This window comes from Dromiciops gliroides, chromosome 5 (genome assembly GCF_019393635.1).
Source record: "Dromiciops gliroides isolate mDroGli1 chromosome 5, mDroGli1.pri, whole genome shotgun sequence".
NCBI lineage: Eukaryota > Metazoa > Chordata > Mammalia > Microbiotheria > Microbiotheriidae > Dromiciops > Dromiciops gliroides.
In genome coordinates this window covers 2,405-74,006 of record NC_057865.1, presented here as the reverse complement: position 1 = coordinate 74,006, position 71,602 = coordinate 2,405, and the positions used below count along the sequence as shown (strand labels likewise).

General features: G+C 44.6%; 1 protein-coding gene, 1 non-coding gene and 1 pseudogene across 2 annotated transcripts; 1 reads left to right on the top strand and 2 right to left on the bottom strand.

Moving 5' to 3' along the window:
• Nucleotides 1-13,692: 13,692 nt before the first annotated feature.
• Nucleotides 13,693-13,803, bottom strand: TRNAL-CAA. Its single transcript has 2 exons — nucleotides 13,766-13,803; nucleotides 13,693-13,738 (listed from the first exon to the last, which is right to left on the bottom strand). It is a non-coding gene; the product is annotated as a tRNA-Leu (tRNA).
• Nucleotides 13,804-33,246: 19,443 nt separating this feature from the next.
• On the top strand, nucleotides 33,247-63,547 carry LOC122730036 (zinc finger protein OZF-like). Its single transcript, XM_043969233.1, has 5 exons — nucleotides 33,247-33,530; nucleotides 35,185-35,229; nucleotides 54,117-54,243; nucleotides 55,743-55,838; nucleotides 59,910-63,547. The coding sequence occupies exons 2-5, from the start codon at nucleotides 35,197-35,199 to the stop codon at nucleotides 60,980-60,982; spliced, it is 1,329 nt and encodes a 442-aa protein (XP_043825168.1). The 5' UTR covers nucleotides 33,247-33,530; nucleotides 35,185-35,196; the 3' UTR covers nucleotides 60,983-63,547.
• LOC122730037 lies at nucleotides 47,058-47,567 on the bottom strand (annotated as a pseudogene).
• Nucleotides 63,548-71,602: the final 8,055 nt, after the last annotated feature.

The following is a 71,602-nucleotide window of genomic DNA, read 5'->3' as shown; positions in this document are numbered from 1 at the left end:
AAGAGGGGGCACATCCAAGAACAACGGGGGCTGCAAAGAGGCCAAACTTCAACCCCTGGGGTTGTTCCAGGCTGGAACAGGGTACCTTGAGAGGTGCTGGACTCTCCCACCTCTCCATCAGTGGAGCCCTGATAACAGAGCCTCAGACTGAGCACGCAACGGGCCACCTTCCTCTCTTTAAATAGAGACTTTCCAGATCTCCAAAAGTGAGGACTACCAGGGAAGTCAGAGGACATCTGGGCCTCAGGGAACAGACGAGATCCGGGGTCAAACTTGTTAGCTTGGTTATATTGTCATGCTGTGAGCTCCCTGGGCTAAGAAACAGCCTTTGGGCACAGACATTTCCACACTTGGGTAACACATTTCTTAGGAGGTTTCCCCCTTATTTGGGGGGGGGGGCGGTGTGCAGGGCAATGAGGTTTAAGTGACTTGCCTAGGGTCACACAGCTAATAAGTGTCAAGTGTCTAAGGCCAGATTTGAACTCAGGTCCTCCTGAATCCAGGGCCGGTGCTTTATCCACTGTCCCACCTAGCTGCCCCCTGTTTCCCCCTTATTTCAATGAGCTCTCTGCTTACTCACAGCTTCTGTTCGCTGATCCATTGTGTGCCCTTGCACACCATACTGAACAGAATGAAAACTGCAATACACTTTTACTAAACAATTACTGTGCACCCAGTCCACAGGGGAATGAGATGCCAACAAAGGTAGCTTCTCAACCAATCTCATTTGCAGATGAGCATAGTCTCTGTCTCTGTCTCTGTCTCTGTCTCTGTCTCTGTCTGTCTGTCTCTCTCTCTCTCTGGCTCTCTCTCATTCTCCTTTTCTCTTACTTGTTCTCACTCATTATCTCACTGTCCTTTTTCTTTCTCTCTTCCTTTTCTATTTCTCTTGCTCTATTTCTTCATCTCTCTCACTGTCTTTCTCTTTCTCTCTTTCTCTCTTTCCCTTTCTCTCCTTTTTTCTGTCTTTTACTCTTTCTCTTCTCTCACTCTTCTTCTCTCCGTCTCTGTCTGTCTGTCTCTGTCTCTCCCAATAACACAGACAAGGAATGGTTGCGAACATGCTCTTCTCATGACACACAGAATCCCACGGTCAGAGGACTTCCCAGACCACAATCTATTTAACAACATACGACATTGAACAATAACAATGATCTATCCCCCTAAACCTTGAGCCAATCCCATCATCAGTTTTGGAGGATCCCAAGAAAGCCCCACGGTGAGGTGCATCGTGAGGGGTGTCCCCCAGGTTGTGTGCACAGGTTTTCTCGCCAGAATCTGAAGAGGCTAGTATGGGATCCAGAAGGCAGCCTCCAAGGGCCCATGGAGGCAGGATCCCCTCTGCTGGAGCCTCCTCTCCGCGGCATTGGAGACTTACCTTCCCGAAAAGTGGCGAGCAGCAGGCAGCCAAGAAAAAGGCAGAATGTGTTCAGGGTCAGGCCCATCCTTTCCAATTCCTATAGAGAGACCAGACAGACCCAACCCTGCCTGACATGTGGAAGCTGCTCTCAGGGCTTCCCCCTCCCAAGGCCTCCAGCCACATCGATGTGATCTATACCTAAGTGGGAGTCAGCTCCTCCTCTAGAGGGGTCAGGGGAAGGCTCAGGGATTGGGCCACATGGATGGGAGTAAAGCTATGGAAGAGAGGCCAGTGAGCACCCAGGGGTCAGCAGCCCCAGCTGGGTGGTGACGTTAGGTAGGACCTTCTTCTCGGAAGCTGCAGAAGGGATCCTTGCAAGTCAAGAGCCGGGGCACTCACCTGAGCACGAGGAATATCTGGGTCCTGCTTGCTGGTATCTTGGTAATATCTTGGTCCTGGGTCAGCCTGGTGTATATATAGCAAGGGAGCTGACAGAAAATGTCAAGATGGCCCAAAACAAACCAGAACGATCCAGCCAGTCTGCCAGCTGGGCAGCCAGCCATGGGCAGGAGGAGGAAGCAGCATCCCTTGGTAACTTCCTCCTGGGAGCAGCTGGGCCCCAGCCCCCAGGTGCTTCCCACAGGTGGCCTTTCTCTCCTCTCCTCTGCAGGGAGCCTGTATTGGTTCCTCTACTTCCTTTCCATTCAGGCACCTGTGTGGAGCCTGGTCAAAGAACAAGTCCCTGGTCCTAGCCCAGAGGGGGCCTGGAGAAAGGGAGGCTGAGACACCAGCCTGCATGCCTTGGGAGATGCCTGCTAGCCAGCTGCCTCTGGGGATCCCTAGTGTCTGAACCCCATGTCCAGGCCTGGGTGGTCATCGGATCTTTGGAGGTCCAGTCCATGTCAACCTTGACCTCTGCCACAGGATGTGGGGCTTGGAGGGAGCCTGTCACTGTGTGTGTGCCCAAAGGGAGGCAGAGCCGCCATCTCTAGCTTCTTCTCCCCGCCCCCCAACCCCCCACCACCAAGGGAGACTTTAATTCCTATCAGGAGATGAAGTGGGAGGTTGGGGCTGGAGGCCCCCACTCTGCTCTCCTCAGAGAGAAGGGACACTGGGCTAGAAGCATAACTATCTCCTCCCTTAAATATTGTTCCTCCAGGGGATGTGATCAGGCTCCATCTCACTCTTGATCGCTCTCTGGTTTGGGGGCAAGTAGACCCCAAGTCCTATATCCAGGGCTTGACACCTTCCCTACTTAATTAATAACAGGTTCCCTGATGCACACACATAGCAAATAGCAAAGTAGCCCATTAAGCAAATTGCAGCAAAACAGAACTCAGAGAAGGTCTGCTTAGGAGAATATGCACCAGACAGTGCAGAGTGAAGGAGCCCTCCCACAAGTGAGGGAGTGAGTCAGCTCAGCTCACCCCGCAGAGACGGTTCCGGGTCTCCCCCAAGAGGAAGCTCTCCAAGGGCTCTCTAGGACCCAGCTGGGGACATGGATGCGATGGAGGCAGCAGTGGCCCCCTCGTCTTCCCAGAGTCTTTTCCTCTAGCAGCCTGAAGTGGGGTTGGCCTCTTTGGTCTCACCAACTCAGCCCCGCCCCTTGTGCAGGGTGAGGCCTTCATCTCCACAGATAAGGAGAAACTCCCAAACCAGTGGACTCTGGGACAAGGGGAACATTTCTTTAATCCATCAACTTGCACCCTGCACGTGCGTGCACACAGGCATGCCTCCATGCATGCAGATCTCAGCCCATTTGTAGTCCGATCCTGAGCTTGCCTCAGATCAGTTCTTCCCCATTTGCTGGACGTCATCCTCAGCTTCCCAGCCTTCCTCAAGAGGTGCTTAAACAGCCTGTGCATTGCTCTCACCTGGCCCCATGGCCAACCTTCTCCCTCCCTGTATGACTCTCTTCTCTGTCATCCCCTGGCTGTCTTGCTCAGGGTGCTCTGCAGCTCCAGCCTAGGACTCCAGTTTTATCTCTCCCCCCCCCCCCCAACCAACCACCAGCAGGACAGTCCTCCAAATGCTTGGGGTCCAGTTATCACATCCTCCTGAGTCTTCCATTCCCTAGTGTGAACACCCTGGGCAGACCCTTCATCTTCTTACCATTATGTTCATCCTCTAGAGTGCCCAGTGCCTTCTTCCAAAATGTCACTCCCAGTTGGTCCATGTGGACTGCTTCCCCCTTTGATTTTGGACACCATTTGCTTTCCTAATGAATGACTCAGTCTCCCTGACAACTCTTACTGGCATCCCACCTTATTCTAGATGTTGATTAATGAGTTGAGCAAGAACAAAGCACAGTAAAAGTCCTGTCGTGTGACCTGTGAGGGAAATATCAACCCTCTTCTCAATAATCCTCAGGAACTCAGCAGTGATGTGACAAAGGCTCTTTTATTTCCTTCTCTTGAGGAGGCACCCTAGCGTGCAGCTAATGGGTGCCCAGAACGGAGGCTCACAGTCCCCATTTTATCCCATAGTACCTAGCTCAAATAGACCCTCCCCTTTTTCATCACTAATTGACTACTCAAAGGTTACAATCTACCAGCAAAGACTAGTTAATCAGAATGCAGTATTCCCAACCCTAATGATTGACCTAAGTGAGACCAATTGGACCTAATTGAGACCAACTCAGGCTCCTAGAACCATGTGATTTTGTTTGCCCGAGGGGGAGGAAAGGATCTGAGACCTTTGTCCTACAAGCAGGTCAGGAGGGGTATAATTGACTGTTATATACTCATTGAGAGGAGACAACTACCCATTTTCTCACATGACCTAACAGACGTCTCTACAGGGGCACCAATGCATTAAATCTACAAAGGATGTCCACATGGCTTGGTTGAAGTATTCTCAGGTTCTTTTAGAATTGAAAGACATGATTCCAGTGCTTCTAGGACAGACAAGTCCAAGAGCCAAGGAGATGAGAGGGATGAGAGGTCGAGGGAGGCACAGAAGGAGAAGAGAACCTGAGAACTGTAAGTTGGTGCACCAGACTGATGTTGCTGGGAAGATGCAACAAAGATGGCCAGTGGGCACCTGGAAAAGAAGGCAGGGATCCCATGATGGCATCATCACTTGTGGCATGCTGGAACAGGTCATGTCAGATGAAACGCCTCCATCTTCCACATAGCTACTGGACTGCAGATCAGGGGGGCATCACAAACATCGCTGGGCTAGATTTGGCCAAAGCCTTTCGTAAAGCATCCCATGCTATATGTTTTGGAAATGATGGAAGGAGGTGGGCTAGGTGGCAACACAATTATCTGGCTTAGGACCCGGTTGAATGACCATAGCTTCATGTTTGAGGGTCACCTTGGAAGGAACCTGTCCCCCTAAATCTAGGGAAATTACCCAGAGAACAATGCACAGATCAATGACTTGGACAAAGGCACGGATGGCAGCTGGTAAAATTGGAAGGTGGCCCAAAGTTGGAGGGAGGGAAATAACGTACACGTAGAGTCAAGCACCCCCCCCCAAAGTGTCGATAGGCTAGATCTTTGGGCTAACACTAACCAGATGATAGAGATGGTAAAGATAACTGAATTCCAAGAAATCCACCTCACAAATATAAAATAGGGGAAGCTCAGTAAGACAGTGGTCAGCTTGGGAAGGGTCTTTGGGGGAAAGTTGGGGGAGAGGAGACTATAAATTCTGTATGATTCTGCAGTGTGATAGAGCACCCCCCAAAGCTAATGCAATCTTGGGCTGCATTTGGAGGGTAAGAGTCTCCAAGAACATGGGGGTGAGAGTCCTGGGGTCCTCTTCCTCTGGGGTGGCATCACCTCTGGGGTACTGTGTTGAGACCTGGTGCTAAGTTGGGGAATTCCAGAGGAGGGAAACCTGGGCAGGTCCACCCCAGAGAGAGAGAGAGAGAGAGAGAGAGAGAGAGAGAGAGAGAGAGAGAGAGAGAGAGAGAGAGAGAGACTTAGGGAAGGGAGGACTTGAGAGCTGTCTTCAAGTACTTGAAGAGGTTTTATGTACAGGAAAAGAGAGAAACATTTATAAAGCACCTACTGTGGGCTTAATGCTCAGAACCACCCTGGGGAGGTAGGCACCCATCTTACCAAGAAGAAAACTATTCACAGAGCAGTGAGGTGACTTGCCAGGCAGGATGTGAATTGAGGTCTTCCTGACGCCAGTTCCACCTAGCTGCCCAGGAGGTAGGACCAAGGGTCATGGCTGGAAGTGCCCAGAGACAAATTGAGACTTGGTGTCCTGAGATACTCCCCAACTATTAGGTTACGCCAAAGTGGAATGACCTGCCTTAAGAGGTGGTGAGCCCCTTGTCTTCAAGCAAAGGTTGGACTTGAGGTTCCCCAAGGTTCCTTCCAGCTGGAAGCATGTGATTCAGTGATTCAGGGGGTAGGTGGGAAAGGGGGGGGGGTGGAGTTTGGCGTCTGCTTCTCCTGGACCGTAACAGACAAGTGTTCATTTTTCTGAAATCAGCAAATATTACAAAGCAGAGCTGGATTTACATTCCTGTTGACTTTTAGATAAAAAGTGATGAAGAAAATTTATTATTAATGCAAATTAAACTTAAAAGTGTGTCCTCCATCCTTTTCTATGTCCAGACAGCTTTTTTCTTTTCTTTTCTTTTAGCCAGTGGCTAAACATCTACCAGCACACCCTTGATGTCAGGACAGAACAACAAAGCAGACTCTCTGATAAACCCTTTGAGAAAGGGCCCTTTCATTCCCCTGTTTCCTGGAATGAGATTCCTCATTCCTGTATCTCTTCCCCAGAACCAGAAGGATCCAGGGCTCACCAGAGCCCTGGACTTGCTTTCTGAATGTAGTCCAAGGGAAATCCAGGAACTTGGCCATCCCGGGTCCTGAAGGAGGAGTCCCTTCTTTGCCAAGAAACCTTCCCAGGAGCCATCAGCCAGAGCGACTTGTGGATAGAGAGAGGATGCCTCACACTGGAAGCTCTGTGAGCAGGCTGGAGAGTGACATCCCTCCCAAGCCAGGGGCCTGAACCCAGAGAATAACCCCGCCTTACCCCCCCTGCCAGTGCCCTCTCCCTCATCACTGTCTCAGAGGCATTTCTTTAATGAGGGGAATGACTTCTTGTCATTTCATGATTAATGCATTCATTCTTATAGAGGGAAACAGAACTGTGAGGTGCGGCAGTGTGACAATTTGTGGGAGAGGGGGCTGGGTGCTCCCCATTATCTCTTCCCTTTGCCCTTGACAATTTGGGGAGGGGTTATAGGGGGAGTGAGAGTGGGCAGGGGCTGTGTAGCTATGACCGAGCTAAGGTGGAAGGTGACCAAGCCTGCTACTTCTGTGGGTCAGGTCGTCCAAACTGGCTGAGGGGCAGCTAGGTGGTGCAGTGGATAAAGCACCGACCCTGCATTCAGGAGGACCTGAGTTCAAATCCGACCTCAGACACTTGACACTTAGTAGCTGTGTGACCCTGGGCAAGTCACTTAACCCTCATTCCCCTGCAAAACAAAACAAAACCAATAACAACAAAAAAACTGGCTGAGACTGGCATTGGGGAAGCAATCCAGACCAACTTGAAGTCATCCCTTCAGGAATCTCAGGAGCCTCCCTCCTCCCTGGTGAAAGTTCCTCCCTGCACCTTCCCAGAGGACTGGGAGGGTGAGCTGCAGGGCTCACAGCCCCGGCAGAGGGCACTGTTCTAGGAAGAGGAAAGAGTCCTGCTGTGGGGTCAGGCCCGGTCAGCCAGGCCAAGGATTTCCCTTCTTTTCCTGCTTTTTCCTTTCATCTCTTCCTCCTGGATTAAGTCCTGAACTCCATCAGCCCTTGTGTGGAACTTGATTGGAAGTGCATCTTGCGGAGGTGCTGGACGCTCTCAGGCATTCTGGTCACAAAGACTCCCAGGAGGGCAACCATCAGCTGGTAGCTTGTCTTTGGTCAGTCTGACTGCTCTCCGGCCCCTCTGTGGGCTTCAGGACTGCAGCCCGGAGGACACATAGGGAGCACCCCAGATGTCACTGTGACGAGTCAGGGCAATGAGTATTTGCCCTATTAAGTGCTTCCTGTGTGTAACCATAGAGTGTCCTTGGAAACCGAGCATCTCATCATTTCTTATGGCCCAATGACAGTCCATGGCCATCACAGCCCAAAGGGGTCTCACCATTCCCCACGAGGAAGGCATTGGGGCAGCTATGACAAGACCTGCTGTGAATACTTTGGAACAGAGTGCCTTGTCCTCTTGCTTTGGCCTCTTTGGAGCCTTAGCAGGGGTAGGGCAGGGCCCGGGGCGATGTGCAGTCACTTTAGGCCCTGCAGCATTTCCCAGCTCCACCCATCATGCCCAAAGAGCCATGGAGGAGCAACTTGGATTGGATTGGAAACCAGAACTGGGCTGCCTTCAAAAAGCCATTGATCTCTTCATGAAGGCTCTTTCCAGACTAAGCTGGCAGCTGGCATTGGGGGAGGGGGAGGCTGTCTGGGTGGGTGAGAGGCCTCAGGGCCTCCAATACCAGCCTATTTCTCAGATAGATGGAGGGAGGATTCCCTCGCCTTAACTGGTGCTTCCCTTTCCCAACCAGGCCAAAGCCGAGGTCTGGATTGGAAGTGAGGCCAGTGACCTTGGCTCAGATTCTCACACATTCAGTTAACCCAAGTGTGAACTTTTAACTCTGTTATTTGTTCATTGTACAGAAATAAAATCAGATCCCTAAAAGAACATATCTGTTTGGCCTCATAATCTAGTCAACAAGGCCTACCCACATCCCAGAGAGTTTTTCCTGGGTTGTACAAAAGAACAGATTGAGAGAATCCCTCCACCCTCCCTTAGAACAAATGACAGTTGAGAACATGATTTGGAAAGGTCAAGTCAGTTCCTGGAACTGTCTGAATTAACACCCAAGCCTAATCAGAGCTGACATTTATAGAGCCTCCCCAAGTTGATCCAGCCATCCCAAAGTGTCAGCCACCACCAAGAGGAAGCCCATCTGCTTTCCTCCATCACTTCTCATTCCTCTGGATCATCTCTGGCTCCCAGCACAAGGCATGCCAGCCCTGTCTCCTCTCCATGCCGGTCCTGCAGGGGCTCCATGCCCAGAAGCAAAAAGCCCTGACCCAAAGCATGCCAAGGGATTGCTGCCAAGTGGGTTCCCAGTTTCAGACTGTCAGAATTGCAGGGTCATGACTAGACTCTTTCCCTAAGGGGCCATGCACCTTCTAGATGTTCTGTGTCCCTGGGACCTGTCTGTGCCTGACGTTCAGGGAATAATTCAAACTTGTTAAGGAAGTAAACCCATTCCACTGAATTTATCAAAGGCAAGGTTTTACTAGAATCCTGTGTGGGAAGAAGACCACAGGCTGCAATTTAGACTGGACTATTTCTCTTCACAGGCGAATTTTTATATGTTCCAACAGAACAAAGACCATATTTTAACACTACTAACAGTTTGTACAGAAAGAACAAACCTGTGACTTAGCTCAGAGAAACGGGACACCAGGCAATAAATATTTATTAAGCACCTACTATGGGCTACCCCATGCTTGGTATCTTAGGGCTCCCAAGAAAGGCAAGTGCAGTTAATGCCTTTCAAATGAACAATGAAAACGAGGGCCCATTCTAAGTTTAAAGTAACACTCCAAAGTCCTGACCTCACTCTGTTGCCTGTCACAGATCAGTGGCTAATTGCTCAGTGACAAATTGGAGCATTCTGCTTATTGCTTTATTATCACTAAACTTCTAGACACACCTGTATAACACATGCACGAGGCTCTGCCCTTCTGGGATTCCCTAGTGACCAGATTCCCCAAAACCATTTGGGGGTGGGGGTGAGCACTAGTAAATAGCTCCAAGAAAAATGTAGCCATGGAATGGGTTAGGGTTTAATCAGCATCAATAACATTTTCTCCATCACAAATGCCTCCATCAGAGGAGGACAGGTGGTTCAGTGCATTCTAACTGTGTAACCCTAGGCAAGTCACTTGATATTTGCCTCAGTTTCTTGAACTGTAAAATGGAAGGGAAACTGGAAGATAGTATGGCAGAAACTGAGCATAGACCAACATCTAACACGATATACCAAAATAAGGTCAAAATGGGTACAGGATTTAGACATAAAGGGTGATACCATAGGTAAATTAGGAGAAGAAGGAATAGTTTGCCTCTCAAACCTATGGAGAGCAGAACAATTTATGACCAAACAAGAGACAGAGGATATTATGAAATGCAAAATGGATCATTTTGATTATATTAAATTAAAAAGGGTTTGTACAAACAGAAGCAATGCAGCCAAAATTAGAAGGGAAGAAGAAAGATGGGAAACCATTTTTACAGCCAGTATTTCTGATAAAGGTCTCATTTCTAAAATATATAGGGAACCAAATCAAATTTATAAGAATGCCAGTCATTCCCCAATTGAGAAATGGTCAAAGGATATGAGCAGGCAGTTTTCAGATGAAGAAATCAAAGCCATTTATTGCCATATGACAAAAATGCTCTAAATCACTGTTGACTAGAGAAATTAAGATAAAAAACCTCTGAGGTACCACCTCACACCTATCAGATTGTCTAATATGACCAAAAAAAGGAAAATAATAAATGTTGGAGAAACTATGGAGGAAAAAATGGCACACTGATGCATTGTTGGTGTAGTTGTGAGCTGATCAAACCATTCTCAGAGCAATTTGGAACTGTGCCCAAAGGGCTATGGGACTGTGCATACCCCTTGACCCAGTAATACTAGGTCTGTATCCCAAAGAGATCATGGAAAACGGAAAAGGACCCACAAGTACAAAAATATTTATAGCAGCTCTCTTTGTGGTGCCAAGGAATTGGAAATCGAGGGAATGCCCATCAGCTGGGGAATGACTGAACAAGTTGTGGTATATTAATGTAATGGAATACTATTTTGCTGTAAGCAATGATGAGCAGGCAGATTTCAGAAAAACCTGGAAAGGAACTGATGCTGAATGAATCGAGCAGAACCAGGAGAAGATTGTATGCAGTAACAGCAGCATTGTGTGATGATCAACTGTGATAGACTTGGCTCTTCTCAGCAGTGCAATGATCCAAGAAAATTCCTTTTTTTCTTTTTTTTTTTATGAGGCATTTGGGGCTATGTGACTTGCCCAGGGTCACACAGCTAGTAAGAGTTAAGTGTCTGAGGCTGGATTTGAACTCAGATCCTCCTGACTCCAGGACTGGTGCTCTATCTACTGCACTGCCTAGCTGCCCCTAAGACAGTTCCAAAGGACTCTCGATAATGTTCTCCACATCCAGAAAAATGAATGGTGGATTCTGAATGTAGATTGAACCATATTGTTTCTACTTCTTGGTTGTTGTTTTTGTCTTTATTGAGGTTTTCCCCTTGTGTTCTGATTCTTCTTTCACAACATGACTAATGCAGAAATGTGTTTAATGTAATTGTACATATATAACCTCTATCAGATTGCTTTCCGTCTTGGGGAGGGGGGAGGAAGGGAGTGAGGGAGAAAAACATCTGGAACTAAACATCTTATGAAAACAAATATTGAAAATCATTTTTATATGTAACTGGAAAATTAAAAAAACATTTTTATGATAAACGAAAACCCTGTAAAATGGAGATAATAGTAGTACCTACCTCATAGGGTTGTGTGAGGATCAAAGGAGATTATCTGTAAATCACTTAGCAGAATGCCTGGCACATAATGGGTAAAGTAGATACATAGATGAATGGATGGAAGGAAGAAAGGAAAGAAGGAAGAAAGGAAAGAAGGACAGAGGGAAGGATGGATGGATGAATCGATGAATGGATAATTAGATGGGTGGATGAATGAATACATAGATACATAATGGATGGAAGGAATGAAGTATAGATAGATGGATGGGTGGATAAATAGTGACAGATGATGGAAGGAGGATAAATGGATGGATGAATAAATAGATGGATGAATGGATAGAGACATAGATGATGGGAGGAAGGAGAGATGGATGCATGGGTGGATAGACAGATAAAATATGTATTCCCTTCCATCACTTTCTTAAATCTAGACAATCAACTGAACAGTAAACCAAGCTCTCATTTGTGGTATTTGCCTATGTTTTACCTGTCAGTGCTCAAATTGAACATATAACAATCGGCTCTTGCAAACCAGTTCCATCTGGCCCCAGCACACGCCTAGTCTTATCCCTATCACCCCTGACCTGGGCCCAATCTTCCCGAGCCCTGCATGTGGCCAGACTCCTCTAGAGGCAGCTGCATGCCCTGCCTGCTTGCCGAAGCCTGCTTCTTTGTGCCCTGTTTTGGTGAAATACCCTCCAGACAGATCCCTGGGACCAAAAGTGCTGACTCCTGCCTAAGATTCCTCCATTGTAAATGGGTAAATAGCACGCACCTCTCAGGATCTGGGGGAGGATCCGATGGAGACACACCTCTAAAGACCCTGCATATATACACACGTTTTCCCCGGGCTGATTATTTCCACTCTCTCTGGTCGAAAGCTGATTTGTACATAAGGCTTTGCCTGTTTTCTCTGTCCCTAGGCTGGGAGCGCCTCGAGGGCCGGTCTTTTCTCTTTCTTTGTAGCCCCAGTGCTTAGCACAGCGCCTGCCACGCAGTAGACGCTTCATCAATGCTCATTAGCGGCTATTTTGATTTTTTTTTTTAGTAGCTCAGGCATGAAGCGGTGTCCTCAGTGAGATCAGACAACCCCTCCTCCTGCTGGGAAAGGCTGAGGAAACTCCCGAAACTGACCCAGTCCTACTGGGCAGATGGGATGGTCCGCCAGATCTCGTGCCGTACCTTCCCACGACTTCAAGCTCCGGGGCACAGAAAGAACCGCCGAGGGCGGCGGCGAAGTTCGGAGATTAAGACTCGGAGGGGTGTAAGGGAACCTTCAGGACACCCGGGGCCACTTACGTATGCCACTGACTCCTCTGAGTCCCGCCAAGCTTAGCACAGTCTGGCAGGTAGCAAGAGCTCAACAAATGCTTCGTGTTTCAGGAAATGTTTCCTCCCTCAGAAAAACGAACGAACGAACGAAGGAAGGGCGGAGGGGAAAAAAATAAGAACAGAAAAAGTGATGACACTACCAGCCGAGCCAGCCAGGAGTCGAACCTAGAATCTTCTGATCCGTAGTCAGACGCGTTCTCCATTGTACCACTGGCTCCACGCACTGCTCACTGCCGCCAGGAGGGTCCTCCTGGCTGAACAGTCTGCGCCTTTGGGCCCAGTGGCTCTGCCTGTCCGAGACCCGAGACCAGCTCCCGCAGAAAGGTGTGTCAGCACCACGATCAGGGCCCCGCGCCTGGGCCAAGGCTCTTTGTGAAGGCTCACACCCTCCCTAGGCCCCGGATTCCGATCCCGAGGCTCCCCGTCCCGTCCAGGATCCTGCCCAGAGCCTGCTGGGCCCGATCGCACTCCCTCCCTGAGCCCTCGCCTCGCCCCCAACAGACTCAGCTATGCAGTCTCGTGGGCCACTGCACGGCCTCCCACCCGTCCCCACCCCCCTCCCCCGCCTCGACCTGGCAGGACAAAGAGGGCGTGCTGGGGACCGCGCGTGTCCCCTGCCCGCTCCTTGCCTCGGGGATTCTTCTTTCTCTGGGGATGATTTGTTCGGGGCCTCGACCGCCGGGAGGCCGGGAGGCAGGGAGGACCAAAGTCGAGGCTGAGTCGGAGATGCTGTGGATCCCACACGCGTCCGCCTCTTCCCTGGGACCCTGGGGCTCACTGTCTTTTTCTCAACGCTTCTCCCTTTATTTCTATAGTTGTCTCTCCTTGGCAAGGCGGTGATCCCTCATCCCCATTCCCCCAGCAATCATCTAGAGCCGACTGTATGCCAGGCCCTGAGCTGGAAGGTAGCGGGGCTAAGCAGACACAACACCGGCCTCCTGGAACTTCTTCTGTTCTGTCTAGGGACAGCCATGTTCCCAGTGGGCCCAGAGCGAGGACAAACCCGCGTCAGAGGGAGGTGGCGAAGCTGGAGGTGGGGGGAAAGGGTGTCGGGGAGCCAGGGTGGGCATAATGCGCGCCAGCGAGGCGTGCTCCGGCGGCCTAGACAGAAGAAGAGCACGGAAGGGGTAGCGTTTTTGGTTGTCAGGATGGCTGAATGGTCTAAGGCGCCAGACTCTAGCGTGAGCTTCCTTTGTGTTCGGGAGTCTTCTGGCCTCCGTATGGAGGAGTGGGTTCGAATCCCAGTCCTGACAGGTGTTCTCCTTTTTGACACTCGGCCTCCCTCGTCCTTGGCCCCTCCTACCACTCCGCTCGGCCCCGCCCTTCGTTGTCCCCTCCTTCACCCCCTCGGGCTGAGGCGGCCTAAAGGTTTCGGAAGGGGAGATAGGGAGGAGACTCTATTGAGCAGGGCAAGCCCCTGACGCACATCCGGGGACGCCCCGCGGTAAAAATAGATACCTGTCAAGAGTGGGATTCGAACCCACGCCTCCATATGGAGACCAGAAGACTCCCGAACACAGAAGAAACTCACGCTTGAGTCTGGCGCCTTAGACCACTCGGCCATCCTGACAGCCAACAAGGATTGGCCTTCCCTGACCATCTCTCTGGCTCTAGGCCGCCGAATCACACCCACAGAGGGGCCGGAGAGCAGTCAGACTGACCAAAGACAAGCTACCAGCTGATGGTTGCCCTCCTGGGAGTCTTTGTGACCAGAATGCCTGAGAGCGTCCAGCACCTCCGCAAGATGCACTTCCAATCAAGTTCCACACAAGGGCTGATGGAGTTCAGGACTTAATCCAGGAGGAAGAGATGAAAGGAAAAAGCAGGAAAAGAAGGGAAATCCTTGGCCTGGCTGACCGGGCCTGACCCCACAGCAGGACTCTTTCCTCTTCCTAGAACAGTGCCCTCTGCCGGGGCTGTGAGCCCTGCAGCTCACCCTCCCAGTCCTCTGGGAAGGTGCAGGGAGGAACTTTCACCAGGGAGGAGGGAGGCTCCTGAGATTCCTGAAGGGATGACTTCAAGTTGGTCTGGATTGCTTCCCCAATGCCAGTCTCAGCCAGTTTTTTTGTTGTTATTGGTTTTGTTTTGTTTTGCAGGGGAATGAGGGTTAAGTGACTTGCCCAGGGTCACACAGCTACTAAGTGTCAAGTGTCTGAGGTCGGATTTGAACTCAGGTCCTCCTGAATGCAGGGTCGGTGCTTTATCCACTGCACCACCTAGCTGCCCCTCAGCCAGTTTGGACGACCTGACCCACAGAAGTAGCAGGCTTGGTCACCTTCCACCTTAGCTCGGTCATAGCTACACAGCCCCTGCCCACTCTCACTCCCCCTATAACCCCTCCCCAAATTGTCAAGGGCAAAGGGAAGAGATAATGGGGAGCACCCAGCCCCCTCTCCCACAAATTGTCACACTGCCGCACCTCACAGTTCTGTTTCCCTCTATAAGAATGAATGCATTAATCATGAAATGACAAGAAGTCATTCCCCTCATTAAAGAAATGCCTCTGAGACAGTGATGAGGGAGAGGGCACTGGCAGGGGGGGTAAGGCGGGGTTATTCTCTGGGTTCAGGCCCCTGGCTTGGGAGGGATGTCACTCTCCAGCCTGCTCACAGAGCTTCCAGTGTGAGGCATCCTCTCTCTATCCACAAGTCGCTCTGGCTGATGGCTCCTGGGAAGGTTTCTTGGCAAAGAAGGGACTCCTCCTTCAGGACCCGGGATGGCCAAGTTCCTGGATTTCCCTTGGACTACATTCAGAAAGCAAGTCCAGGGCTCTGGTGAGCCCTGGATCCTTCTGGTTCTGGGGAAGAGATACAGGAATGAGGAATCTCATTCCAGGAAACAGGGGAATGAAAGGGCCCTTTCTCAAAGGGTTTATCAGAGAGTCTGCTTTGTTGTTCTGTCCTGACATCAAGGGTGTGCTGGTAGATGTTTAGCCACTGGCTAAAAGAAAAGAAAAGAAAAAAGCTGTCTGGACATAGAAAAGGATGGAGGACACACTTTTAAGTTTAATTTGCATTAATAATAAATTTTCTTCATCACTTTTTATCTAAAAGTCAACAGGAATGTAAATCCAGCTCTGCTTTGTAATATTTGCTGATTTCAGAAAAATGAACACTTGTCTGTTACGGTCCAGGAGAAGCAGACGCCAAGCTCCACCCCCCCCTTTCCCACCTACCCCCTGAATCACTGAATCACATGCTTCCAGCTGGAAGGAACCTTGGGGAACCTCAAGTCCAACCTTTGCTTGAAGACAAGGGGCTCACCACCTCTTAAGGCAGGTCATTCCACTTTGGCGTAACCTAATAGTTGGGGAGTATCTCAGGACACCAAGTCTCAATTTGTCTCTGGGCACTTCCAGCCATGACCCTTGGTCCTACCTCCTGGGCAGCTAGGTGGAACTGGCGTCAGGAAGACCTCAATTCACATCCTGCCTGGCAAGTCACCTCACTGCTCTGTGAATAGTTTTCTTCTTGGTAAGATGGGTGCCTACCTCCCCAGGGTGGTTCTGAGCATTAAGCCCACAGTAGGTGCTTTATAAATGTTTCTCTCTTTTCCTGTACATAAAACCTCTTCAAGTACTTGAAGACAGCTCTCAAGTCCTCCCTTCCCTAAGTCTCTCTCTCTCTCTCTCTCTCTCTCTCTCTCTCTCTCTCTCTCTCTCTCTCTCTCTCTCTCTCTCTCTCTCTGGGGTGGACCTGCCCAGGTTTCCCTCCTCTGGAATTCCCCAACTTAGCACCAGGTCTCAACACAGTACCCCAGAGGTGATGCCACCCCAGAGGAAGAGGACCCCAGGACTCTCACCCCCATGTTCTTGGAGACTCTTACCCTCCAAATGCAGCCCAAGATTGCATTAGCTTTGGGGGGTGCTCTATCACACTGCAGAATCATACAGAATTTATAGTCTCCTCTCCCCCAACTTTCCCCCAAAGACCCTTCCCAAGCTGACCACTGTCTTACTGAGCTTCCCCTATTTTATATTTGTGAGGTGGATTTCTTGGAATTCAGTTATCTTTACCATCTCTATCATCTGGTTAGTGTTAGCCCAAAGATCTAGCCTATCGACACTTTGGGGGGGGGTGCTTGACTCTACGTGTACGTTATTTCCCTCCCTCCAACTTTGGGCCACCTTCCAATTTTACCAGCTGCCATCCGTGCCTTTGTCCAAGTCATTGATCTGTGCATTGTTCTCTGGGTAATTTCCCTAGATTTAGGGGGACAGGTTCCTTCCAAGGTGACCCTCAAACATGAAGCTATGGTCATTCAACCGGGTCCTAAGCCAGATAATTGTGTTGCCACCTAGCCCACCTCCTTCCATCATTTCCAAAACATATAGCATGGGATGCTTTACGAAAGGCTTTGGCCAAATCTAGCCCAGCGATGTTTGTGATGCCCCCCTGATCTGCAGTCCAGTAGCTATGTGGAAGATGGAGGCGTTTCATCTGACATGACCTGTTCCAGCATGCCACAAGTGATGATGCCATCATGGGATCCCTGCCTTCTTTTCCAGGTGCCCACTGGCCATCTTTGTTGCATCTTCCCAGCAACATCAGTCTGGTGCACCAACTTACAGTTCTCAGGTTCTCTTCTCCTTCTGTGCCTCCCTCGACCTCTCATCCCTCTCATCTCCTTGGCTCTTGGACTTGTCTGTCCTAGAAGCACTGGAATCATGTCTTTCAATTCTAAAAGAACCTGAGAATACTTCAACCAAGCCATGTGGACATCCTTTGTAGATTTAATGCATTGGTGCCCCTGTAGAGACGTCTGTTAGGTCATGTGAGAAAATGGGTAGTTGTCTCCTCTCAATGAGTATATAACAGTCAATTATACCCCTCCTGACCTGCTTGTAGGACAAAGGTCTCAGATCCTTTCCTCCCCCTCGGGCAAACAAAATCACATGGTTCTAGGAGCCTGAGTTGGTCTCAATTAGGTCCAATTGGTCTCACTTAGGTCAATCATTAGGGTTGGGAATACTGCATTCTGATTAACTAGTCTTTGCTGGTAGATTGTAACCTTTGAGTAGTCAATTAGTGATGAAAAAGGGGAGGGTCTATTTGAGCTAGGTACTATGGGATAAAATGGGGACTGTGAGCCTCCGTTCTGGGCACCCATTAGCTGCACGCTAGGGTGCCTCCTCAAGAGAAGGAAATAAAAGAGCCTTTGTCACATCACTGCTGAGTTCCTGAGGATTATTGAGAAGAGGGTTGATATTTCCCTCACAGGTCACACGACAGGACTTTTACTGTGCTTTGTTCTTGCTCAACTCATTAATCAACATCTAGAATAAGGTGGGATGCCAGTAAGAGTTGTCAGGGAGACTGAGTCATTCATTAGGAAAGCAAATGGTGTCCAAAATCAAAGGGGGAAGCAGTCCACATGGACCAACTGGGAGTGACATTTTGGAAGAAGGCACTGGGCACTCTAGAGGATGAACATAATGGTAAGAAGATGAAGGGTCTGCCCAGGGTGTTCACACTAGGGAATGGAAGACTCAGGAGGATGTGATAACTGGACCCCAAGCATTTGGAGGACTGTCCTGCTGGTGGTTGGTTGGGGGGGGGGGGAGAGATAAAACTGGAGTCCTAGGCTGGAGCTGCAGAGCACCCTGAGCAAGACAGCCAGGGGATGACAGAGAAGAGAGTCATACAGGGAGGGAGAAGGTTGGCCATGGGGCCAGGTGAGAGCAATGCACAGGCTGTTTAAGCACCTCTTGAGGAAGGCTGGGAAGCTGAGGATGACGTCCAGCAAATGGGGAAGAACTGATCTGAGGCAAGCTCAGGATCGGACTACAAATGGGCTGAGATCTGCATGCATGGAGGCATGCCTGTGTGCACGCACGTGCAGGGTGCAAGTTGATGGATTAAAGAAATGTTCCCCTTGTCCCAGAGTCCACTGGTTTGGGAGTTTCTCCTTATCTGTGGAGATGAAGGCCTCACCCTGCACAAGGGGCGGGGCTGAGTTGGTGAGACCAAAGAGGCCAACCCCACTTCAGGCTGCTAGAGGAAAAGACTCTGGGAAGACGAGGGGGCCACTGCTGCCTCCATCGCATCCATGTCCCCAGCTGGGTCCTAGAGAGCCCTTGGAGAGCTTCCTCTTGGGGGAGACCCGGAACCGTCTCTGCGGGGTGAGCTGAGCTGACTCACTCCCTCACTTGTGGGAGGGCTCCTTCACTCTGCACTGTCTGGTGCATATTCTCCTAAGCAGACCTTCTCTGAGTTCTGTTTTGCTGCAATTTGCTTAATGGGCTACTTTGCTATTTGCTATGTGTGTGCATCAGGGAACCTGTTATTAATTAAGTAGGGAAGGTGTCAAGCCCTGGATATAGGACTTGGGGTCTACTTGCCCCCAAACCAGAGAGCGATCAAGAGTGAGATGGAGCCTGATCACATCCCCTGGAGGAACAATATTTAAGGGAGGAGATAGTTATGCTTCTAGCCCAGTGTCCCTTCTCTCTGAGGAGAGCAGAGTGGGGGCCTCCAGCCCCAACCTCCCACTTCATCTCCTGATAGGAATTAAAGTCTCCCTTGGTGGTGGGGGGTTGGGGGGCGGGGAGAAGAAGCTAGAGATGGCGGCTCTGCCTCCCTTTGGGCACACACACAGTGACAGGCTCCCTCCAAGCCCCACATCCTGTGGCAGAGGTCAAGGTTGACATGGACTGGACCTCCAAAGATCCGATGACCACCCAGGCCTGGACATGGGGTTCAGACACTAGGGATCCCCAGAGGCAGCTGGCTAGCAGGCATCTCCCAAGGCATGCAGGCTGGTGTCTCAGCCTCCCTTTCTCCAGGCCCCCTCTGGGCTAGGACCAGGGACTTGTTCTTTGACCAGGCTCCACACAGGTGCCTGAATGGAAAGGAAGTAGAGGAACCAATACAGGCTCCCTGCAGAGGAGAGGAGAGAAAGGCCACCTGTGGGAAGCACCTGGGGGCTGGGGCCCAGCTGCTCCCAGGAGGAAGTTACCAAGGGATGCTGCTTCCTCCTCCTGCCCATGGCTGGCTGCCCAGCTGGCAGACTGGCTGGATCGTTCTGGTTTGTTTTGGGCCATCTTGACATTTTCTGTCAGCTCCCTTGCTATATATACACCAGGCTGACCCAGGACCAAGATATTACCAAGATACCAGCAAGCAGGACCCAGATATTCCTCGTGCTCAGGTGAGTGCCCCGGCTCTTGACTTGCAAGGATCCCTTCTGCAGCTTCCGAGAAGAAGGTCCTACCTAACGTCACCACCCAGCTGGGGCTGCTGACCCCTGGGTGCTCACTGGCCTCTCTTCCATAGCTTTACTCCCATCCATGTGGCCCAATCCCTGAGCCTTCCCCTGACCCCTCTAGAGGAGGAGCTGACTCCCACTTAGGTATAGATCACATCGATGTGGCTGGAGGCCTTGGGAGGGGGAAGCCCTGAGAGCAGCTTCCACATGTCAGGCAGGGTTGGGTCTGTCTGGTCTCTCTATAGGAATTGGAAAGGATGGGCCTGACCCTGAACACATTCTGCCTTTTTCTTGGCTGCCTGCTGCTCGCCACTTTTCGGGAAGGTAAGTCTCCAATGCCGCGGAGAGGAGGCTCCAGCAGAGGGGATCCTGCCTCCATGGGCCCTTGGAGGCTGCCTTCTGGATCCCATACTAGCCTCTTCAGATTCTGGCGAGAAAACCTGTGCACACAACCTGGGGGACACCCCTCACGATGCACCTCACCGTGGGGCTTTCTTGGGATCCTCCAAAACTGATGATGGGATTGGCTCAAGGTTTAGGGGGATAGATCATTGTTATTGTTCAATGTCGTATGTTGTTAAATAGATTGTGGTCTGGGAAGTCCTCTGACCGTGGGATTCTGTGTGTCATGAGAAGAGCATGTTCGCAACCATTCCTTGTCTGTGTTATTGGGAGAGACAGAGACAGACAGACAGAGACGGAGAGAAGAAGAGTGAGAGAAGAGAAAGAGTAAAAGACAGAAAAAAGGAGAGAAAGGGAAAGAGAGAAAGAGAGAAAGAGAAAGACAGTGAGAGAGATGAAGAAATAGAGCAAGAGAAATAGAAAAGGAAGAGAGAAAGAAAAAGGACAGTGAGATAATGAGTGAGAACAAGTAAGAGAAAAGGAGAATGAGAGAGAGCCAGAGAGAGAGAGAGACAGACAGACAGAGACAGAGACAGAGACAGAGACTATGCTCATCTGCAAATGAGATTGGTTGAGAAGCTACCTTTGTTGGCATCTCATTCCCCTGTGGACTGGGTGCACAGTAATTGTTTAGTAAAAGTGTATTGCAGTTTTCATTCTGTTCAGTATGGTGTGCAAGGGCACACAATGGATCAGCGAACAGAAGCTGTGAGTAAGCAGAGAGCTAATTGAAATAAGGGGGAAACAGGGGGCAGCTAGGTGGGACAGTGGATAAAGCACCGGCCCTGGATTCAGGAGGACCTGAGTTCAAATCTGGCCTTAGACACTTGACACTTATTAGCTGTGTGACCCTAGGCAAGTCACTTAAACCTCATTGCCCTGCACACCGCCCCCCCCCCCAAATAAGGGGGAAACCTCCTAAGAAATGTGTTACCCAAGTGTGGAAATGTCTGTGCCCAAAGGCTGTTTCTTAGCCCAGGGAGCTCACAGCATGACAATATAACCAAGCTAACAAGTTTGACCCCGGATCTCGTCTGTTCCCTGAGGCCCAGATGTCCTCTGACTTCCCTGGTAGTCCTCACTTTTGGAGATCTGGAAAGTCTCTATTTAAAGAGAGGAAGGTGGCCCGTTGCGTGCTCAGTCTGAGGCTCTGTTATCAGGGCTCCACTGATGGAGAGGTGGGAGAGTCCAGCACCTCTCAAGGTACCCTGTTCCAGCCTGGAACAACCCCAGGGGTTGAAGTTTGGCCTCTTTGCAGCCCCCGTTGTTCTTGGATGTGCCCCCTCTTCTAAGCCTCTCCTACATATCAGGAAGGTTCTTCTGGACATCCAAGGCCCATTTCTGACAAGGCCAGGCTGTCTCTCTGCAATCACTGCTTCCTGTTCCAGATGCTGCCCCACTATCTCTATCATAATACATTCTAAGATGATGCCTCAACGTCAAATGAAAAGATGGGTTCCCTATCATTTGGGGGGTTAGGGTTCCTGCCTTGGATGTTGTAGAGAGGAGCTCTGTGCCCCTCTAGGTGCGTCCCTGGGTGTCATTAGGTGGGACTGGGCTCAAAGCCTACGCAGGCCCTCCCAGCTCTGGGCTCCTCTCAGCTTGCTGTCCATGGACGTGGACATCTGGAGTTTCTTCTCTTCTAGTTGCTGTGGCAAAGACCAGTGTGCGGGCCAGGTGCCCTCCGGATACCCTCAGCCTCAATGGCTACTGCTATCAGACATTTGATGACACCCTATCTTGGTCAGAAGCTTTTGTAAGTTGGTCTGTGGCATGTTGACACTAGGGGGCCAAGTGGCTAGAAGCAGGGCTGGGGTGGCCAGATCAGCCATCATGGGTCACTCGAGATAGCTCAGGAAGCAGCAGAGTTAGGGGGGCACTGAATAGGAAGGCAGAATGGAGTGCACATCTGGAGACGTGGCTCACAGCTGCAGCACCCCTCCTCCAGCAGTGACCAGCTAGCCCAGGTCCGAGGAGCCCCATGGGTCATCAGACCCCTGAAACCACAGCTCAAGAGGCCACGTAGAGGTGAGTCATTTACTAGACCAACCAGACGACACCGTGGCAGAAACAAAACACGTCTGAATAGGACACACAGCAAAGCATGTGGAAGGCGAAAGGCTTCCCCATGTGAAGGGTGGCATTGGCCCGTGGGCTGCCCCATCACCAGCAGAGGAAGTGAGACACGGGAGGGACCTTCGTGACCAAGGGATTCACCAGGAGGAGCATAGAGCAGGGCAGGCAAGGGGGCAGAGGAGCCAGTGGGTAGGCATTGCCTGTGGGCTGGGATCATAGGAGGCAGGACAGCCAGTGTCCCCATCTGATGTCATCCAGGGGCTTGCACTGGGGATGCTCAGCTTCTGGCTGGTTGGTGGTGCCCAGTGTGACTCCCTGCACTCACAGGTTGGAATTCACACATGATGCCTCTTCATCCCCACAAAGAATGGTGTCTTCCAGCTCTGGCCAACAGACTGGGAGGCAGGGGATCTAGATCCTTTGTGATGCAGACCCCAGGGAGGGCCCCCCAGATATCTGAGCTTCCAGAGAACCCTTGGAGGGAGTGAGGGACAGGGTGCAACTCATGGTCTGCCCAGGTGGAAGGGGCAGGCTGGAGAGAGCAAGTGTTTGATTCTCACTCTTGCCAGCAATAAAATCCCTATTCTGCCAAATGAGATCACAGAGGCAAAGTTCTTTTCAAATCTTAAAGCCTATGCCAGTCTGCGCTATTATTAATACTACCTCGCCAAGGCAGGCAGGGAGGGAAGAGTGCCTACTATGTGTGGGCACTGTGCTGAGCACCAGGGTACAGAGAAAGGCCAAAGAAAGTCGCTGCCCACAAAGCATCCATATTCTCAGAAGGGAGACATCACACAGACATCCATGTACAAAATGAGAGACACATAATCAACCCGGGCAGGGGCACCGGGAAAGGCTTCCCATAGAAGGTGGGATTTTAGCTGGGATGCGAAGGAGGCCAGGGAAGTGCGGAGGTGGACATGAGGAGGGAGAGCACTGCAGGTCTGCAGGATGGCTGGAGAAAACGTCTGGAGCCGAGAGATGGACACAGGAGCAGGGAGCAGGCCAGTGTCCTTAGGCAGAAAAGGATATGGGGGAAGGTGATGAAGGACTTTGTATTTGATCTTGGAGGTGATAGGAAGGCACTGGAGATGACTGAGTAGGGGGCACCATGGTCAGACCTGCATTTTAGGAAGATCACTTTGGTGGCTGAATGGAGGATGGACTGGAGGGGGAAAGACTAGAGGCAGGCAGGAAGACACACACCCCACCCCACCCCCCCCCCGCCAGCAGCGAGTGCAATGGTCTAGGCGTGAGGTGATGAGGGTCTGCACTATGGTGAGGCATCGTCAGAGGAGAGAAGGGGGCATCAGAGAGATGCTGCAGCGGTCTCATTGACCAAAGATGCTGCAGAGGTGACATTGACCAGAGATGCTGCTGAAGTGACATTGACAGGTCTTGGCACCATATTGGATGGGGGAGGGGATGAAAGAGAAAGATTGAGAGTGAGAGCAAGAGAGAGAGAGAGAGAGAGAGAGAGAGAGAGAGAGAGAGAGAGAGAGAGAGAGAGAGAGAGAGAGAGAGAGAGAAGACCAGGATAGCTCTGGTTGGGAGACTGAGAGAATGGGAGGACAGTGCTGCCTTTGACAGTCATAGGGAAAATAAGAATGGGGGGCAGGGAAGAGGGCACTGAAGACAGTGTTTAGAAGAAAAGATAATGCTCTACATGTTGAGTTAAAGACGTCTCCTAGACACCCAGTTTGAAATGTCTAAAAGGCAAATGGCAGAAGGAGACTGGAGGTCAGCGGAGGTTAAGGCGGGAAGTGGAAATTGGAGAATTGTTGGCATAGAGAAGATACCCTTAACCCTGGGGCCAGAGGAGGAGGGGGCTGAGTTGGCTTTTTTCTTGTTGACAGACTGTGTGTTCAAGCCTGAAAGGAGGGTCTCAACTGGCTACCCTCCGAAATGAGGTGGAAATGAAGATCCTTGCCGAATACATGAAAGTCGAAGTCAGTGAGCTCGAAGCCTGGATAGGCCTCAGTAAAACAAAGGTGAGTCCGTGGGAGCCTCCCTTTGGGCCTCTCAGCTCCCCTGGACCTCTGGTCCTAACAACATCTTTGCTCTGCAGGATCGGAGCTGGAGATGGGCTGATGGCAGCAGATACAAGTATAAAGCCTGGCATTACCAGCCTCTGCCTGAAGGGAACTACTGTGCAGTGCTTGATACCAGCAGTGGTGAGTGGTGACCTTCTGTCCAAGGAATTCTGGCCTCTCTGGGTCCTCCTCCTCTTACCTTTGGGCTCATCCCCCCTTGTCCTCCTCTGCTCGGCCTTTGAGAAAGGCCTTTGGAGGTCATCAGGTTTATCATGGGATCTCATGGGATCTGGCCTCCACTTTGGTCCCTGACAGTTTGTGCCACCTTCAGGACCCAGGAGAGGTACAAAGTGGGCTGGGGCCCAGGCCCTCATGGCTGTTAGCTACCCCTCAGGCCAAAGGGAGTCTGTGGACAGTGGCTCCCCTGTCCCCACCAATGTGTTTCCATTTGCACTCCTGGGGAGAACTCACCGAAGGTGTTTAATGAAGCCACCCCTTAGGAAGATCTGCAATGAAATGAACCCTTCAATTAATGAATGGGCATGGTTTTCCAGAGATGGCCACACTAGGAAGAGGAAGAGTGAGCTTGCTTAGGGATCATGCATGAGGGGGGCTCTAATCAGCCTCAGACATCGAATATCTGTGTGACCCTGGGCAAATCACCTCAACTCTTTTTACTTCAGTTTCCTCACCCATAAAGTGGGGATCATTTACTGAACACTGACCTCCCATGCTCCAATGAGATCCTAATGGTAAAGTGCTTATACAGCTCTTGCCTGGCATGTGGTAGGCCTTATGTAAATGTTCTTGCAATTGATTCCATTCAATAAATATTTACTGAGGCCTTCTATGTGTCCGGCACTGTATCAATCACAGGGGAATACAAAAAGAGGCAAAAGACAGTCCCTGCCCTCCAGGAGCTTACAATCTCATGCAAATACATATGTAGAAGCAGGCTCCATAGAGGTGAAATAGGCACTAGAAATGAGTGAGGTTGGAAAAGGCTTCCCATGGAAGGTGAGAGTTTAACTGAGACTTGAAGGAAGCCAGGGAGGTCAGTAGTAGTCAGAGTGGAGGAAGCAGAGCTTTCCAGGCATGGGGGCTGGCCAGAGAGAAGGGCCCAAACTGAGAGTTGGTGCAACAGCCCGGAGCTCTGACGGTTCCCAGACCCTGAGGCCCTCGGGGGATGCCATGGTGGAGGGCCTGCTCCTTGCTGCCACCACGGCTCTGTTGGCCTCCGCTGGGCTTGGAGACTTGGGCAGCTAGTGTCTGAGCTTCAGCTTCCTGGGGACGGTGCCTAGGACCTCCCTGACTCTGCAGGCTGCCTCCATGGCAAGCTTTCGTGGCCCCTCTCATCCCAGCCAATATAACCTGCTAACAGGAGGGCAGGAAAAGGGCCCCAGGCTAGGATTTTGTCTTCTTGACCCTTGTGTGGGGCAAAGATTAGGTTCCAGAGGAGTATATCACCTCAGCATAGATGTTCCCAGTCTTTCTGTCAGCTCCCTTAGAACAGAAGGGGAGCTGAGGAGGCAGGGGCCATGTGCTCCGACCTGGCTCCTTATTGGCAATATGTTCCTCATCAAGTGAGATCAGGGCCCCTTTGGGTAACAGAAAGTCGTAGGTTTCCAGCAGGACTCGTGCTGACCGATGTGTTGTTCCAGGCTGTCTGAGCCAGCTGTGGAAAAGGTTGGTTGGGTCCTTGCTTCAGAAAGCAGGAAAAGTATGTGCTTGAAGAGATGGATCAACTCTTAGAGAAAGGGAGCCAGGGGAGCAAGAGAAGGGGAGGGAATCGAGGGAAGGAGAAGATGAAGAGAAGAGATGAGAGGTCACTGAGGGTGGCCTCAGAGGCCCTGACCTCTCTGTCACACTTCCATTTTCCCCATCCCTCTCTGCCCAGTGGCATTTAGGGTTAGAAGTGATGGGATGAGTTGGGGTTCCCAGGTCAAGTTCCCAGCAGCTCAGATGCTGAGGAAGGCATCTCTGTAGGTGATCCCCACTCATGGCACCAGCTGGGTCCTGAGTGAGCCAGGGCACTTACTGCTGTGTGTCAGGCCCTGGGCTAAGTGCTGGGGCTGTGAAGAAAGGCAAGGAGACCACCCGAGCCCTCAAGGAACTCAAGGTATAATGGGGGAGACAACGTGAAAACAGCAGGGCACCGACAGGCTCTAGACAGGACAAATGGGAGCTGGTTACAAAGGGGAGGCACCGGCACCAAGGATTGCTTTTTGATGAAGCAAGATGCCCCTGTTTGCCCTGGCACATCCAGGGCATGGAGTCCTCACTCTGGGAAAAGATGCAATGATTCTGGTAATTGAAAAGCAGGATGGCCATTGACCACTGAGGCAGATGGTCCATCCAAGACAGAATACTTTTAGGAGGGTGACGAAGAGCCTGGGGCAGGGGGCCCTGGGGCAGCAGACAAGACCTCTGCCAACAGCACATGCACGAGTGGCCTGCCCACAGCTATGCTTCTGCCAGCCACAGGGAGGACAGAAGGCCCGAGACAAGACCATACTTGGAGGAGGGTCCAAGCCAGCCTTACACACTCAAAGGGCACCAGACACAGCCCTTGGTGGTTAATGTGCCTCACTATGCTAATGATTATGCTGTGTTCATTATGCTTGTGGATTTGGGAAGGTCCCCTTTGTGGACCTTGGTAGCACCTGTGCAAAATGATGCCGTTGGACTAGAGCAGGTCAAAGATCCCTCCAGCCTGGACATTGGGTGACTCTCTGAGAGTCATAATGTCCTAAGGGCGAAGGGTGAATTCCAGGCTGCCAGCCCTGAGTAAAGGAAGTCCTCAGCTTTCACGTTGAACCCTCGGACCCTCTTCAGGCTCTATGGAGGAGGGGAGGGGAGGAAAGGGAGGGGAGATTGTCTGAGTTCTTTGGGGAGGGGGGCTCCAGTGATTGCTCCGAGACAGGGATTGGAAAGAAAGTGTTAGGGCATGTTGGAGAGCCAAGGGCAGCAGAGGACATGCTTTTCAAGGTCCCCAAGCTCTGTCTCCATTTTGTGGGGCTCCTCTGTCTCTCAGAGTGGAGCATGAAGGTGAAGTGAGGAGTAGAAGTGACATCGAGTCCCTTGAGGGAGAGGAAGGCTCAGGGATGTGTGTAGGCGTAGCCATCTTGGAAGTAGAGTCCTGACTGGAGATGGCATTGAGGATGGGAATGGAGGACAGATTATCTGATGCTGAGTTTTGGGGAGAGTCAGGCCTTGGACCCACCTGCGATGACAAGGAATAGTCTACATCTGCATGCATCCCCTGCCTTTGGCACAAGAACTTGAAAAAAGCCATTGAATTCCACTGGTGGGGATCCTGGGCGCGCTCACACGGGTTGTTTCTCTTTGCAGACCCTCCAGTATGGCAGCCAGAGGCCTGCGATGGTGCCCACGCCTTCATTTGCCAATTCCTACCCTAGAGAATCCTGGGACTCGATCACCAGGGAATGTCTTCTGACTGAGGCATTAACTAGAGGCTTTTTCCTAGGGGTCTGTCTGCTTGTCTTACTCCTGGATCTTTGCTTTTCTCCTGGAGCTGATTGCATAGATGAGCACCCGACCCATCTCACTTTCATCCCCATTGTTTACTGGATTTCACTCTGTGACCTAATAATAAACTTTTTTCTGGGTAAACAGCTCCTCAAGGCTCCTTTCTTGTCCTGCAAAGACACATGCAGTTCTCCATGGCTCATATGTGAAGCAGAGAAGCCCATGAGTTTAAAACAGGGTCTGAATGTGAAGATAGGATCAAGTGACTGATCAATCAACCCACATATATCACATGCCTGCTCCATGCCAGGCACAGCGCTAACCACTGGGGATACAACGGGGTCGAAAGACTGAGTGCCTTCCAGGAGGGCGTCATTGAATGGGGGAGACAAGGGGCAAGCAAATAGGTACAAACAGTCTCTGGACACGATAAATAGGACATAATTAAGAGAGGAGAGGCACTGGGGTGAGGAATTTAGAGGGGCAAGGAAAGCCTTCCTGTAGAGGGTGGGATGACAGCAGAGAGGAGGAGGGAGAGCCTTCCGGGCTTGGGGGACGACCAGAGAAAATGTCCAGAGCCAAGAGATGGAGCGTCTTGTTCATGCAACATCCGGGAGGTCAATGTCCCTGTACTGATGAGTGCATGACTTGGAGTAAGGTGTAACAGGGCAGGAAAGGCGGGAGGAGGCTGCATTATGGGGGGTTTGAATTGCAGACAGGGTTCCTGGAGGGGCCCTATCTAGACAGCCTCTGGAGGTTATGACAATAGGGGAGGGAGTGACGTGGTCAGATGCTCACTTTCGGAAAATCCTTTGGGTGCATGAACGGAGAGCGTACTGGAGGGGAGAGAGATGAGGCAGGCTCCCCAACCCTAACTAATTCTCATTGCATTCCTGGAGAAGACCAAGTCAAGATCTCCAGCCCTGTTCTAGAGAAGACCCTTATGGCCTCATCAAGCTCCCTCCTGTTCTGTGGGAGCTTCTGCTCACAGGGAAGATCAGTAGGGAGGGGTCAGTCTTTGGAGACTGTTTCTTTTTTTTTTTGCTTTTCCCAAATTTATTTGAGTGGATCCTTCTCCAAAGGACCTTAGGTGCTCTTAATTCGACAAGAAGCTCCTCAGAAGACAGGAGTACAATGAACTCTTCAGTATCAGCGTCATCAGGCGACAACACTAATAAACCTATATGAAGCCTCACCGAGGTTGCCTGAGGATATTGCTGCCCTGCTCCATAAGTCTCTCACGCTCTCTTCTCTCCCTGTAATTCAATAAACATTTCAAAGTGCCCATAATGTGCCAGGCAATATGCTAAGCAAGGGAGTTACAAATAAGGAAAAAGAAAGACAGTACCAGCCCCCAGGATCTTATGCAATCAGAGTAAGCATAGCTTCTGATAGCAAATGGAGAGTGACCTGCTCTTGTTTGTTTTTGTTTTTGTTTTCCTTTTTGTAGGGCAATGGGGGTTAAGTGACTTGCCCAGGGTCACAGAGCTAGCAAGTGTAAAGTGTCTGAGGGCAGATTTGAATTCAGGCCCTCCTGAATCTAGGGCCAGTGCTTTATCCAGTGCGCCACCTAGCTGCCCCCGGAAGCCTCTTGTAATCACAAGTCTCATACACCTGCTTTCACCTTACTTGCCTGAACAGCAGCTCTTCAGGCTTTCTTGCTCCAGCATCCATGGTGTTTCTCTTTGCTCAAAATAAGAGATCACATCTTGTCTGGGAGCTGGAAGCCCTGGGCAGGGAAAATCAGTTGGGGATGAACATGGAAAGAAACTTGTAATTTACTTCTCTGTAGGGAAAGGGGAGAGGATACAGATCTGCTTCATTTGGAGAATTACTGTTATGTTCAGACATATGTGTCTGTTCTCACCCCTCATTGCTTATAAAGTAAGTAACCCCAAATAGGGTGCATCATGTTATCCTGTTCTGCAACTTCTTCTGAGAACCAGCCAAACCCTCTGTCCCCATTGTCATGTTTCATTCTGGCAGAAACTCCTAATCCCAAAACTGGATAAAAAAGGTTATTGTGTCAGATCAGCCTCAAGCTCCAGCTAGAGGCACCTTAATGAATCAGCTTTTGCTCTGTCTTTCTACCTGGCTCCTCACTCCTTGAAACCTATATAAACCTTGTGGTCTGTTGATTCAAGGAGTGTTTGCCACTTTGGGTAAAAGACTCCTGCCTGCAAACTTAACAAACCTTAGTTGGTCTGCATGATTCTTGGCCAGTCTGTTATTCCTGCCAATGACAGGGGCATGTAAGCAGGGAACATAGAGTGTGTGATGATTAAAAATATGAGACATCGTTTCTGTGTAATTTAATCATTTTATTCATATACCAGCAGGTTATCAATAAAAGAATGATTGATGATAGTCTCTCAGACCAAAGACCTCCAATGGCCAGAGGGTCACAGTTCATATACCCTTCTAACTGTAGGATATCCATCACATAGCAATGAACTCTAATTGGTTAAAAACAATCACATCTAATTGGATAACAGTAATGAAATCCAATTGGTTGACAAAATTGGGGGTGTGTTATATTAAAATGAAGTCTGGGAATACTTGATTTAGGTCACTCAAATCTTCTTAAAATGACTTCAGAGGAAGGATGTAGACTCCTCCCTAAGCTGATTGGAGCACAAGTTTCCACCTAAGTGTGGTTTGTTGCAGGCTAAATCTAATCAGTAAAGTCCTTCGTTTATCTAGATAAAAGGATCTGTCTCCACCTAAGATTCTTTGTAAGCTTGTCTTGGGCTGAATCTTTTTCTTTTGAATTTTCATGATTTTTTTGCATCACTCTCATTTCTCTTTCCATTTTCCCCTCTACCTCTCTTTATTGTCAAAGTCTTTTTCGATCTTCCTTGCCACCATAGAAACTTTCTATAGTCAGTGTTTTTATTCTGTTTGCTGATTTTCCCAGCCTATTTCTTTCTTTCTTTCTTTTTTTTTTTTGCGGGGCAATGGGGGTTAAGTGACTTGCCCACGTTTACACAGCTAGTAAGTGTCAAGTGTCTGAGGCCAGATTTGAACTCAGGTCCTCCTGAATCCAGGGCCAGTGCTTTATCCACTGTGCCACCTAGCTGCCCCATATTTCTTGACTTTTAAGACTTTATTAAAGTGGGGCACTGCTTCCAGGGTGGAGGGTGCACTGTCCCAAGCTTCAGGGGGTTTGTGCAGCTGTTTTTAGAGATACTTCTAGGAATTTGTAAGTTTTTAGTTCTTCCAAGGTGGTATGATGTAAGGAGAAGTATGTTTACTACTGTACTGGGCTGTGCTCTGCTCTGCAAGCAAGCATAGGCCTGCTTTTCTGCCCTGCAATTATGAATAGAGTCCTGTTCCATCATGGCTACAAGTTCTTGTGTGCCTGTGCTTCTCCCTCGCCTGGGACTGCCACCTAAGATTGTGACCTGGATCAGAGTATGGGCAAAAGAATAGAGTCCTGCCTTAGTGCTAGCAAAGAGACCCCTGTAATCTCCTTCTGGCCAATTGTTTGACCTGCTTTTCTTTTGAATTTTCAAAATTTATTTAGTAATTTATTTTCCCCCAATTACATGTAAAAATAATTTTTTACATTTTTAAAATTTTGATTTTCAAATTCTCTTCCTTCTTCCTTCTCCTCCCACTCTCCTCCCTCCCCATTGAGAAGGCAAGCAATTCGATATAGTTTATACATGTGTGTTCATGCAAAACATTTCCATATTAGTCACTTTATTAAAGAAAACATAGACCCCCCCCCCAAAAAAAAAAACCCTCAGGAAAAAATGCTTCAGTCAGTATGGAGACACCATCAGTTGTCTGGGGATGGATAGCATTTTTCATCATAAGTCCTGTTGAGTGATATTCATTTGGGTCATACCCTACATAACCCTAACCCTAATTTCACCTTGCATCAGTTCATGTAAATCTTTCCAGCTTTTTCTGAGAATATCTTATCTTGCTCATTTCTTATAGCAGGATAGTATTCCACATTATAGTAAACTACATTGTTTGTGATTATCATGTGATTGTTCAGCCATTCCCCAATTGATGGGCATCCTCTCAATTCCCAATTCTTTGCCACCAGAAAAGAGCTATGAATATTTTTGTACTGTGGAAATTTATTTTGATTGGGGGACCCTACCTTTGGGCTGAGATTAAAAAGCCTTAGGCCCTCAGGGTCTTTTCTGTGTGAAAGGCTGGTGCCCCTCCCCCTCTGCTTCAGCTGAGCCAAAAAGCCCCATGGGCTGTATAAGACAGCTAGGAGGAGGGATCCCAGCTCCCTCCACCCTGAGCAGATCTATCTGAGAGATCCCGGGCTCATCCAGGCCAGGCTCTGGCGTAGCCCATGCCGAGATCCCAGGCACACAGCAAGGGGCACGGGCCCCTGGAGCCCTGGGTATGGTACACACGAGACACTTGAGCATCCCTGTCCCCCCAGCCACAGCCCTGGCTGGCAGATTAGCTTGGGGTATGTGGGGGCGCAGGAAGCCCCAAGATTTGAGTGGGGAGAAGGAAGATATATATAGACCTGGGAGTGAGACAGCAAGGGGGGCAGACAAGATTAAGAGGGGCTGACAAGATTAAGGAGGACTCAGGAGACTAGAGACCCTGAGACAAACGGAACAGAGAAGGATGTAGGAGATTAAGAAGACTGGGGAAGGAGAAAAATCTAAGAGCAAGAAGGGACGGAGGTCCATATGGAGCAGGGGGGCTTTTCAGTGGGGAGGAGGAAAAAAAAGTTCCAGGCGCAGCAGGTGGAAAGAGACGTGCCAGAATGCAGTCAGGTTGTACATTTTATTTCCCTGTATTTTTATATTTAAATAGTATCTCATAAATAAACTCTGCTTTGATTATTTAGTTAAGAGGCTTCTTAATCTTTTGCTTATCAATTTGGGAGCAGTGTGGAGAAATTTTTAAACGGCCCATATTAATAGCAGTCAGATAACCAAACAGTCAACAGTCCCAGATTAAGTACCCCAGTCAGATTAGGCCCCCCCAAATTAGCCCTAGTCAGTCAAAATATTTTTACATTTGAATGGCAACTGCGGCAGGACTTACGGCCCAATGATAATTTTTCTAAACTTATAATTTTTCATAAGTCCAGTTAGATATTTTTCAAATTATATATAGTTATTACTACTTTTTTTTACAGTACATATAGGCCCTTTTTGTTTTTTATTTCCCTTTGGATGTAAACCTAGTAGTGGTATGACCCAAATGAATCTTACTTTCAAGAATTGGATTTTGGAGTAGGGGAGGGGGGAAAAAGGACTGAAAACGAAGAGAACACTGGGTCCCCCTGCAAGATAGCTATTACTAACAATTATTTCTCACACAATTGTATCACCCTCTAGAAATAATTTTTCCAATTACAGCATTTCTTATACAATGGTTTCACAAACATTTCAATAGGAGAAAAGTTAGAAGCATAATAACACAAATGTTATAGATTTAAGACATGAAACAGAATTACCAAATAACATCAATTCAGTCCACTGTATTTCTGAACTATCTTACATAGAAAAATCACTTCATCTATCAGTTTGACACTCCATACTGATTGCATTCAAGGTAGAATAGAGTAATTCTGATCCAATCACAGCTCCTTCTTATTCTTACAGTTGCGAATCACATGCCAGTCGGTGTATTTTGCATCAAGGTCTGATTAACTTGCAGTTAGTTAGTCTGGAGCTGTAGTTGTATCCTGGAGGTCTTTCCGCTCTGAAGGAGGAGGAGCCGAGTCTGGGAGGGCGGGGAGGTGGTGGAGGCCCTGGAGAGGAGGAGCCCTGAGAGATGACCGGCCTGGTGGGTGGTGCCGCAGGTGGAGTTTGAGCACAGGGGTGGAGTTTGGAGGCTTGGGAAGCCTTTAAGGTGGAAGAAGGGATCCTTGCAATGAAGGCATTCTAGGGAGGAGAGGCAGTTGGAGTACCTGAGTCCTGGCCCTGGGTGTGATTGGAGGAAAGGGCTCAACCCTCCTGAGGGCCTCAGGGGCTGGATAGGGCGGTGCTCTTGGGACTAGGAGGAATCTTCCGGAGTGGGCTTATGGGAAACCGGAAGTGTTTGAGCTGAGATTGCTCTGCCTTCCAGAAGCCAGCTCTGTGCTTGCAGATCCCAGGTAGGTCTGAGCCAGGACCCCCACGCAGATCCTGGCTTTTGCTGGCTGTCCTTGCCATTGGGTCTCATACTCCGGGTCTGCCAGAAGCACGCCTCCTTCCCAGGCCTGGCTCCTGGACCAGCTCCCCTGTATCTTTCCCAGACTCCCAATCACTTTCCAAATATCCTGGCTCACCCTTCTGAGGTTTACCATTGGGTCACACTTTCCCAAATTTCAGACCTACCCATAGGGATCCAGGTATCCTGCCTTCCCATCAAGACTCAGATGTCCTTTCTCCCTGACCCCACCTCCTGGTTACAGATTCAGTTGTTCTGCCTTCAGACCTGGCCCCCTGTAAGGATCCACCTTCCTGTCCCCAGACCCCTCCTTGGATGCAGGAACCAAGACTTTCTTGGTTCCCTTTATCTGAATTCGTGGCTCTTGGGCTGGTTCCCTCTCAGATCCCAGGCATTTGGCTTCCTTGAAGGATTCCAAGTCTGAGGACTACCAGAGGCTCCCAGGAGTCCTCCTTGGTTACTATTTACACCTCAGGACAGAGTCATCTTGCTTTCCCAGGCTCAGCTGTACACCTGGAACAATTCTGTTCCTCCAGTGTCCCTGACCTTCCTGAGCTATACCTTCCAGACCCTACCTCAGCTCCACTTCCCCAGCCCTCCCCTAACCCTAATTTTTCCCTGCCCCCACTTCTCTCAGAGCTCTCAGGTGCCCTACAAGGGGGCCGAACCCCAAACTGGGTTTTGTCTCCCAGTCTCAGACTTCCTCTTGTCATTCCCTGGCAGATCCACTTCAGAGCCCTCCCTTTCAAGTTTCCCTAGCTTCCTTCCCTCCTAGATCAAGCAATCTATTGTCTAGATAATGCCTGTGTGTTAGTTGGGGAGAGGGGATGCTGGGAGGGCAGAATACCAGTTGGATGAATAGCTGTGACTGGGGTCATTAAGGCTCTCCCTGGTGTCATCCCACCTCCGGGCGAGCCCCTTTTCCCTCTTGGGTCTCTGCAGAAAGATAGGGAGAGGAGCCTGGCAGAATGGGAGTAAGAGAGGGAAGGGAGTAATTTGCAAGCCTGACCCTCCAGAATGCCTGCCTGCCTCTCTCCCTCTGTAGTTTGGAATATCTCCCCTGAAGACAGGGGTTGGGCCTTTGTAATTGTTATGAGACCTCACCCTTTGTAAATCCCCATAGGCCCTCAGGAAGAGAGAAGAAAGACCTCTTCCCCTCTGGGATCCTTCTCCCTCCGCAGCTCAGTCTGCAGAGACCCAAAGCCTGGTCTAAGTAGGTATTGGGTCAAGTCCAGCTACCAAAGTGGGAGGGAAATTAGAAGTTTTATTATAAGGTACAACAGATAGCAATCCCCCAGAGTATGAGCACAGAGGTGGTCAGCATGGGATTGAGATAATGGGGTGGGGGAGATGGGCTTTTTTGTACTGAGCCAAAGAAGTGGGGAGGGACTTTCCAGGTGGCTCCCTATGGTCTCATGATGATTAGAAAAGCCTAGAATTAAAACATTCCATCTATTAGTAAGAGCTTTGGCTGTTTGCTACCTTTGTGGGGCCATAAAGGGTGGGGGAAGCAGGTCCCTGAGGTAGTTAAGAACTAGGGTTATGATGGAGGAACTTTACAAAATGGAGTCACTTTGGTTCCTTTGCTACCTACACAGGATTGAGAGAGAATGGCCTCTGGGAGCAGCAGACCCCTGGCCCAGGTAAGTGCAGTTCATCCACAGCCATGGCAAACATCAGCAATCCAGGCCATTTCCAAAGACCTAGAAGATTGTCTACAAAGCTGGCAATACTCCTTTGTTTTTTGTGGTTGAGCTTTCCCTTGTGGTAACTGAAGATCCAGGAAAACCCTTCACATTTGAGTCTTGTCTGGACAGGCCTGGAGCAGAAGAGTCCGAAGGCTTCCCCAGCTCTTTTTTTTTAAAGGAGTTTGCCCTTTTATTTTTGTTTTATTTTAATTTTTAAAAAAAGATTAATAGTATTTTAATTTTTTCCAATTACATGTAAAAATAGTTTTCAAAATTTATTTTTGTAAGATTTTGAGTTCCAAAATTTTCTCCCCTCCCAAGACAGTAAGCAATGTGATACAGGTTATATATGTACAATCATGTTAAATGTATTCATGTAGGCATGTTGTGAAAGAATAATCAGAACAAAAGGGAAAAACTACAAACAAACCCCAAACCAGCTACAAATAAAGTCAAAATAGTATACTTCGTTCTGCATTCAGACTCAATAGTTCTTTTTCTGGATATGGAGAGTATTTCCCAGCCTGTGTCATTTGGAATTGTCTTGAATCATTGTAGAAGAGCAAGCCTTTCCAGGTTTCTCTGAAATTCACCTGCTCACCATTTCCTATAGCACAATAGTATTCCATTACATTCATATACCAGGCATTCCCCAGTTGATGGGCATCAACTTCTAATTCTTTGCCACCACAAAAGAGTCGCTATAAATATATATTTTAATTTTTTTTCCTTTATTAGGTATTTTATTTTTCCCAATTACATGTTAAAATAAATTTTAACATCCATTTTTAAAATTTTGTGTTCCAAATTCCCTCTGTTCTTCCCTCCCCGCCCCCCTTTTCAGGAGGCAAGCAATTCAAAGTAAGTTATACATTTATAATTATGCAAAACATTTCCATATTAGTCATGTTGTGAAAGAAAATAGACCAAAAACCCTCAAGAAAAATTAAGTTTAAAAAATTATGCTGGGACAGCTAGGTGGCACAATGGATAAAGGCCCCGGATTCAGGAAGACCTGAGTTCATATCCAGCCTCAGACACTCGACACTTACTAGTTGTGTGACCCTGGGCAAGTCACAACTCTCATTGCCCCTCAAAACAAAACAAAAAAAATCATGCTTCAAATTAAAACAACTCTTAGGTATCACCTCACACCTATCAGAGTGCAAATATAACCGAAATAGAAAATATTAGATGTTGGAGGGGATGTGGGAAAGCTGGGATGCTAATCCACTTTTGGTGGAGTTGCGAAAAGATCCAACCACTCTGGAGAGCAATTTGCAACTGTGCCCAAAGTGCTATAGAACTATGCATGTCCTTTGATCCAGCAATACCACTGCTAGGTTTATATCCCCCAAAAGAGAAAAAGACCTATTTGTACAAAAACATTTATAGCTCTTTTTGTGGTGGCTAGGAATGGGAAATCAAAAGAATGTCCATTAACTGGGAAATGGCTAAACAAGCTGTGGTACATGATGGTGATGGAATATTATTGTGCTATAAGAAATGACAAGCAGGATGATTTCAGAAAGGCCTGGAAAGACTTGTATGAATTGAGGTTTAGTGAAGTGAGAGAAACCAAGAGAACATTGTTCACAGAGACAGGAATATTGCTTGATGAAGAACTGTGAAAGACTTAACAATGCAGTGATGGAACACAGACTGAAGCATGTTATTTTTCATTCTCTTTCATTTATTTCTTTTATTCAAGTTTTCTTATACAAAATGACTAATATGGTAATGTTTTACATAATCCTACATGTATAACCCATATCTGACTGCTTACTGCCTTTGTCCAGGGGAGTGAAGGGAGGGAAGGAAGGATAAAAATTGGAACCCCAAACTACAAATAAAAATGTTTATTACTTTAAAAAAAATTATGCTTCAATCTGTATTCAGACACCATTAGTTCTTTCTCTGGGGATAGATAGCATTTTTCATCATAAGGCCTTCAGAGTTTTTCTGGATCATTGCATTGCTGAGAATAGCTGTCATTCACAGCTGACCGTCTTACAATGTTGAGGTTATGTAAGTCTTTCAGCTCATGTAAGTCTTTCCAGTTTTTTTCCAAGAGCATCCTGTTCTTCATTTCTTATAGTATAATATTATTCCCTCATAATCACATATCATAATTTGTTCAGCTATTCCCCAGGTGATGAACATCCCCTCAATTTCCAATTCTTTGCCACCAAAAGAGCTGCTATAAATATTTTTTGTATATATCAGTCCTTTCCCTTTTTGTTTTCTGTCTCTTTTTGGATACAGACCTAGTAGTGTTATTGCTAGGTCAGAGTATATGTAGTTTTATAGCCCTTTGGACATAGTTCCAAATTGCTCTAAAGAATGGTTGAATCAGTTTACAACTCCACCAACGATGCGTTACTGTCTCATTTCCCCTATATCCCCCACAATATTTGTCATTTTCCTCTTCTGTCCTGTTATCCAATCCAGTATGTATGAGGTGGTACCCCAGAATTTTTTTGTTTTTTTTCCTCATTTATTTAGAATTTTATTTTTTTCCCCCAAATTACATGTAAAAACATTTTTTGGGGGTGCAGGGCAATGAGGGTTGTGACTTGCCCAGGGTCACACAGCTACTAAGTGTCAAGTGTCTGAGGCCGGATTTGAACTTAGGTCCTTCTGAATCCAGTGCTTTATCCACTGCACCACCTAGCTGCCCCCGTAAAAACAACTTTTAACGGTAATTTTTAAAACTGTGTTCCAAATTCTCTTTCTCCCTCCCCACCCCCTCTTAAGAACACAAGCAATTCAATATAAGTTATACATGTGTATACATGTATATATTTTTTTTCTTTTTCTTTTTTTTTTTTAATGTATGAGGTATTTTATTTTTTCCATTACATGTAAAGATAGTTCTCAACTTTTGTTTATACATGCTTTACAATTTCAGATTTTTCTCCCTCCCACCCCTCCCTCCCCCCTCCCCTAGACAGCAGGCAATCTGATATAGGTTATATCTATATATCTCCATACATATACATATAGATATATATATACACACACACATATATATATATATACACATAATAACATTAATCCTATTTCTGCATTAATCCTGTTACAAGAGAAAGAATCAGAGCAGTGATGCAAAACCTCAAAATAGAAAGAAAAAAAAAAAACCAACAGCACCCAAAACAAAAGAAATAATATGGTTCAATCAACATCTATACTCCACAGTTCTTTCTTTCTTTTTTTTTCTTGGATTTGGAGATCCTCTTCTATCATGAGTTCCCTGGAACTCTTCTGTACCATTGCATTGGTGAGAAGAATATAGTCCATCACAGTAGGTCAACACTCAATGTTGATGATACTGTGTACAATGTTCTTCTGGTTCTGCTCATCTCACTCATCATCAGCTCACATAAGACCCTCCAGGTTTCTCTGAACTCTTCCTGCTCATCATTTCTTACAGCACAATAGTATTCCATTGTATTCATATACCACAACTTGTCCAGCCATTCCCCAATTGATGGGCACCCCCTCAACTTCCAATTCCTTGCTACCACGTAAAGAGCAGCTATAAATATTTTTGTACATGTGGGTCCCTTTCCCCCTTCCATGATTTCTTTGGGCAAAAGACCTAAAAGTGGGATTGCTGGGTCAAAGGGTATGCACAGCTTTATCGCCCTTTGGGCATAATTCCAAATTGCTCTCCAGAATGGTTGGATCAGCTCACAGCTCCACCAACAATGCATTAGTGTTCCAATTTTCCCACAGCCTCTCCAACATTTATTATCTTCCTTTTTTGTCATTTTAGCCAATCTGATAGGTGTCAGGTGGTACCTCAGAGTTGTTTTAATTTGCATCTCTCTAATCATTAGAGATTTAGAGCATTTTTTCATATGGGAATAGATAGCTTTGGTTTCTTCATCAGAAAACTGCCTGTTCATATCCTTTGACCATTTCTCAATTGGGGAATGACTTGGATTCTTATAAATTTGATTTAATTCCCTATATATTTTAGAGATGAGGCCTTTATCAGAAGCACTGGCCTCAAAAATTGTTTCCCAGCTTTCTGCCTCCCTTCCAATTTTGGATGCATTGCTTCTGTTTGTACAAAAATTTTTTAATTTAATATAATCAAAATCATCCATTTTGCATTTTATAATATACTCTATCTCTTGTTTGGTCAAAAACTGTTTTCCTTTCCAAAGATCTGATAGGTACACTATTCCTTTCTCTCCTAATTTACCTATGGTATCACCTCTTATGTCTAAACCATGTATCCATTTTGACCTTATTTTAGTATAAGGTGTAAGATGTTGGTCTATGCCTAATTTCTGCCATACTATCTTCCAGTTTTCCCAGCAGTTTTTGTCAAATACTGAGTTCCTATTCCAGAAGCTGGAGTCTTTGGGTTTATCAAACACTACATTACTAGTGTCATTTACTACTGCATTTCCTGAGCCTAGCCTATTCCATTGATCTACCACTCTATTTTTTAGCCAGTACCAGATAGTTTTGATGACTGCCGCTTTATAGTAAAGCTCCAGGTTTGGTACCACTAACCCACCTTCCTGTGAATTTTTTTTTCATTATTTCCCTGGATATTCTTGATTTTTTGTTTTTCCAGATGAATTTTGTTATTATTTTTTCTAGCTGTATAAAATAATTTTTAGGTAGTCTGATTGGTATGGCACTGAATAAGTAAATTAATTTAGGCAGTATTGTCATTTTTACTATATTAGCTCTGCCTATCCATGGGCAATTGATATCTTTCCAATTATTTAGATCTGATTTGATTTGTGTGAAGAGTGTTTGGTAGTTGTGTTCATAGAGTTCCTGGGTTTGTCTTGGCAAGTAGACTCCCAAGTATTTTATGTTATCTACCGTTACTTTAAATGGAATTTCTCTTTCTATCTCTTGCTGCTGGACTTTGTTGGTCATGTATAGAAATGCTGATGATTTATGTGGATTTATTTTATATCCTGCTACTTTGCTAAAGTTGTTAATTGTTTCAAGTAATTTTTGACTTGATTCTCGAGGATTCCTTAAGTATACCATTATATCATCTGCAAAGAGTGATAGTTTTGTTTCCTCCTTGGCTATTCTAATTCCTTTAATTCCCTTCTCTTCTCTGATTGCTAAAGCTAACATTTCTAGAACAATATTAAATAATAGGGGTGATAATGGACATCCCTGTTTCACCCCGATCTTATTGGGAAGGCCTCTAATTTATCTCCATTGCATATAATACTTGCTGATGGCTTTAGGTAGATACTGTTTATTATTCTAAGGAAAGCTCCCCCTATTCCTAAACTCTCTAGTGTTTTTATTAGGAATGGGTGCTGTACTTTGTCAAAAGTTTTCTCTGCATCTATTGAGATAATCATATGATTTTGGTTGGTTTTCTTATTGATGTGGTTGATTATGTTAATAGTTTTCCTAATGTTGAACCAGCCCTGCATTCCTGGTATAAATCCCACCTGGTCATAGTGTATTATCCTGGTGATCACTTGCTGTAATCTCCTTGCTAATATCTTATTTAAGATTTTAGCATCAATATTCATTAGGGAGATTGGTCTATAATTTTCTTTCTCTGTTTTTGCTTTGCCTGGTTTTGGTATCACCACCATATTTGTGTCATAAAACGAATTTGGTAGAACTCCTTCTTCACCTATTTTTCCAAATAATTTGTATAATATTGGAATTAATTGTTCTTTAAATGTTTGGTAAAATTCACCCGTAAACCCATCTGGCCCTGGGGATTTTTTCTTAGGGAGTTCATTAATAGCTTGTTCAATTTCTTTTTCTTTTTCTTTTTTTTTTTTTTAGTGAGGCAATTGGGGTTAAGTGACTTGCCCAGGGTCACACAGCTAGTTAAGTGTCTGAGGCCGGATTTGAACTCAGGTACTCCTGACTCCAGGGCCGGTGCTCTATCCACTGTGCCATCTAGCTGCCCCTCAATTTCTTTTTCTAATATGAGTTTATTTAAGGATTTTATTTCCTCTTCAGTTAACCTGGGCAGTTTGTATTTTTGTAAATATTCATCCATTTCATTTAGATTGGCAAATTTATTGGCATACAGTTGGGCAAAATATTTCCTAATTATTGCTTTAATTTCCACTTCATTGGTGGTAACATCACCCTTTTCATTTTTGATACTGGTAATTTGATTTTCTTCTTTCTTTTTTTTAATCAAATTAACCAATATTTTATCTATTTTATTGGTTTTTTCATAAAACCAGCTCTTAGTTTTATTGATTAATTCTATAGTTTTTTTGCTTTCAATCTTATTAATTTCTCCTTTAATTTTCAGGATCTCTAATTTAGTGTCTAATTGGGGATTTCTAATTTGTTCTTTTTCTAGCTTTTTAAGTTGCATGCCCAATTCATTAATCTCCTCTTTCTCTTTCTTATTTAGAGCTTTCTTATTTAGAGCATTTAGAGCTATAAGTTTTCCCCTAAGCACTGCTTTGGCTGCATCCCATAGATTTTGGTATGTTGTCTCATTATTGTCATTCTCTTGGATAAAGTTATTGATTGTTTCTATGATTTCTTGTTTGGCCCATTCATTCTTTAGAATGAAATTATTTAGTTTCCAATTGATTTTCATTCTACTTTTCCCTGGCTCTTTCTTACATGTAATTTTTATTGCATCATGATCTGAGAAGGATGCATTTACTATTTCTGCCTTTCTACATTTGACTATGATGTTTTTGTGCCCTAATACATGGTCAATTTTTGAAAATGTGCCATGTACTGCTGAGAAAAAGGTATATTCCTTTCTATCCCCATTCAATTTTCTCCAGACATCTATCATGTCTAACTTTTCTCACCTCTTTCACTTCTTTCTTATTTATTTTTTGACTAGATTTATCTAATTCTGAGAGGGGGAGATTCAGATCCCCCACTAGTATAGTATTACTGTCTAATTCCTCTTGTAACTCATTTAACTTCTCCTCTAAGAACTTGGATGCTATACCACTTGGCGCATACATATTTAATATTGATATTACTTCATTGTCTATAGTACCTTTAAGTAAGATGTAATTTCCTTCCTTATCTCTTTTAATGAGATCTATTTTTGCCTGCACTTTGTCTGAGATAAGGATTGCTACCCCTGCCTTTTTTACTTTAGCTGAGGCATAATATATTCTGCTCCAGCCTTTTACCTTTACTCTGTGTGTATCTCTCTGCTTCAAATGTGTTTCTTGTAAACAGCATATTGTAGGGTTCTGGTTTTTAATCCACTCTGCAATTCACTTCTGTTTTATAGCAGAGTTCATACCATTCACATTCACAGTTATTATTACTGACTGTCTATTCCCCTCCATTCTATTTACCCCCTTTGTACTTTTCCCCGCTTCTTTCACCCTATTCCTCCTCACCAACGTTTTACTTCTTACCCATGCCTCCCCCGATCTGCCCTCCCTTTTTATCACCCCCCTCTCTTTTCTTTACCCTTTTCTCCCTTGCTTTTGTCCTCCCTTCTATCAGTCCCCCCCCTTTCCCTTCCCCTTTTGTTTCCCTAAAGAATGAGTTAAGTTTCTTTATCCCAATGAACGTATATGTTATTCCCTCTTTGAGTCAAATCTAATGAGAATAGGGTTGAAAAAATGTTCCCCCCTCCTTTCTTTCCCTCTATTGTAATAGGTTTTTTTTCCACCTCTTCATATGATATAATTCATCCCATTCCACCTCCCCTTTCCTCTCCTCCCCATAGGCTCCCTTTTTAACCCCTTAATTCTTTTGTATCATCACATCAAAGACAATTTATATTTATACCCTCTACATAAAGTCCTTCTCTCTGCCCAAATACATTTACAGTTCTTAGGAGTTATGAGTATTATCTTCCTGTGTAGGGATATAAACAGTTTAACCTAATAGGGTAACTTTTTTTTTCCCCCCTCTGTTTACCTTTTTAAGCTTCTCTTGAGTCTTGTATATTGAGATCAAATTTTCTATTCAGTTCTGGTCTTTTCACCAGGAAAGATTGAAAGTCCCCAATGTCATTAAATGTCCATCTTTTCCCCTGAAAGAAAATGCACATTTTTGCTGGGTAATAGATTCTCGGCTGCAATCCAAGCTCCTCTGCCTTCCGGAATATCATATTCCAAGCCTTGCGGTCCTTTAATGTTGAAGCTGCCAGGTCCTGAGCAATCCTGACTGTGGCTCCATGATATTTAAATTGCATCTTTCTGGCTGCTTGGAGTATTTTCTCCTTCACCTGATAATTCTGGAATTTGGCTACAATATTCCTTGGAGTTTTCCTTTTGGGGTCTCTTTCAGGAGGTGATCGGTGGATTCTTTCAATGATGATTTTATCCTCTGATTCTATGATATCAGGGCAGTTCTCCTTAATAATTTCCTGGAATATGGTGTCTAGATTCTTTTTCTGGTCATGGCTTTCAGGCAGTCCAATGATTCTCAAATTGTCTCTCCTCGATCTGTTTTCCAGATCAGTTGTCTTTCCAATGAGGTATTTCACATTTTCTTCTATTTTTTTCATTTTTTTTATTCTGCTTGACTGATTCCTGGTGTCTCATGGATTCCTTATCTTCCAACTGTCCCACTTTAATTTTTAAGGCATTGTTTTCTTCAGTGAGATTATGCACCTTTTTTTCCATTTGGCTAAGTGAATTTTTTAAGGTATTGTTTTCTTCAGTGAGATTATGCAGCTTTTTTTCCATTTGGCCAAATGAATTTTTTAAGGCTTTGTTTTCTTCAGCTTCCTTTTCCAAGCTGCTGATTCTTTTTTCATAGTTTTCTTGTTTTGCTTTCATTTTTCTCCCCATTTTTTCTTCTACCTCTTGCAATTGATTTTTAAAATCCTTTTTGAGCTCTTCCAGGAAGGCTTTTTGTTCTTGAGACCAATTCACCTTCCCTTGCGAGGCTTCAGATGTAGACAATTTGAGGCTATTGTCCTCATCTGAGTTTGTGTTGGCTTCTTCCCTATTGATACAGAAGCTCTCAATGGAGAGGGCTCTTTTTTGCTTCTTACTCATTATTGCAGCTTATTTATTTATTCTTTAAATTGAGGTCTGCTCTGGGGGCACCAGGGTCCCTGTTTTGGGCTTCTTGTGCCGGGGTATAGGTGCTGTGTGGCCGGGATTTTACTCTGAGGCCTTTATAGTGTGTGGAGATCCCCCGCTCTGCACTTCCTGTCTGATTGTGCTCGGCCAGCCAGGCGCCAGACCCCTGCCTGACCCGTTCGTCTCCCTCCCGGCCGGTGCAGGTAGGTTTTTCCACTGTCCTTCTTGGCCACCAGATTTTTGAACCAGGTTCTGGGAGCCTCAGTTGTCCGGCTGTGACCCGCAGCTCCTGCTGACTTGCCCCGACCCCCTCGGCGCTGGGTTGCTGCCCTGTGCTGGGCCTCCCTTTTGCCCGAGTCAGACCGACCTTTTCCTGAAGTCTTCTAAATTATCTCTGGTTGGAGGACTGTGTCTCTCTGTCTCTTTGCAGGTTCTGTAGTTTCAGAATCCGTCTAGAGGCTTGATTTAATGTTCGTTTTGAGGGAACAGAAGGAGAGCTCAGGCAGCTTGCTGCTTTCTCTCTGCCATCTTGGCTCCGCCCCCTTGCTGGTGGTTTCAGATACATACTGCTTATCATTTTTAGGAAAGCTCCATTTTTTTCCTGTGCTTTCTAGTGTTTTTAGTAGGAAAGGGTACTTTATTTTGTCAAAAGCTTTTCCTGCACCTATCGATATAATCATATTATTTTGGTTAATTTTGTTATTGATGTGGTCAATTGCATTGATTTTGTAATATTGAACCAGCCCTGCATTCCTGGTATAAATCCCACCTCATCATAGTCCTTGTGATAAATTGCTGTAATCTCTTTGTTAATATTTTATTTAAGACTTTTACATCTATATTCGTTAGGGAAATTGGTCTATAATTTTCTTTGTTTTGGCTCTTTGTGGTTTATGTATCAGCACCATATTTATGTCATAAAAGGAATTTGGTATAACTCTGCCTATTTTTCCAAATAGTTTATATAGTAATGTAATTAATAGTTTTTTAAATGTTTGGTAGAATTCCCTTGTAAATCCATCTGGCCCTGGAGTTTTTGCTTAGGGAGTTCATTGATGGCGTGTTTAATTTCCTTTTTCTAAAATGGGGTTATTCAGGTATTGTATTTCCTCTTCTGTTAATCTGGGCAAGTTGAATTTTTGTAAATTCATCCATTTCATTTAGATTGTCAGATTTATTGGAATACAGTGGGACAAAATAGCTCCTAATTATTGCTTTAATTTCTTCTTTATTAGTGGTGAATTCACCCTTTTCATTTTTTATACTGGTGATTTGGTTTTCTTCTTTTTATTTTTTAATCAAATCAACTGAACGCTTATCTTTTTTATTGTTTTTTCCATAAAATCATCTCTTAGTCTTATTTATTAATTCATTAGTTTTCTTACTATCTTTCTTATTACTATTTCCTTTGATTTTCAGAATTTCCAATTTGGTATTAAATTAGGGATATTCAATTTTTTCTTTTTCTAGTTTTTGAGATGCATGCCCAATTCATAGATCTCCTCCTTCTCTATTCATGTGAGCATTTAGAGATATAAAATTTCCTCTAAAAACTGCTTTGGCTATATCCCATAAGTTTTGGTCTGTTGTTTCATTACTGTCATTCTCTTTGTTGAAATTACTGATTGCTTCTATGATTTGTTGTTTGACCCATTCATTCTTTAGGATGATTATTTAGTTTCCAATTAATTTCTAGCCTATCTTTCCACAGCCCTTTATTATATGTAATTTTTATTGCATCATGATCTGAAAATGATGCATTTACTATTTCTGCCTTTCTACATTTGACTGTGAGGTTTTTATGCCTAATAAATGGTCAGTTTTTGTGTATGTACCATGTACCTCTGAGAAAAAGGTATAATCCTTTTTATCCCCATTCAGTTTTCTCCAGAGGTTTGCATATCTATCTTTTCTAAAATTCTATTCACCTCCTTAACTTCTTTCTTGTTTATTTTGTGGTTAGATTTATCTAGCTCTGAGAAGGGAAGGTTGAGGTCCTATACTCACTAATACAGTTTTGCTGTCTATTTGTTCCTGTAACTCACTTAACTTCTAAGAATTTGGATGCCAATATATTTGGTGCATATATGTTTCAGTGTTGATATTACTTTTAGCAAGTTGTAATTTTCTTCCTTATCTCTTTTAATTAGATCTACTTTTGCTTTTGCTTTGTCTGAGATAAGGATTGCTACACCTGCTTTTTTTTTAAACTTCAGCTCAAGCATGATATATTCTGTTCTAGACTTTTACTTTTACTTTGTTTATCTCTCTGCTTCAAATATGTTTCTTGTAAACAACATGTTGTAGGATTCTTTTTTTTAATCCACTCTGCTATCTGCTTCTGTTTTATGGGAGAATTCATCCCATTAAGATTCACAGTTGTGATAATAAACTGTATTTCCCTCCATTCTATTTTTCTCTCTCGTGTCCCCCTGTGCCTCCTCACCAGTGTTTTGCCTCTGACCACTACCTCCTTCAATTTTCCCTTCTATCAGCCCCCCTCCCTTTTCCCTCCTACTTCTGTCCTCCCTTCTATCAGTGTCCCCCTTTTGCTTTCCCCCTTCCTCTTCTATTTCCCTGTAGGATGAGATAAATCTATATACCCAAATGAGTATGTATGTTATTCCCTCTTTGAGGGAAATCCAGTGAGAGTAAGCTTCAAACAATGCTCACCCCCCTTCTTTCCTTCTACTGTAATATGTCTTTTGGGCCTCTTCAAGTGATATAATTTACCCCAATCTGCCTCTCCTTCCTGGTTCTCCCAGTACAATCCTTTTTTTTAAAAAAATAGTTGACTCTTTTTATTAACACATATACATTTACTTGTCTTCTGGCTTGTTGAAGCAGTAGGTAAGACAACACTTGCCACAATAATGACTGTCAAAATGGCTGGAAATAGACTCCAGCACCACATTCATCAGAAGGGCACTCCCGTCAAAGGCTGCTGATCTTGCCATTCTCATCAGCCTTATAGTACTTCAGAACAGCAAGTTTAACCTTCTTTCTCTTATGCTCATTCTTTTTGGGAGTGGTGTAAGACTTCTTTCTCTTCTTGGCACTACCTCTGTGTCTCAGAACAAGATGAAGCATAGACTCTTTCTGAATCTTGTAGTCAGACAAAGTCCATCCATCTTCCAGTTGCTTGCCCGCAAAAATCAACTTTTGCTGATTAGGGGGAATACCTTCCTTATCTTGTATCTTCGCATTGACATTTTCAGTAGTATCAGATGGTTTGACCTCAAGGGTGAAGGTCTTCCCCATCAGGGTCTTCACAAAAATCTGCATCATGCCACTGGGTCCACCCATTGATGGAGGATCCAAAAGAGAGTACAATCCTTTTAAAAAAAAAATTTATATCATCACATCAAAGTCGACTTATAGAAAAAGTCACTGGATGGGTGCAAGGGCAGAGCCAAGATGGCAAAGGAAAGGCAGTAACCTCTTGAAGCCCCCCAACATGATCACACCAAAAGCCTGCAAATAATGCCATAAGACAATTCCTGGAGCAGCAGACCCCACAAAAGGATGGGGTAAGATCATTTTCCAGTCAAAGATGGCTGAGAAGGTTAGCAGGAAAGGTCTGCTGTACCGGGATGGGAGTGGAGCCCAGCCCCATGGCTAGGCCAACACAGATCCAGCCCTAGGCCTCACCAGAGAAAGAGACATCTAGAGCCTCTGAATAGGCTACAGTTGCAGCTGCTTCTGAAAGTCAGCTCACAGTCTGGTGAGAGGGTTGAGCTGTTGGCTGGGAGGAGATTGCAGGGATCTCTGCTGGCAGAACTCTTATTGTTTTGCCCATGCTCGGAACCAGGAAGCAGTCTTGAGTGGTGGGCCCAGGTGGGGGAGGGGTGCAGGTGGGCCTAAAGCTAGCAACCATAGTGAAACATAATTCTGTTTCCTGGTTAAAGAGCAAGCAAGCCTGGGGCTATTTACAGACCAGAGCACAGGCCAGGGGAGTGGAAAACCAGCCTCTCCTTAAATTGTACTACCTGGGACCCCCTGAAGCTTGGGATATTGCATCCTGGAGGCAGTGTCCTACTTTAAGGAGGAGTTAAAAGTCAAGAAATAGGCTAGAAAAAAATGAACAGACAGAAAAAAATGCGGGCCATTGAAAGTTTCTTTGGTGACAATAAAGATCAAAATACACCCTCAGAATATGATAACAAAGTCAAAGGTCCTACATCCAAAGCTTCCAAGAAAAATATGAATTGGTCTCAAGCCATAGAAGCACTAAAAAAGGACTTTGAAGATAAAGTAAGAGAAGTAGAGGAAAAAATGGAAAAAGAAATGAGAGTGATGCAGGAAGGTCATCAAAAAAAAGTCAACAGCTTGAAAAGCCAAATGGAAAAGCTCTGAAGAAAATCATTGCTTAAGAATTAGGATTGAGTAAATGGAAGCTAATGACTTTATGAGAAATCAAGAAACAATAAAGCAAATCCAAATGAATGACAAAATAGAGGTAATGTGAAATATCTCCTTGGAAAAACAACTGACTTGGAAAATAGATCCAGAAGATATAATTTGAAAATCATGGGACTACCTGAAAACCATGATCAAAAAAAGAGCTTAGACAGCATCTTCCAAGAGATTGTCAGGGAAAATTGCCCTGATCTTCTAGAAGCAGTAGGTAAAATAGAAATGGAAAGAATCTACCGATGACCTCTTGAAAGAGATTCCAAAATGAAAACTTCCAGGAATTTATAGCCAAATTCCAGAGCTTCCAGGTCAAGGAAAAAATATTGCAAGCAGCCAGAAAGAAACAATTCAAGTACTATGGAGACATAGTCAGGATAACACAAGATCTAGCAGCTTCTACATTAAAGGGTTGGAAGGCATGGAGTATGATATTCCAGAGGGCAAAGGAACTGGGATTACAATCAAGAATCAAGTACCCAGCAAAGCTGAGTATAATATTTCAGGGGAAAAATGGGACTTCAATGATAAAGAGGAATTTTGGGCATTTGTGATGAAAAGAACTGAACTGAATAGAAAATTTGACTTTCAAAGATCTGCTGGGAATGACTTAGTTATTTGCAACAATGCAGTGGTCCAAGACAACTCTGAAGGACTTATGAAAAATGCAATCCACCTACAGAGAAAGAACTGATGATACCTAAATACAGATGGAAGTATAATTAAAAATATATATATATTCCTTTTCCTAAAGTTTTTTTTTGTCTGATATGTTTTGCATGACTGCACATGTATAACTTATATTGAATGGCTTGAGTTCTTAAAGAAGGAGTAGGGAGGGAGGAAGAGAATTTGGAACACAAAGTTTTAAAAATTAATGTTACAGTTTGTTTTTACATGTAAGGTGGGGGAAAATTCTAAATAAATAAATAAATTCAAAAATCTAAATCAACTTGTATCCACACCCTCTGTCTATGTATACTCCTATCTGTCCTATTAGATATATAGCTTTCAAGAGTTATAAATATTATCTTCCCATGTAGGGATGTTTAACCTTATGAAATAGCATGGGTAATTTTTTTTTTCCTGTTTACTTTTTCCTGCTTCTCTTGAGTCTTGTATTTGAAGCTCATATTTTCTGTTTGGTTCTGGTCTTTTCTTCAGGAAAGTTTGAAAGTCCCCTATTTCATTGAATGTCCATCTTTTCCCCTGAAAGATTATTGTGCTCAATATTGCTGGGTAGTTGATTCTTAGTTGCAATCCCAGTTCCTTTGCCTTCCAGAATATCATATCCTAAGCCCTCTGATCCTTTAATGTTGAAGTTGCTAGGGCCTGTGTAATCCTGACTGCAGCTCCATGATATTTACATTTTTTCTTTCTGGTAGGTTGCAGTATTTTCTCCTTTACCTGCTAATTCTGGACTTTGACTACAATATTCCTTGGAGTTTTCATTTTGGGATCTCTTTCAGGAGGTGATTGGTGGATTCTTTTAATGATATTTTATCCTCTGGTTCTAGGATATCAAAGTAGTTTTCCTTCATGATTTTCTGAAATATGCTGTTCAGGCTATTTTTTAAATCATGGCTTTCAGGTATTCCAATAATTCTTAAATTATCTCCTGGGGATCTATTTTCCAGGTCAGTTGTTTATCCAATGAGGTATTTTACATTTTTTTTCTTTTTTCATTCTTTTAATTCTGTGTAACTGATTCCTGATATCTCATAGAGTCATTAGTTTCTATCTACCTAATTCTAATTTTTAAGGAATTGTTTTCTTTTCATACCTCTTTTCCCATTTGTATTTTTCCCAACTGTATTTTTTAAGAAATTGTTTTTGGGGCAGCTAGGTGGAGCAATGGATAAAGCACTGGCCCTGGATTCAGGAGTACCTGAGTTCAAATCCAGCCTCAGACACTTGACACTTACTAGCTGTTTGACTCTGGGCAAGTCACTTAACCCTCATTGCCCAGCTCCCCCCAAAAAATTGTTTTCTAGGGCAGCTAGGTGGCACAGTGCATAAAACATCTCAGGAGGACCTGAGTTCAAGTCTGGCCTCAGACACTTGATACTTACTAGCTGTGTGACCTTGGGCAAGTCACTTAACTCTCATTGCCCCACCAAAAAAAAGAAAGAAAGAAAAAAAAGATTGTTTTCTTCAGTCACTTTTTGTTTCTCCTTTTCTAAGCTGTTGACTCTTTTTTCATAATTCTTTTGCATAACTCTCATTTCTTTCATTTCTTTCCTGTTTTTTCTTTTACCTCTCTTATTTGGTTTTTGTTTTTTCTTAACTCATGTCCTCCTGAATCCAGGGCCGGTGCTCTATCCACTGCGCCACGTAGCTGCCCCTTTATTTGATTTTAAAAATACTTTTTGAGCTCTTCCAAGAAGGCTTTTTGGTCTTCAGACCAATTCATCTTCCCCTTTGAGGCTTTACATGTAGGCTTTTTCACATTGTTGTCCTCTTTCAAGTTTATGTTTCGGTCTTCCCTGTTGCCAAAGTAGCTTTCAATGATGAGTGTTCTTTTATTTTTCTTACTCATATTTTAGCCTATTTCGCAACTTTTGTTTTGTTTTGCTTTTGTTTGTTTTTTTGGCAAGGCAGTGAGGATTAAGTGATTTGTCCATTGTCACATAGCTAGTACATCCCAACTGTCTGAGGCTGAATCTGAACTCAGGTTCTCCTGACTCCAGGGCCAGTGCTTTATTTACTGCGTCGCCTAGCTTCCCCTTTCTCACTCTCTCTCTCTCTTTATATTTAGCAACTTTTAAAGTTGAACTCTTTTCCTGGGGCACAGGAAGTACTGTCCCAAGCTTCTTGTGGTGGGGGCCAGGGGCCTGATCACTGGCATCACTGGATTTCTGCACTGGGGCCTCAGGGACTTGCAGCTTTCTCACTGAACAGGTATGACCTGGTTTAGTCATGCCTATTGTGTATGAGATATTCTGGCTGTCAGTTTACCTTCTGTGTTGGGACTGGAGGCCTCACAAATGGCCTGCTATGCCACTAGCCCTCTGAGCCAGGACTGAGTGGCCTCAGATGTTGATCTGTGCTGTGGCTAAGAGTCTCCTGCTGCCTTTCTCAGATACCCTCTGTGCTGTGTGGTACTCCCCTTTTACCCAAGTGAGACAGACCTTTCCTGAAGTCCTTCTAAGTTATCTTAAGCTGGAAGATTGTTTTAGTCCATCTTTTTGTAGGATCTGTAGTTCTAGAATCTGTTTAGAGGCTTGATTTAATGTTATCTCTGCGGGAAACTGGGGAGAGCTCAGGCAACTTTCTGGCTTCTCTTTGCCATCTTGGCTCTCCCCCTGCCCCTTTCCCAACTCTTGTCTTTTGGTGCTGGTACTGCTTGTGTCCTTCTGCCTCAGGTCACACAAGCCTTTCTGAATCCCTCTGAATCCCTCTCTTTTACCTGTTCTTGGGTTAAGTCAATAAGCATTTTAGAAAGGTCCTAGCTATACAAGCCCCAAATTTCTAGTACAGAGAGCTCTGGGACCATCTCCCTGCTCTTGTGTTTTTGAGACCTACCCAGGCACAGAGATTGAATGATGGAAGGCATCTCTACTGCTCAAAAGAGGCCACAGGGATTCTCATCCCTGCCTCTGTTGTTCCTAGGCACCAGGACTAGCTTAACCTCATGCTACAATGCTATACAAATTTGGATTCCTGGTGGTATAATTTGTTCTACTCTGTGCAGAGTGCCATGCACTATAGATAGAGACCATAAGAATAACAAGGAGAGGGTCAGCTAGGTGGTGCAGTGGATAGAGCACTGGCCCTGGAGTCAGGAGTACCTGAGTTCAAATTCGGCCTCAGACACTTAAGACTTACTAGCTGTGTGACCCTGGGCAAGTCACTTAACCCCAATTGCCTCACTTTAAAAAAAAAAAAAAAGAATAACAAGGAGAAGAGGAAGGATTGAGAGTACAGTTAGTGTGTCAAGGTGCTTCAGACAGTTTCTTGGCAATGTTGATGTTGTTATATAGACTAGAGCAGGTCCTGGGTTGACCTGAGCAGGGTATAATGGATAGAACTGACCGCCTCAAGCCAATACACAGTTTAGATGTTAAGCAAAAATCAGGCATTCCATTTAACAAGTAAAAGGAGGTTTATGTAAGTCTAGCATAAAAAGGACATTCAGTGAGGATACTGGAGTTCTTTAGCTTAAGTAAAGAAGGTTCCCCTCACTTCCATGTAGGTGCTCATCTGGTTAGCTGAGCAAGGTGTGGCAATGTCCCATTCTGGGAAATCTGTGCAATATGAAGGACCCTGATTTCCCATGGGTAGATTTTTATGCCTTTAGGTTGCCAGGCAGCATCCCTAATTTGCCCAGAGGCCCTCAGAATACTGTTTGAAGAGAAGCACATTTAGTTCTAGGTGTGTGTTTAGATCATTTATTTCTCAAAGAAACTGGCAAAATTTTCCTGATGAATTAGCTCAAACAAAACCCAAATTAATTAAATATTGCTTTTATTTAAAAAAGCTGTGTCCATCATGCCACCTAGCTGCCCCAGTTGGGGATTTTCTCGGCAAGATACTAGAGTAGTTTTCTATTTGCTTCTTCAGCTCATTTAATAGATGAGAAAACTGAGGCAAATAGGGTTAAGTGACTCATCTAGGGTCACACGGCTAATAAGTTTCTGAGGTCACAATTGAACTCATAAAGATGAATGTTTTTGATTCCAAGCCCAGTGCTCTATCGACTATGTCACCTAGCTGGCCCTTCTCTGTCACAGTTACTCTTATTACTAAATAATTAATTTTATAATTAAGAAATATATGCTATAGACAAATGGAAACAACCATAAAGAAAAGGCATAAACTGTTTTGCTTAGAGCATATCACATCCAGATTGACCTTAAGTCCCCTTCACTTGGCTGGAAACCATCTCATACCACTCAGAGCAGTCCAGATTCTGATGAATATCTTTAGAATCTTGTTCTTGCTTTTAACCAGATAAGACTTCCTGATTCAGTCATTCGAGAAGATCTTTTCTTTCTTTGTTCTCTTTTAAGTGATCAGATTAAATATTTTTCTCCCAGAATGCAGTGTACCTGCTAGTTTCTCACAAACTTTTCTTTAGAGTCTATCACTTTTATCAGTTCTTGATAAGGAAGAAATTTCACATCACCCTCTCTTTCTCCTGCACAGGTCTACCTTCCTCACAAATAGTACACAAATGTTCTCCTTGATTCCAAGGGAGACACATTTTATAGTAAAATGTTTCTCAGCATTATTCCAACTCGTGATATAAAATGCCTTAAAGTTCCATCAGGAACCGACTGGTTACAAGGGTTGATTCTGATACTCACAAAGGATATGACCTTTGGGCAAATCCCTTCTCTGTGCTTCAGTTTCTTCCTGTACATTGATGAGTATTGGACTGTTTAATTCTGAAGTGTCTTTCAGCTCTTTGTCCTATGACTTTTGATTTAGGAGTTGGTGACATTCAAGGATGTGTGTGTGAACTTCACCCAGGAGGAGTGGGGCCTCTTGGACCATCCTCAGAAGGAGTTGTACAAGGAGGTCATGATGGAGAATGCCTGGAACCTGTTCTCCCTGGGTAAGGACACTTCCCCTGGTAACTGAGTCTGCAATCTAAGGGAATATCTTCATTCCTTCCTGTGCAGGGTTTGGAGTATTTATCAATTACTAGAAAGGAAAAAGTGCTGATCTCCTCTATCCTAGGCACAGGATCCTCCTACTGTCTGGTTCTCCTATAGAGAGTCTTTGCATTGTGTTATAGGAACCTGAGGGTTTCCTTTGTTGCTATCGAAGCCATCTTTTACCAATCCTAGGTAGCTTCAGGTCAAAAATCTAATCCGTCTGGAAGCATTTCAGACATGGAACTAATCTCAGAGGTTACTTAATTTATTCTCTACCTGGACATAAATTTTGTTTGCCAAATCTCTGAAAATTGCTCAGGCAGCTTTTCCTTGAAACCCCTTCCTTTTGGAATGGGTCTAGTTTTTGGAATATTCTTCTCTTTAACAAGCATACATTGGTCACTCACAGTTCTTAGTTGTGGCCAGTGTAGCAGGTTTGTCCTTCATCTTGCTTCTTACTAACCTAACATTCCAGCAGAGATGGTAGGAAAGAAAGGGAAGGGAAGAAGCATTTCTATGTACCTGCTACCTGCCAGTTGTTTTGCCAGGTGCTTTCTTTCCAATATTAAGTTATTTCACCCTCACAATAATCTTCCAAGTTAGGTAATATTATTATCCCCATTTGACAGTTGAGGAAATTGAACCAAACAGGTTAAGTGACTTCCCAAGGGGTACACAGCTAGGAACTGTCTGAGGCCAGCTTTAAAGTCCAGCATTCCTGTCTCCAGTCCCAGGGCTCTCTCCACTGTTGCTCTATCAGCTGCCTCTAATTTCTAGAGAATGGGAACTCTGCAGTGAGTCCATCCTTCTATGAAGAAGGTATATATATATATTTTCCAGTGTATATATACTTCAGTATATATACTCTAAGACCATGATCTTCCCCCAGCCTCTTCCCAAAGCTCCCTAAAATAGATGCTATTGAAACAATCCTTCAAGCATCCTGGGAAGCATCCTGTGGTCCTTGCTTGCATGCCCCTGTCATTGGCAGGAAGAAGAGACTGGAGGAGAAATAGAATTTGGACCAGCTAGGGTTTCTGGAGTTTAGCAGCAGGAGACTCTCACCTGGAGAGGCAAACACTCCCTGAATGAACAGCACACAAGATTTACATAGGTTTCAGGGAGTGAGGAACAGAGTAGCAGAACAGGGCAAAGGCTGACTCATCAAGGTCCCTGTAGCTGCGGCTCAAGGCTGATCTGGCACCGTATTAACTTTTACCTGGTTTGGGGGTTAGGAGTTTCTGCCAGAATGGACCATGAGAGAATGGGGGCAGAGGGTTTGGCTGATTCTAAGAACAGGTTGTACAACAGGATAACGTGGCACATCCTGTTTTGTCTGAATATATTGAAGTGATTCTCAAAATGGAGCAGCTGTGTATCCACCCCCACTTTCCTAAAGAGAAGTAAATCCCAAGCTTCTCTCCATGCTCATCCCCAGCTGCTTTTCCCTGCCCAGGGCTTCCTGTTCCCAGAGAAGATGTGATCTCTTCTTGTGAGCAAAGGGAAGCACCATGGATGCTGGAGCAAGAAGGCCTGAGGCGCTGCTGTTCAGGTGAGTGAGGTGACAGCAGGTGTAGGAGACTCGTGATGACAAGAAGCTTCAATGTGTTGTGGTGAAGCAAGGGCTAGATGTGGGGGCAGGAAGACCTGCCTTGGAATTCTTTGTCAGACATTTTTAGCAGGGGCTTCCTGGACCAGCCCCTTGACCAACTCAGCCTCAGTTTTCCCATCTGTAAAGTAAAAGTGTTGGAATCCATGGCCTTTCAACTCCCTTCCAGGGATCAATCTATGATCCTATAAGAAGTCACTGTTTGTAATTTGGGGGCATGAAACTCCTGAAAACTTAAAAAAGGCTAAGGCTATTCATTGTGAGCTCTCTTATACCTTCAAGTCACCAAACACCGAAGGGCCTGCTACATGCCTGGCCCTAAGCACTGGGGGCATAAAGAGATGCAAGGGCTGTCCCCATCTCCCATGGAACTCACAGTCTGGTGGGGCAAACAACACACCAACAGCTATGTAGAAGACCCCTATGGACAGATAAATTGGAGCTGGTCAACAGAGGGAAGGCCCTAAAGTGAAGGAGGCCTGGGAAAGGCTGAGTGTGGAAGGGGGGCTCCAGCTAGGGCTTCAGGGGAGCCAGGGTGAGCATTCTAGGCAACAGGGAGAGGGAGGAAAACCCATGGTGTCAGGACGTAGAGTGTGTCCTGTTCACAGAACAGATAGGAGGCCCTCACCACCGGAGTATATATAGCATATATGGGTGAAATAGGGTGAAAGAAGCCTGGAAGAGGAGCAGAGGGGTAGGTGATGAAGTGCTTCAGCAGCCCCAGAGAGGGGTTTGTATTTGATCCTTTTGCTGGGGAGCCAGTAGAGGTTGTTGAGTAGGTGGTGACATGGTCAGGTGAGAGTTTTAGGAAGATGAATTTGACAAGGGGGTATGGAAGAATGACTGGACTAGGGGGAGATGAGGCAGCCAGACCAACCAGCAAGACCAGAGATATCAAGCTCTGAAAACCATGATTGCTAGGTATATACAATTGAAGGACCCCCACAAATTGCCACTCATTGCAATGCTGAAAAATTTTCTGGTTTTACCCTATCTTCCACTGTTTGTCTCCCTGGCAGTTTCTCAAAGGAATTGGTTGGCCACATAGATGAGTCATTCAGATATAGTCTCAATAAGAGAGTTGCTGGTTTGCCAGCAGTAGAAAACAAACTAACCCTGGAGAAATTCTGTCCTTACAAAGGTGGCTCTAAAGACAACCATTGTTACAAACCACAAAGTAATATGTGCAATTGACCTCCAGGTCTATTTATCATTTAATATACTACTTTTCATGAACCAATAGGAAAAAAATCTTTCATATAGTAACCAGCAATTCAGTTTATTGACTGGTTAGGAAGCTAAAAACAAAAAATGCATTTCCATTCCTCAGCAAGAGAGCTTGTCCAATTGTCTTGTTTTCTACCCCATGTATGCGTGAACCTTTTCACAGTATTCTATTTAAAAGTCAAAGCATAGCTGGTGGTCCATTGGATAGTGTCAGAATCAGGGTGCCACCCCCTGCTGAGAAAGACATTGTTGAAAACCAGGGTAGCGCCACCCCGAGAAGAAAACATGTAACTAGCATCTGGAAGCTGCCTGATATCCAGAAGTTACATCTAGTAACCACCTGTAAGTCATGTCAATCAATTCCACCAGCCAATAAGCTTGGAGCTGTGCTTGGGGACTGCCCCTCTTGTGGTCCTGTAGGGAGCTTCCGCTCTAGGAGAACAGGGGATCCTTCTTTCGGTTGGAAGTCCCAGTGGAGTTGCCAGGGTAGCTAGGCTTTTTTTTGAACTCCACATGTTCTTCCTCTCTCTTTTGCTAACTTCTAACATACTTTATTAAATTCTTAATGCCCAAAGATTGGTGCTATGGGTCTAATTTAAGGCAACCACACATTAGATTTTTAGTCATCACAGTTAGATTTTTAAAATAACAATAGAATTCTGGGCCGCAAGTCAGGAAGACTACTGAGGTGTATTGACAGCCAGCCAGTGAGGGTCTGTGTACGTCTGAGACAATTTGCAAATGAATAACCAACCAACCTTTCTGGAAGTTTGGAAACAATTTGATGTCAAGTTGAGAAACTGCAAGAATATATTGCACTTGGTCTGAAGCAGGCAGAGTATGATGTATAATTATTGCATGGTCATCAAAAGTATTCTATGCTTGATCATGATAGTTTGGAATTATTGCAGAAAGAATCCTTTTATGGTTGAAATGTGAATGTTTGTTGTCCCAGATGAAAAATATCGTTATAACAAAATTGAGTCATTATTTACTGCTTGAGGTTCCATTTACAAATTTTTGGTGCAAACCCCTTGGACCACTGTAGAACTTTGTGAACTACTAAAAATGATGCGGTGCAAGAGGACTAAAAGTGAAGCATCCTATATACTTTCTTATAAACTGATGATGGATTCAAATTCATATATGAAACATTTTCAGACATGGGAAACACCAGACATTTTATAAAAGATGTGTTCATTCAACTCTGAGGTATCATCTCACACCTATCAGAATAGTAAGTATAATGAAAAAGGAAAATATTGGATGTTGGAAGAGATGTGGGAAAACTGGAATGCTAATCCACTGTTGGTGGGGTTGTAAAAAGATCTAATCACTTTAGAGAGCAATTTGGAACTATGCCCAAAGGGATATAGAACTGTGCATACCCTTTAATCCAGAAATACAGCTGCTAGGTTTATATCCCAAAGACCCCCTAAAAGAGAATACTTATTTGTATAAAAATATTTATAGCAGCTCTTTTTGAGGAGGTTAAGAATTGGAAAGTGAGGGAATGCCCATCAATTGGAGAATGGGTAAACAAGTTGTGATATATGATGGTGATGGAATAAGAAATGACTAGCAGGATGATTTTAGAAAGGGCAGGAAAGACTTGTATGAACTGATGTCTGGTGAAGAGAGCAGAACCAAGAGAACATTGTGCACAGAGACAGCAATATTGTTTGATGAAGAACTGTGAATGACAACTGTTCTCAGCAATACAATGATTCAAGACAATCTCAAAGGACTAATGATGAAGCATAACATCCACCTCCAGAGAAAGAACTGATATTGAATGAACAGAGACTGAAGCAAGCTATTTTTCACTTTCATTTTTTTCTTTTCTTCAAGTTTTCTTATACAAAATGACTAATATGATAATGTTTTACATAATTGCACATGTATAATCCGTATTTGATTGCTTACAGTCTTGGTGAGGGGGGAAGGGGAGGGAAGGAAAGAGGGATAAAATTTGGAACTCAAAACTTTAGGTAAAAATGTTTATTATTTTTAAAAAATGAGATAAATTATTTAAAATCTATAAGTAGGGGACAGCTAGGTGGCGCAGTGGATAAGACACTGGCCTTGGATTCAGGAGTACCTGAGTTCAAATCCGGCTTCAGACACTTAACACTTACTAGCTGTGTGACTCTGGGCAAGTCACTTAACCCCCATTGCCCTGAAAAAAAAAATCTATAAGTAATAGCTATCCCCAAAAAAGTAATGAACCAGAATCTCTCATACCTCAGGTAAATAAAGGAAAACAACAGTGCTGGCATTCATTATGTAATTTCAGGTACAGCAGAAAAAATAAAATTGAAATTGATCACCAGGGAAATTACATTATGCTTACAGATAAGTTAGATTATGAATAGGAATGTTTACTTTGTGTGAACCAAATGGCATATTTATGAAGATTGAAAGTGCAGACAGTGAAAGTGAACAGGCAAGTTTTAAAGTGGAGACAAATTATCTAGTACTATGGACAGAGCATGCTCGTTCACAAAGTTTGAATTCTAGTCTCAACTGCTCGTATTTGAGTCAAGACACTGAACCATTCTGAACTTATGGCCTGAGTTGTGAAAGAAAAAATACTATGAAGTAAATAAAAGCCTTCACATGTGCTATGATATTTTCAAATGATTGATTCTACCCATTTAAGTATGAAGACTTACCATTGCCTGGGGGAAACAGAATTTAAATCAGTTTATATTGTGCTAGTAAAGGAAAGGGGATATAATTTTATATGTGTGTATATGTGATTTTATGTATATTTTTTTCCTTTAGGAGAGCTCAGACTTGAAATAAAAGAGACTCCTGCAGGGATAAGCCTTTCTGTGGAAGAAACTCACCAGCAAAGATGCATGAACAATGAGCCCTCTGACTTTGCTTGGAGAGAAATCTGTGCTGAACATCAGAGAATCCACAGTGGGGAGAATCCTTTTGAATGCAATCAGTGTGGAAAGATTTTTAGATACAGATCCTATCTCGCTGACCATCAGAGAATCCACACTGGGGAAAAACCTTATGAATGTAATCAGTGTGGAAAGACTTTCTCATGGAGGTCCTATCTTGCTGACCATCAGAGAATCCACACTGGGGAAAAACCTTATGAATGTAATCAGTGTGGAAAGACTTTCTCATGGAGGTCCTGTCTTACTGACCATCAGAGAATCCACACTGGAGAGAAACCTTATGAATGTAATCAGTGTGGAAAAACTTTCACATGTAGGTCTTATCTTGTTAACCATCAAAGAATCCACACTGGAGAGAAACCTTATGAATGTAATCAGTGTGGAAAGACATTCAGAACCAAGTACCCTCTTGCTGCACACCAGAGAATCCACACTGGAGAGAAACCTTATGAATGTAATCACTGTGAAAAGACTTTCACACATAGGTCCTGTCTTGTTGACCATCAGAGAATCCACACTGGAGAGAAACCTTTTGAATGTAATCAATGTGGAAAGACATTCAGAAAAAAATACACTCTCGCTGTACATCAGAATATCCACACTGGAGAGAAACCTTTTCAATGTAATCAGTGTAGAAAGACTTTCATGGGGAGGTTTCAACTTGATGAACATCAGAAAATTCATACTGGAGAGCAACCTTTTGAATGTAATCAATGTGAAAAGACATTCAGAACTAGATATGCTCTTGCTGTACATAAGAAAATCCACACTGGAGAGAAACCTTATGAATGTAATCAGTGTGGAAAGACTTTCATATGGAAGTCCTATCTTGTTACACATCAGAAAAACCACACTGGGGAGAAACCTTATGAATGTAATCACTGTGGTAAAGCCTTCAATTTAAAGTCAGCCCTCGTTTCTCATCAGAGAATTCATAGGGGATAGGAATCTTATAAGTGACATGAATGAGGAAGGGCCTTGAAATGGAGTAAAGAGCTTCTTACACAGCAGAAAGTGTACTCTGGGTACAAGCCATCTATGGACTTGGTGTGAGAAGGCCTTCAGCCAGAGATCATCTCTTATCTTCTCATCAGATGATTCATACTGGAAAGAAACCTTATGAATGAGTTCATTGGAGTCATGCTTTTTTTTTTTTATCTGGAACATTGAGGTTGCTGGCGAAGGTTACATTTTTTGTCTGTAACAGAATGGTGAAATAAAGGCAAATAATGCATACCAACCTTACAGTTGGCAAAACATAAAAAAGGAGGCAACAGGGTCTTGAGCTGCAGGATTATGTGAAAGAACCCATCTGGATGTTCTCAGAAATAGAATGTTTTCAGAATGAGGAAAAGGATTTGTCAACTGGGGAACAATGTTTGGTGAAGGGAAGACATCAGCATTATTTGACCAAGAGTATAAAAATTGGGGTTATTTAGAGGAATTTTGTGGTCTCCCACAGGCCACCTACATGTGTGTATCAACCTACATTCAGGCAATATGCATATGAAAATCAAGAAACCTCATTAACCTGAGCTGGTTTCTACCTCCTGATTTTTGTGCCTCATCAATCATGGTGCTGATGAAGGGATTCCCATGAAGGCCTTGAGGTAGAGCAGAACCATCGTGGAAAAAAAAAAAGCAGCCACTAGTAGGCAGGTAGGAGGCCCTGTGATTTCTATCTAAATGGCCTCCCATGTTTACTTCTCCTCCAGCCTCGAAGGGGGAATCTAAAAAATAAAATTTCATATAAGGTACATCTTGGCTGATTGTCACAGTCAAAGAGACCTTCAGGGACTCCTAGAGGAGGTGATTTTGTGTCTTGGTAAATCCAAAGTGACCTTTTTGTTTGGCCTGATCAGTCAAAAGAAAAAAGACTACAGAAAATAAAAACTTTTCTATGGAACTTTGAAAATCTTTAAAAGGTTGTGTCCCTCTTGTATTGCATATCAACAGTTTCATATTACAAACCCAGGGCAAAAGGAAGAGGGGAAGGGAGAATTTGTAACTCAAAATAAAAAAAAAATGATAAAATTGTTTTCACATGTAATTGGAAAATAAAATATTAAAATTATCACAGAAAAAGTACAGCGCTCAATATGCCAGCAAACTTGGAAAACTCAAAAGTGGCCACTAGATTGGAAAAGATCAGTTGGTGTCTCAATCCTAAAGAAGGGCAACATAAAGGAATGTTCAGATCACCCAACAATTGCACTCATTTCACATGCTACCAAAATTATTCTTAAGATTTTACAAGCTAGGTTTCAGTAATATGTGAACCAAGAATTACCAGAAGAATTCTTAAGCTGGTTTTTGCAGAGGTAGAGGAACTGGAGACCAAATTGCGAACAATTACTAGATTGTGGAGAAAGCAAGAGAGTTCCAGAAAAACATCTACTGCTTCATTGGCTGCACTAAAGGCCTTTGAATGTGTGCATTTCAACAAAATATGGTAAGACCTCCTAGAAATGGGAGTTACAGATCATCTTACTGCCTCCTGTGGAGCCGTATGCAGGTCAAGGAACAACAGAACCAAACATGGAACAACTGATTGATTTCTGTTTTCAGATTGTAAAAGGAATATGACGAAACTGTGTATTGTCACAATATTTATTTATTTAACTTATATGCAGAGTATATCATGTGAAATGCCAGGTTGGATGAATCAAAAACTAGAATTAAGGTTGCTGGGAGAAATAACAATCTCAGATATGGAGACAACACCACTTTGATGGCAGAAGTGAAGAGGAATTAAGGAGCCTCTTGATGATGATGAAACGGAGAATATAAAAGTTGACTTGAAGATCAACATTAAAAAAAACACACAACCCTAAGATTTTGGCAACTTCCCATCACTTCCTGACAAGTAGAGGCAGAAGAAATGGAAGCAGTGTCAGACTTTATATTTGTAGGCTCGAAGATCACTGCAGATGGTGACTGCAGCCATAACATTAAAAGACACTTGGTCCTTTGAAAGAAAGCTATGGCAAACCTGGACAGCAGACTAAAAAGCAGAGACATCACCTCACTGAAAAAGATTTGTATAGTCAAAGCTATATATCTTTTTTCCAGTAGCAATGTATGGCTCTGTAAGTTGGAATATAAGGAAAGCTAAGCCCTGTAGAAGCAATGCTTTTGAATGGTGGTGCTAGAGAAGAATTTTGGACCATTGGACTGCAAAGAGATCAAGTCAGTTAATATTTACATTAATTCATTGGAAGGACAAATACTAAAGTTGAAGCTGACATACATAAAGACCTTGATGTTGGGAAAGATTGAAGGCAAAAGGAGAAAGACACAGTGGAGTATGGGATGGAGAGTGTCATGGAAGCAATGAGCATGAGTTCAGACAGACTTGGACAGGGAGTGCAGGAGAGAAGGTGTTGTGCTGCATGGGGTCACAAAGAGTCAGATGCGTCTGAATGACAACAACAAAAAATAATTTTATCCTTCTCTAGAAATTATTTTTCAATTCCAACAGAAGAAATATTAGAATAAAAATGGTACTATGAGGGGCAGCTAGGTGGCACAGTGGATAAAGCACCAGCCCTGGATTCAGGACTACCTGAGTTCAAATCCGACCTCAGACACTTAACACTGACTAGCTGTGTGACCCTGGGCAAGTCACTTAACCCCAATTGCCTTACCAAAAAAACCCCAAAAAACAAAATGATACTATGTTTAACATAAGGAAAACTTAACATGATTGATTACATCAATAATAAAATATTTAAAAATCATAATTGTGTCAATGGATTCAGAACAGGGTTTTGATAAAGTTTACTCTTATTAAAAATACTTGAAAGTAAAATTATAGAACAATTTCCCTAACGAATATCCATGCAAAAATCTTAAATAAAATATTAGCAAGGAGATTACATCAATTCATCACCAGGATAATACACTATGACCAGGTGGGATTTATACCAGGAATGCTGGACTGGTTCAACATTAGGAGAACTATCAACATAATCAACCACATCAATAACAAAACTAACCCAAATCTTATGATTATCTTAATAGATGCAGAGAAAGCTTTTGACAAAATACAGCACTCATTCCTATTAAAAATACTAGAGAACATAGGAATGAGGAGGTTTTCTTAAAATAATAAAAGTATTTACGTAAAACCCTCAGCAAACATTATATGTAATGGGTGTGATGTTTAAAATCTAAATTGTGGTCGCCTTAAATCAGAAGCTTCAGCACCGGTCTTTGGGCATTAAACATTTATTAAACCATATAGGTATTCACATGGAGTTCAGAAAGATAAGAAAAGCCTACCTCTCCTAGAGTTCCAGCCTGGTCCAGTTCTTCCTCAAGTCCACCATGAACCTGCTTCAATCACAAACTCTAGCAAACTGATTGTGGAAGCTTTTTCTAGGTCTGGAACAGAGGCAATCCTTACACACTGCTTCAAGCTGATTAGTTGGTGTCATCCAAATCCATTGGTTCACTGGATTAAGTGCTAGCCAGGTGTGATTACAATCTAGTTAACTTGAAGTAGGCTAATCAGCAGTCAATCACTCTTACTTGATTAAATCATTTTAGATTAATCTCCAGCTGTGCCTTTGAGTATCTGCTAAATCCCATTATTTTATCACATTGGAATGAGTTAGTAGCATTCCCAATAAGATCAGGAGTGAGACAGTTATGTCTATTAACATGTCTACTATTTAATATTGTACTCGAAATGTTAACTTGAGTAATAAGGGAAGAAAAGGGAATCAGAATAGGCAAGGAGGAAATGAAACTATCACTCTTTGCAGAAGATATGATGTTATACTTAGAAAATCCTAGAGAACTAAAAAAAACTACTTGAAACAACAAAAAACAGCAAAGTTGCAGGATATAAAATAAATCCACATAAATCATTATTTCTATACATGACCAACAAAGCTCAGCAGCAAGAGATATAAAAAGAAATTCCATTTAAAGTAACTGTAGGGGCAGCTAGGTAGTGCAGTGGCTAAAGCACTGACCCTGGATTCAGGAGTACCTGAGTTCAAATCTGGCCTCAGACACTTGATACTTGCTAGCTGTGTGACCCTGGGCAAGTCACTTAACCCCCATTGCCCAGTGAAAGAAAAGAAAAAGAAAGAGAGAGAGAAAGAAAGAGAAATTGTAGATAATATAAAATACTTGGGAATCTACCTGCTAAGATAAACCCAGGAACTGAACACAATTATAAAACATTTTTCACAAAAAATCAGATCTAAATAATTGGGAAAATATGAATTGCTCATGGAGAAACTGAGCTAATATAATAAAAATGACAATTCTACCTAAATTAATTTACTTATTCATTGCCATACCAGTCACACTACCTAAAAATTATTTTATAGAGCTAGAAAAAAAAATGACAAAATTAATCTGGAAGAACAAAAGGTCAAGAACATTAACGGAACTAATGAAAAAAATGCACAGGACGGTGGGCTAGCTGTACCAAATATGAAGTTATACTATAAAGCAGCAGTCATCAGAACTATTTGGTAGTGGCCAAGAAATAGAGTGCTGGATCTATGGAATAGGTTAGGCACAGGAGACATGGTAGTAAATGAATATAGTAATCTATTATTTGAAAAACCCGGGCTCCTCTCACCCCTTCTTCCTTTGTCCAAGGGGGGCTGAAGCACCGGTGAACAAGCAGAGACACAGGATCGAGCAGCGGGCCCAGAATCAAGCAGCAGGCCCAGAATTCTGTGGCCCTGGGGAAAGATTCCTGGCCTGGGGTCCCAAGTGCACAGGGGAGATTCAGGAAGCTGAGCAGTGTGTGCAGCCTTTCAGCCCTGATGGAAAAGTGGCCTTCAGGTAGGCACCCCTGCCATGAGTCCCCCTGATGGGCCAAGGAGCAGTGCCATGGAGAAGGCCACCTGGCAGTCTTCCATAGGCTGGCAAGCATGTGGAAGGGCTTTGGTGAGGTCAAGGTGGGCACCATACTCTTCCTTCTGATCTTACTCTCCAGCAAGGCCTGCCCTTTCGGCCTAAAACTAGGAGGAAACACTGGGAAAATAAGGGTGGGGAAGATGGTGGAGCCAAGTGGACTCCATTCAGTAAGAAGGGGAAAGAAGTCAGACTGACTGGACCTTCAGTGGCTTTTTTTTTTTTTCAGCTGCAGGGCTTCATTCAAGTAACTGAGCCTTAGGTATTTTAAAGGGACCTGCCTGAATTCACCCCCCAGGTCCAAGACTGACCATGCGAAGGGCTGCAGGGTGCTGATTTTTCAAACGATTTTGACCGATCAAAGAAGAGCTTGGGGTGCACGTGTTACGTCCACTAATGTGAAGTATGCCCCTCAAGGTCAGGTAGCGGGTAGTCAGGCAAGTCAAGATTCGACAAGTTGGGCATGTTTGTTTTTTGGGGGGCTTAGGGGCTTTTCCAGAAATCGACAAGTCAGGCCATTAGATGGCACCCTCTGCTCTTTGGGTATTGCTGACCAAGAGAATGGGGTTTGCTTACAATGCTAGAGCTGGGAAGAAATTAGGGCCCACTGAGTCCAACCTCCTCAGTCTACAGAGGAGGTAAGTGAGGCCCCCCCCATCCCCCCTCCATCTTCCAATGTGTGAGGGTAAATGACTTGTCTAAGGTCTCCCAGCTAGTTAGTGGAAGGGCTACAACCCCCTGACTCCAGGCCACTGTTCTTTGCACTATGCAAATGTGATGAAATAATGGGATTTAGCAGATACTCAAAGACCCACCTGGAGATTAATCTATACTGATTGAATCAAGTGAGAGTGATTGACTGATGATTAAGCCTACTTCAAGTTAATTGGATTGTAATCACACCTGGCTATCCCTTAAGAAGGTATTGTTCTCAGAAACTAGACTGTGAACTCAACTTGAGAACACCTTCAAAGCCAATGGATTTGGATGAAGCCAACCAATCACCTTGAAGCAGTGTGTAAGGACCGCCTCTTTTCCAGATCTATAAAAAGCTTCCACAAACAGCTTGCTAGAGAGTTCCTGATTAAAGCAGGCTCGAGGAGGAGGACTTCAGGAAGAACCCAACCAGCCTGGAACTCTAGGCTAGGTAGGACTTCTTTTTCTTAACTCCTTGTGAATACCTCTATGCTTTAATAAATGTTTAATGTCTAAAGACTGGTGCTGAAGCTTCTGATTTAAGGCGACCACAATTTAGATTTTAAACATCACACAAGTCTCCCTCCCCAGTGAACCCATTTTCCTGAAATGAGGTCCTACCCTTTAAAGAGAGCAATGACCCCTCAATTTTACCCTAAAGATGTCATCATGGAGCAGCTAGGTGAAAAAGCGGACAAAGCATTCCCCCTGGACCCAGGGGGATCCCAGCCAAAACCCAGCCTCAGACACAAGACAGTCACCCACTGCATGACCCCAGGTGTGTCCCCCAACTCCAATTTTTTATGGTTCTCTAGGGTCTTGTATTTGAAAGTCAAATTTGCCTTTCAGTTTAGGTCTTTTCATCATGAATATCTGAAAGTCCTCTTTTTCACTGAAGCCCCATTTTTTCCTCTGAAAGATTATGATCAGTTTCACTGGATACTTGATTCTTGGTTGTAATCCCAATTCCTTTGCCCTCTGGAATATCATATTCCATGCCCTCTGGTCCTTTAATGTAGAAGCTCCTAGATCTTGTGCTATCCTGACTGGGGCTTCACAGTACTTGAATTCTTTCTTTTTGGCAGCTTGTCAAGAACAGGAAAGGGCTTATGGAGTAGGGCAGGAAATGAATTTTATACTCACCAAAATAGGCTCAAAGACCTTAATTTCATCAGAGTTGGCTCAAGGAGGGAATAACATACCCACTCAATTCGGTGGAGTAATCTCTCTAACCCTGCAGGAAAATAGGAGGGGAAGGGGACAAAGAGAGAGGGGCAAAAGAAGGGAAGGCAGATTGGGGGAGGGGGCAGACAAAAGCAAATCCCTTTTGAAGAGGGATAGGGTGAAAGAAGATAGATAATATAGTAAATATCATGGGGAAGGGAATAGGATGGAAGGGAAACAGTTAACAATTGTAATCATGAAAAAGAGAAAAGGGGGGAAAATTGAACAAAAAACCCAACATAGCAACTCTTTGTGGTGGCTAAGAATTGGGAATCAAGGGAATGTCCATCAATTGATGTAATGATTGGAATGACACCACCTGCTGGAGACTTACTGTAGAAAAGCTGCGCCATGAGGCGAACCTCTCTGAGGGCAAGACCATGGGTCTTTTCTTTGGCGTCAGGAAGTGATGTTTGCTGGTGGGAGGAGGAAAGGGGAGCTGGGCTCGTTCTCTTGCTCTGTCTGGCTCTCTTTTCTTGGGGACTCTAGTGGAGAGCAGAGCTAGAAATGCGCTCTCCCTTTAATAGATAGGAATCTAGGCCTTTTCTTCTCTTTACCAGATTCTTATTCTCTTTAATAAATGCTTAAAAGCCTTACTCTTGCTAAAGCTTATAATTTATTGGCGACCACTTATTAGATATTTTAGACAGAATAGCTAGAATTTTAGCCCTTAACATTGAGGAATGACAAAAAAAAAAAAAGCTGGGGTAACTGACTGTCATTTCCTATAGCACAATACCATTCCACTACAATCAGGATGATTCCAGAAAAACCTGGAAAGACTCATATGAACTGATGTCTAGTGAAATGAGCAGAACTGGGAGGACATTGTGCATAGTGACAACAATTCCAGGAGGAATTGTGAATGACTTAACTACCCTCAGGAATACAATGATCCAAGACAGTCCCAAGGGAGTAATGATAAAGATTACTACGCACCCCCATTGAAAGAACTGATAAAAAGAGCACTTGTGGATTGTACATATATAACCTGGTTGATGTGTTGTGGAGGGGGGGAGGAGAGGGAGGGAGGGAAAAAAATTTAGAACTCTAAATCTTATGAAAATGAATGTTGAAAACTACCCTTACATGTAACTGGAAAAAATAAAATAAATGCTCGTTGCACTGAAAAAAAAAAAAAAGAGAGCAAGACCATATGAAGGAGAACCTGATTCAGAGAGTCCCATCTCATGGAATCAAAATCATCTATTTCACCTCCTGTGAGCCTTTCTTCACCTGGTTTGGGCATCCACTCTTCCCGTATTCACAGATCTGACCGATGCATTTTTCTTTTTTCTCTTCTTTCCTTATTTTTTTCCCCCTTCTTCTGCCAATCTCTTTGGGTGGTGTTTTATTTTAGCCTCCAATGTCACGAAAAGATTTTTTTCTATATCAATTTTCTCCCCCTCCCACGAGCTAAAACCACCTCCTACCACTCTTATTCCTTAGCTCAGCAGTGGCTGCGTTTGGTTTCCCTTGGATTTTTATTGATCTCTCTTCTGATTTTTAGGATTTTTGTTTTGGTGTTTCATTGAGGATTTTTTTTTGGGTGAGGCACTTGGGGTTAAGTGACTTGCCCAGGGTCACACAGCTAGTAAATGTTAAGTGTCTGAGGCTGGATTTGAACTCAGGTCCTCCTGACTCCAGGGCCCTGGACTCCCTCTATCCACTGCACCACCTAGCTACCCCGGGGATTTTTAACTTGTTTTTTGAGGTGGTTTTTACTTGTATGCCTTCCCAATTCTTGATCTACCTTCATTCTGTGTGTGTGTGTGTGTGTGAGTGAGTGTCCCTGTCTCTCTCTCTGTCTCTGTCTCTCTCTCACACACACATACTCACAAACACACACACACACACACACACACACAACTCTGTAATACTCTGCCTGGGCCTTGGGATAGTGGCATTGTATAGAAAATGCTGGCGCCTGAAGTCAGGAAGATTCATCTTCTTGGGTTCCCATCTGGCTTCAGATCTTTCCTATGGCTGCAGCCCATGAGAACTTTCTCAATCCTCTTGGCCTCAGTTTCCTTAAAAATAAAAAATACAAATACAAAATTTGTATTTCTATGTATTTTGGAAAAGAAAATTCTATTCATGAAAAAATAAAATAATTTAATGTAATTTTAAAAAGAAAGAAATTACAAACAGGATGACTCCTTTCAGCCTAAAACCATTTAGGGATCACTTTCAGGAGGGGTGTGTTTTTTTGTGTTTGTATGTGTGTGTGTGTCCTGTGTCCGTGTCCCATGTCCTGTATCTGTGTCTGTGGCCCATGGCCCATGTATTGTGTCTGTATCCGTGTCCGTGTCCATGTCCCGAGTCCTGTGTCCGTGTGTCTGTCTCTCTATCCCCCACAAGCAGACACACACACACACACACACACACACACACACACACACATATACAGCCCTCTGTAATACTCTGCTGTGGCCACTGGATGGTGGCATTGGATAGAAAATGCTGGGGCCTGGTGTCAGGAAGATTCATCTTCCTGGGTTCTCATCTGGCTTCACATCTTTCCTATGGCTGCAGCCCATGTGAAGTGTCTCAATCCTCTTGGCCTCAGTTTCCCCACTCCGCTGGGGAGGTGGCGCATGAGCATGCGTGTTAGGACCTGAAAGATGGTGAATTATGCCCGGGTAGGGCGAAGCCAGAGGGAACTCTGGTGGAGGTCCGTAGCGGTCCTGACGTGCAAATCGGTCATCCGACCTGGGTATAGGGGCGAAAGACAAATCGAACTATCTAGTAGCTGGTTCCCTCCGAAGTTTCCCTCAGGATAGCTGGCACTCTTGCAGAGGTGGGCAGTGGGTGGGCCAGGGTGTGGCCTGTGCTCTGCCACCGCCATGCAGTTTTATCCGGTCAAGTAAATGATTAGAGGTCTTGGGGCCAAAACAATCTCAACCTATTCCATGCCTGTACACCATCCTGGCGCAGATACCCACGTACCCACCCGCCCTGAATACTCTCCTAGGTCTGAGCCTCTGCCTTGTAATGCTTGACATCCAGAAAGAAGTGAACAGGTGCCTTGAGAGCCCTTAAGGAGATGCAGGGGAAGAAAAGCTAATCTCTGCAAGGGCTGTGCGCTGAACCAAAGCTGCCCCTTCCCCAATGAGCATGACAGCCCATCCAAGGGTAACCTATCAGAATCTATGTCCAGAGGGGCAGTCCCTTATGGACTCATGCTTTGACAATGATTACAGAGGGAAGGCCTCTGCAGAAAATATATATATTATAGATGGTGTATATAGTAACAGAAGGAAAAAACAAAAATGTTCATTTAAAGTCCTTGAAATCTTATCTACATTGAGTATTAAGATGACATCAGGGAATCTGGATTCTGATTGTCTCTAGATACTTTTACTTCTTTAGCTGTTGAATTTCTGGATTTTTACTAATCTTAGCATTGTTAAAACATTCAAATTAAACAATAAAAGTTCTTCAAAATATAACTCATATAGAACAAATTTAAACTTGACACATACAGCATATTACAGTCCTCCCTTTTAGGATACTTATACCCATATTCAATACAGAGTTGAGGCAGTTATGACATAAATAACACTTGTCACCATCAGATGTCTGGACCAAAGCCAAATTTAGTAGGGGCAGCTAGGTGGTGCAGTGGATAAAGCACCAGCTCTGGATTCAGGAGGACCTGAGTTCAAATCTGACCTTAGACACTTGACACTTACCAGCTGTGTGACCCTGGGCAATTCACTTAACCCTCATTGCCTCACTAAAAAACAAACAAAAAAACAA

Excerpts from the sequence above, each read along its gene's own strand:
- LOC122730036 (XM_043969233.1), top strand. The coding sequence starts at position 35,197 with ATGGCCTCTGGGAGCAGCAGACCCCTGGCCCAG. Across the intron at positions 54,244-55,742 it reads CTGGAACCTGTTCTCCCTGG|GGCTTCCTGTTCCCAGAGAA; the intron begins GTAAGGACACTT and ends TTCCCTGCCCAG. Across the intron at positions 55,839-59,909 it reads CCTGAGGCGCTGCTGTTCAG|GAGAGCTCAGACTTGAAATA; the intron begins GTGAGTGAGGTG and ends TTTTTCCTTTAG.